The sequence below is a fragment of the Lytechinus pictus genome, chromosome 3 (genome assembly GCF_037042905.1).
Source record: "Lytechinus pictus isolate F3 Inbred chromosome 3, Lp3.0, whole genome shotgun sequence".
NCBI lineage: Eukaryota > Metazoa > Echinodermata > Echinoidea > Temnopleuroida > Toxopneustidae > Lytechinus > Lytechinus pictus.
The window spans coordinates 76,326,566-76,391,083 of record NC_087247.1 but is presented as its reverse complement, the minus strand read 5'-3'; the positions used below and the strand labels follow the sequence as shown (position 1 = coordinate 76,391,083).

Here is a 64,518-nt window from a genome sequence, read left to right as displayed (position 1 = left end):
TGATGTTTCACTTTTTCAGAGTAAGGACACTGCTATTAGGTACTCTAAAGCAAGTATAGAAAGTTCAGTGACCTGCTTTGAATGTACTCAGCATTTACTTTATTATAAACCATTTGAATAACAGAAATGATATGAACTGTTAATCCTTGTGTATTCTCTTCCACACGGCCGTTGATTTATCCATGTCTTTTGACATTTTACCACATGTCTCCATGTTTTCCATGTATCGCCACGGTTTGGCAATGTTTATCTACGTCCTACGTCTTGTGACGTTCACGGCCTCTCCAACGTCTTACGACGTTCTACGATTGCTACGTTCTCCACGGGAAAGTCCCGAGTTCTTGGTTATTCGGTTTCTTCTTCTGGTTTGGCAAATTCATCGCATTCGCGAGTTCATCCCCATATCGTCTTCCGTTTGGCACTGCTCATCAATTGCTTCAACATGGCATGATCAATTGGGACATTGATACATTTGACGTCTGACACAGGGTGATGAGCGAACACTTGAGAAACTGAACTCTCCCCATAATATAAAGTCGGTATACGCATACTATAAAATTGTTTTCATAAACACAGAGGTTATGCTCTTTTCTCAAATAGGAATTGCAGGTCACTATTCTTAGATTATACAGATCATACTAATTTGAATTGAGACAGATTGTTCCAACATTTGTTGATACCGGTTTATTGATCTCTATGTTTTGACAGCTTGTGAGCCTCGATAATGGCAATATTGATATATATATGATAAATTCATTTTGATTGAAATGTACAATTTTATCTGATAGTTTAATTCTTAGGTGGTCAAACAGCCTGATTAGACTAATAAGTCAAGTTCACATCAAACACAATGTGACACCATCATAACTCTGAAAGTGTATGGATCTAGTTCATAAAACTTGGACATAAAGAGTAATCAAGTATCACTGAACATCTCATGCGAGTTTCAGGTCACATGGCCAAAGTCAAAGGTCATTTAACCCTAATTCTCCCGGGGGGGGGGGGGGCCATTATGGCCCCCCCCCCCCTCGACAATTTTCGCGATATATCTGCTGCGCAAAATTTTTTGACCTTGCCGCTCACTGACTTTTTACTTTCAAGTCTCACGCAAATTTTGAGACCAAATTTGTGACGCCCGGGTACGCGGTTACAACATTACGCAACATTATGTAGGTGCATGTCATACCCCAAATTGCTCATAAACGTGATTTCATGTACAAATCCAATGCAAATTGTGTATTTGGCCAAAATTCATAAATGTATCATTATTTCTACTTTTAATGATTAAACTTAATTAATTTTGCCTTGTTTATGATCAGAATTAAGTCTGGAACGATTTCCATCGAAAAAACAATAAAAAACAAAAAGTAAAAAAACAGTAAAATACATAAGAAATCGGTCTTGGTACCAGAATTTTTTTCATTCACAATTGTTAGGAATGCTATAAAGAATATTTTCACCAAAAAATAGCATTCTAGGAGCTTTATTTAGTGAATCAGAGCAAAAAGTATGATTTCATGAATAAATTAGCATAATTAATTCATATAAAAATAAAAATATATGAATTCAGTGAAATTACCAATGCAACTGCGTAGATTGCGTCATTCTCTACCATCATGCAAATTTTCGTTGTGATCGCGCAATCCACGGCTGAGATCTTAAGGGGGGGCCATAATGCCCCCCCCCCCCCCCCGGGAATGACAAGAATAAAAATACCCCGGTAGATTGAGGGTTAAGGCCATTGAACTTTGGCTATTTTGGAGGTAATTATTGGATTGCTGTCATAACTTTCAAAGTTACTTGATATAATTTATAAAATGTGGATCTAGGGGTAATCAAGTATCATTGACAAGTCTTTGGTCGCATGATCAAGGTCAGATCCCGGGAGGGGGGGGGGGGCCACTTACATTGACGAGTGGATACCATGCGCGACCAAAAAAACACGTAAAAAGGATGTCTTTTTCAAGATAAGGCACGTTACGTACGTAACGTAATAAGGGTGTCAAAAACACTCAAATAATGAAAAAAGTGTATCTTTTTTGGATAGGAAGCTACGTATTTAGGGTCAAATTTGCGAGGGTATAACAAATCAAGACTAAAATGTTTTATAAAGGATGTACTTTTTGCCCCAAGAGTCAACACTATAGGTGTTTAGAGTACGATTTGCGTGAGTGAGGCTGTACTAAACCCAATGATATAGCTAGGTAAAGGTAAAATCGACGACCGACGTCCGTGACATAACAATTGAAATATCGCCGTACTTGTTTAGGGGTTCAATTCAGGGAATACTTACTAATAGTATCGTTTTGTTTCCAATACTTGTTAAGGGTATAGGGTTTTCACTCGCCAATACTTGTTTAGGGGTGCATTTTCAGAATATGGAAAATATGTGTTTAGGGTGCTTTTTGAGACCCCATGGTCGCGCATGGTATCCACTCGTCAATGGAAGTGGCCCCCCCGGGGGTCAGATGTCATTTATTTTCAATGAACGTAGTATTGTATAATTATATGAATGTTATTATTTGTGAACAATTATTTTGTAGTAGTTTTCAAAGTCAGCACTGCTGCTATATCGAATTGCGTGATGCAGGTGAGACTGCCGGAGGCGCTCCACTTGTTTAATGATTAAGTGTTAACATCAACTGCCCACATTTAAAGAGCGGAAATTCATCATAAGCCACCCATAGGTGCATTACATGCCGCCATGCACAGAAAAATCACAGGCACGACACATGCAACTCTTTGAGCTAGTCCTTCCACTTTTTTGGAGATTCTGGAGTCCAGATGAAACATTTCCATGGGATTGCGCAAAAGTTGATATTTTGATGAAATCTCAAATCTAATCAAATTGTTCTATTTCACTTACCGATTGATGTAAAGTCTCTATTGTGACTTTTTTAGACTTGACTTTCGAATGAAAAATATTTTTCCTGGCTGTTGACGCTGGTGCTTCAGACTTTTGCCCAGACCAATTTTCGACTAAGGAGGGCGTGCGATTTAAAAAAATTGAGCTCGGATGAAATAGATTCCGTATCCATGTCATTGAAATCCCCCAAGAATCAGGAAAACGGGTGTGAATAATATACTGTTTCAACCAGTGAATCATTGAGATCTTGGTGAAAGGGCAAGCTGGGCGGGGCATCAACAGCAGGAACAAACATTGGCCGGAGCTTAGGAGTATCCAATCTATTCCACAGGACCTCAAGATCTGATTATGATGATGCTGCATTATCAACAATGGTAACATTGAAATCAGATCTAGTGTATATTGCGACGCCACCTCCTAGGCGACCTTGACGGTCACAACGATGTTAGCACAAATGCAGGAATAAGGAATTGTTCATCAGGCTTGGAATCATTCAACCAGGTTTCACAAATAACTGCTATATCAATTTGATTTACATTCATTGTAACAATCAAGTCATCAAGTTTATTAGTTAGTTATCTAACATTACTCAATAAAAACGACGGGTATCGAGCTCTGTTCAGAGGAGTTGAGTAATGATTCACATTGTTAATATTTTGTATTGTGATAACATTGCTGACACATACATTTTTTTTTATTGATAACGGGAATTTAATCTAAAAAAAGGCCTGTTACATAGAGATTTAATTGGCCTACGGTTATGGCAGCTGGCCCTTTTACCCCTTTTACGCGTAACGATACCGAGTTTCTTGGCAACCCGACGCATTTGCTCAACCGGATACGAGGCAGTGCAACGTAATTCGTAAAGTATGGTGGCGGGATATATGTATCGTTGGGGAGTATGGGAACTTGACCATCCAGGGCAAGGCTTATCCATTGTGTTTATACAAGAAATTTGCATATGAAAGGTAAAATCTTTGTATGTGTCGATGAAGATGCGTTCTGCGTGTAAGTCAATGGCCGTAATAAACGACGATAATGTCAATAGTAAACTCACAAAATTTAGGCAAACAACAAATGGTAACATATCCATGTACCTGATTGTACCGAGTCCTTTATATGATGATAAAATGTTGGCAAGGAGTAGCATCAATTTAAATAAATATTAAAATAAATTTTTAAAAACAATCAATTTGAGAGAATTAACCTTGACAGGGAGACAAGATCACTTATTTCCTGAGTTTAGAAATTCCAAACAAAATTTATAATGAATGTAGAAGTTTATGTAACAAAGACTCTTACATGGTCAGAGACTCCAACCAAAAGAACTTTCTGATCTGGAGATTCTCCCGCCTGGATCCCATAGCAAACTGGAGACTCCAACTTGATGTGCGCAAAGTGCACATCACGAGCGCGAAGTCCCTTGTGGCCGGGGTCCAGGTCTCACTTAAAGGGCCCAGGAAGCTCTAGGGTTCTAGATGCTCTCTCATGCTAATTTTTCAATATATGATGGCACAAGTGGTGTAATGAGCCAAAAATTTTGAGGGGGCTCGATATGGCGTATCACATAAAATTCATAAAAAGCTGCAAGCGAGTGAAGCAAGCAAGCAAAAAATTCGACACTTTTCCTTTAAAAATCCAACTTAATGATAGATTTTGACATCATATTAAAAAAATGATATTATATTTCACCCGTCTCTCTTTCCTTACCTCTTTTGTTCTTGGTTGTGATTTTTTTTTTATTGGGGGGGGGGGGGGGGTACGCCTTAGGATGGTTCAATGAATCAAATCATACAGGTAGGCCATAGGAGGACCTTAGGAGGGATGATGCTAGCTAGCTAGCTCACGCCCGCTAAATTTACGAGTATGAGATCGCGCAGAGCATTGATGCTCTACTTACATGTAAGTCTTAACTTGAATATCGGCTTGGATATGAAAGTTTGATTCCAGTTAGTTTGAAAAGGTGTTTGGGCAGGAGGAAGATAATTTTAAGCAGGAGAAAACACATCTTAAGTGGGAGACACAGGGCCTGGGAGGGAGAACGGGAGATTTTGCGAGAATGGGCTTCTGGCGGAGGATCTCCTGCCGAAAGCGGGAGAGTTGGAGTCTCTGTACAGTATGGTTAGGTTTTTGTTTTTGTTATTTACAGATAGAGATTTATTTTTTATTTCATACTTCAGTCATTTAAAGTAGTCCAGAACTCCATATTTGTCACATAAAATTACAATTTTCATTGTTTTACTCTCTTTGTCTTTATTTGAAGTATAGATTAATTCTTACGTTTATGTATGCACTTTAGTGATGTGAATTGATTTGTGTCTCCTAGGTTTGATTGATGGTCATACCCATCCTGTGTGGGCTGGAGATAGAGTCCATGAATTTGCAATGAAGGTAAGCTCATCAATACTTTTTCCCTCTCATTCATACAGATTTCGTGCTATTATAGTTGCACAAGTTTATTTCAGTGTGCATTGTGACAAAAGTCTAATAACAAATGCCTAGTTGGAACGAAAAGCAGGCTTAGAACAGCATGTATATATAGGACTTTTCTCAGTGTCTGCCTATAAAATCAGGTCTGATAATGAATTCAGGATGAACCATGGTCAAAATCTTATCCATCTGTGTCAAACATGGTAATGCCATTTTTTACTTAATAAAGTTTTAACATGGTCTATTCGAAATGAAATTATTGAATCCATAGTTGAACTTCCCCTTACTGTTTTGTTTCAGGTCAAGTCCATTTAAGAAAAATTTTGATTTTAATCAAAAGAGGAAAATCAAACAAGCACTATGCTGAAGATTTCATCAATATTAGATGTAAAATGAAGGAGATATGACATTTTAAACTTTTGCTTATTTTTCACAAAAATTGTTGTATGCACAACTCAGTCAAATGAGAGAGTCGATTATGTCCTTCATTCACTTTCTTTTGTTTTTTACTGTAATTTAAAAAAAAATCTTTTTCCCCTCCACAGGGATTTTATTGGCAATCTAAAGTCAATAGATACAGCATACAATGAATAATACAATCACTGATATAAAGTGTAACAAAATAATTTTACGTGTGGAAGTCAAACGATAAAGAGATTTTTCAATCAAAACCATCTTTTGTCAAATCTGCGTTGTATGAAATTTAGTTGGGCAATGCATTTCTCATTTTGGTAATAATTGATTATTGATGATTTAATGATACTGAAAAGAGGAACTGTATTGTTTATTTTACAATCATATACAGTTTTTCTTACTATAATGAAAATACAATTAAGTGCACAATTGTTTTTTCCAATAAATCCGAATATTTTATTTTCATCTGAAAAATTTAGAATCTCACCATTACGAAAATACCCCGTTTGAGGTTTCACCGCAGTTGGGATTGCAAACTGCGGTATTAGACCCCATTTTTCGTTTGAAACTCTCATTTCTCATTTGAACATTTCCAAGTCCCGATAAACCCATCTTGGCCAGGCAATCCCCGTTGTCTCAATTTCACCTCCACAGGCCAGTAAAGCCAAGGACGAAATGATAAACAACAGCTGTGCTATTACGTAAGACTTCTCTGCCTGTAGAAGGAACTTCGGAATGAAATTATTGTCTTCGATATTTAATCACGTTTTCAAAGGCATATTGTATTCAGACATCCAATATTAGTCCTTTTTCAATTTTGAACGAAGAAAATCGACCTCGAAATAAGGAAAATAAGCGAATAAAAATTAGGGTATGGTTTGCATGCAGGGACTGCCCTCAGCGCTGCGATGCATCCCATAGTTTCTCTCCGTCCAACAAGAACATATGGGATGCATGCCGTTCACTCGCGCATTGATAAAACAGCCAGACAGAAAGAAAGAAGGAAAGAAAGAAAGAAAGAAAGAAAGAAAGGAAGGAAGGAAGGAAGAAAGAAAGGAAGAAAGAAGAAAAAAGTTGCACTTCACCGCGTGTATACACGGAACTCCATAGCAGGCTCTTATAGACACGTTGCAATCCATCGTGTGTGGCCCCCTGCTGTGTGTGCTGGACTGTCGTGTTATCTTCGGACCGAGGTCAAGAAACAGGTGTTTTGATACTTAGGGCTTATAGTACTTGGAGAAAAGAATTGGTGAAAAAGAAACTGGGGTATAGTCTTCTCAAACGGAGGTTTTTCGTCATGACTTGTTTTGGTCCTATTCCAGACCTCTAAACGTTTTATATTGTAATTTCATAATATTTCAATTTTTACAGATTTGACAATAAGGAACAACTTAACTGAACCACAAAATGTTCAAGCAATTGTAATTCCACATGTTCAGGGAGGAATATAACTTTGTTTCACATCACAATGAGGAGAATTAAAATATATACTAGTACTTTGTATAATAAGATACAAGAAATTGTGAGTGGGTGATGGCATCGGTCCCATCACTTGCTTACACAGACTGGATGTGAAATATATATGCGTTTTGTGAAATTTTAAAGTGAAAATTTGAAATGTCATAACTTTCTTATTTTACATCCGATTTTGATGAAATTTTTCAGTTATGCTTGTTTAATTTTTCTCTTTAATTTGTTGAGGAGGGACAACCCTCAACAAATTTTGTCACTTCACCGCCGCGCAATTTTTTTTACCGTGACGCTTGCTGACTTTATATAAAGTCTTGCGCATTATTTGAGACTTAATTTGCGATGCCTGGGTACGCGGTTCCGAAATTACGCAACATTTTGTAAGCGCATGTCAGTCCCAAATTTGTTCAAAAACGTGATTCTGTGTACAAAGTCAATGCAAATCGTTTTTTTCAACCCAAAAATCATTAATGTATGATAACTGTCTCGCCTGAATAGCAGAGCAAGATTATAGGCGCCGCTTTTCTGACAATAGTAAGCTTTCGATTGTCTGTGATTGCAACGTAGTCCTAGTTCACCGGAAGTGGTGACACTGCTCGTTCAGTATCACGTTTGTACATTGATAAAAACAGTTTCGATTTAAGTCGATGTACCCGTACCAGGCCACAGCATATATCAGCGTGATAGCGAGCGGGTCGTGGGCCGATGCTCGGCTTGAGAATCAGGCGTAGCATCACGCTACCAACCAGTGGGGCAACTGTGGGTGCAACATTTGCACTCTTGCGCAAAAAGCCGAAAAAACACAGTTGTTTGGAAATAGAACATCAATTACCTATCGGATATGTAGTGTCTGAAAACAGGACACACTAAAATGCAATGGAAAAGCTGGTAACAAGCAGTAATTTGCTGTTTACCAGCCCTGCTTAATCAACGAAACTCGAATGTTGATGCGGCTTCATTCATTTTTGCTAAACTTGGATGACGTCATAATGTACGAACTAGGGCTCGTTCGAGCACTATGACACCGAACGTCAAAACCCTCAAATACGAGTCACAGATTTGGGCAGTGAACGAGAAGGCTCGTCACAGATTACTTCGCACATGCGCAGCGCTCCCAAAATTCCATAATCTCGTACGTCCACATGGCTCGTCATAGAAAACAAAAGGTCTCGACTGGCAGCGTCAACATTGAAATCTTAGCCAAGGATTAGTTTTTTAAATGTCATCATAACTTAAAAAGTATATGGACCTAGTTTATGAAACTTGAACATAAGGGTAATCAAATATTATTGAAAATCCTGCCTGAGTATCAGGTCACATGATTAAGGTCAAAGGTCATTTAGGGTCAATGAATTTAGACCATGTTTGGGGAAATCAATATCTAAATCTTAACCAAGGTTAAGTTTTTGAAATGTCATTGTAACTTAAAAAGTATATGGTCCTAGTTTATGAAACTTAGACGTAAGGGTTATTCAAGTATGCTTTGCACACATCTGAAGTTAGTATGACATTGTAATAATATTATAATGTATTACTGAAGATCCAGCCTAAATTTCAGTTCACATGACCATGTTGGGGGTATTTGTGAAATTTTATGGATCTAGTTCATGAAACTTAGACATAAGAGCAATTAGGTATCCCTTAACATCCTATGCGAGTTTCAGGTCAAATGACCTAGGTCAAAGATCATTTAGAGTCAACAAACTTTGAGAATGTTGGGGGTATTTGTGGAATTGTTATAACTTAAAAAGTTTATGGATCTAGTTCATGAAACTTGGACATGAGAGTAACCATGTATCCCTTAATATGTGTTTCAGGTCACATGATCATGATCAAAGGTCATTTAAGGTCAATGAACTTTGGCCATGTTGTGGGTTATTTGTTGAATTGGCATCATGACATAGAAAGTTTATGGATCTACTCGTGTAGTTCACGAATCATAGACATATGGGTTATCAAGTATGTTTTGCACACAAGTCAATATTTTCAAAGGTCATGTTGGGTCGATGGACATACATATTTTATTATCACATCAATGTTTTCTTTTGTGGATAATTATTCAATGTTTTCAAAGTCAGTAAGTACTGTTGCTATATTGCATCGCATAATGCAGGCGAGACTGCCAAAGGCGTTCCACTTGCTTTTACTTTTGTTGGTTTAGATGGATTTATTTTATGTTATTTATGATCGCAAAAGGATCCTCGACAAAGTTCTCCGAGAAAAACAAAAAACAAAGAAATACATAAGAATTTTAAAAACAATGATTTTTGGGCAATTTTTTTTTTGACTTTGTTAGAAATTGATGATATGTTCACCAAAGTTACAGGCAAACACATTTTTAAAAAAGATTAGGGCAAATTTTATACGCTTATTTGCATGATTAATTGCTAAAAAAATATAAGAAAATTTTAGTTTACAGTCTTGTAGTTTATATTGGGCTCTAGTACGCGTGTGCAAATTTTTGCAGCAATAGCGCAATCAAGGCCCCCCCCCCTCCACCCCCAGTATATCTTGTTCTGAAATAGCCCAGTTAAAATAGGGTTAAATCAACTTTTTATTGGGGTGGACTTTTTCTTAAATCTACGTACCTGATATTCTTAATATTCAGGTTCATACATGTATTCACTTAGTCTATAAGCTGTTATTGTAATTAGGTGGTCTGTCTATGACAGATCACCTCTTAATTTCGTCAGAATTTTCTTTATTATTTCTTTATTATTTATTTTTAGCACCTATGTTTGTCGCCAACTTTTCTCTGAATTGGCTGAATCAATTTGGCTGTCATATATAGAGTCTATCATAGAGACGGCATATTAATCTTTTTAAGGTCATCTGGTCATGATGACGTCATCTACGCGCCATTTTGTAAAATTCTCAATTTGATCATATCAACATAACGGATCATCAATAATCAACCATATTCACATCAAATAAACTTAAAGTCAAAGGTCATCTGTCAAGGTCATCAAAGGTCATGTAAAGGTCGTGGCGCGCGTACCGCGCGCGTCAATGCAAAAAAAATTCTCCAAATGGCCTATAAAAATTTTTGGGTACGTTTCAAGTCATTTTAAGCATTTCAAAAATTTGCGCGTGCGCACGTATGCGCGCGCGTTTACGCGCGTAAAGCCATAACGCAACGCAGAAACAGAGTTTTTTTTAATATCATTGCATTGATGATATAATTCTGAGCAATTTGATACCTTGATCAACCTTCTACGACTATTTATAACGAAATTAACACCCGTTAAAGTTTGCAGCACATGTGCGCGCGAGCTCTCACTACAGGCCATATATGGGCAAAAACATGTCTATTGAAAATTCACTGTAGCTCTTTAAATAGTCCGTTGACCCCAATTTTTTTTTTCATATATATCGATAGAGTATGAGTTGTAGATTTTTTTTTTCTTTTTACCACCTCGTACATGATCCTTTATGATAATTAAAAGGTATGAAAGTTAAAATTTAGCAAGATAAAACAGATTATAATTACTTTTTTCATATCACATGTATTTTCATATATCAAAGAGACCCTTTTAACAGTACTTTATCATCTCCCGTCTTTCACAAGTATTCCATCCATAATGAACATTCCGTTGTCATCATGAAGATCATATTGATCTGCATGAACATGGTAATAGTGATCATGTTGGCGAGAATAAGGACAGACCACCTAATTCGTCCGCATGACGAATTAAAATCTAGTTTTCATTTGGTCTTATATCAATTTGTTCTAATTTCTGTTTCAAGTTTGTTTTCATTTTCTCACATGCATAATTGCAGAGTGAGACTATAGGCGCAGCTTTTCTGACTGCAGTGTCTATATTTGAATTTTAACCAAGATTAATTTTTATAATATCACAATAACTTACAAAGTATATGGACCTAGTTCATGAAACTTAGACATAGATTTAATCAAGTATTGCTGAACACCCTGCCTGAGTTTTAGTTTACATGACCAAGGTCAAAGGTCATTTAGGGTCAATGAAAGTTGGCCACATTTGATTATATTTTTAAATGTCTTCATAACTTTGAAAGTTTATGGATCAAGTTAATAAAACTTGGAAATAAGGGTAATCGAATATCACTGATCAAATTGCACAAGTCTTGGGTCATACATGTATGATTAAGGTCAAAGGTAATTTATGATCAATAAAAATAGTATTTTATTTTCATATGAATTTTGTTTTTATGAATAAATATTCATAGTTGATTTCATGGTTAGCACTGCTGCTACATGTACATGTATATATACATGTATATTGAATTGTTTAATGCAGGCAAGACTGCCAGAGGCATTCCACTTGTTTCATTTCAACTCGATTCAATTGAATAACATGGGAAATCTTTACACAAGTAAATAAAGATAATATAAAAATTAATATTCAATGTAAGCAATATGATAATATAAAAGATATTGGTCAAATACCCAGATAGTCTCATTGTAATTTTGTCTATTCTATTGACCAGATGGTCTAATTTCTGGTTCCCAGCCCATCAGGAAAATCAGGGAAAATTATTTTGCTTTTTTCCAGTAGGGAAAAATCAGGGAATTTGATTTTAAAAAATACCTCAAAATCAAGGGAAAATGCCTCAAATGAGGGAAAAATCAGGGAATTTTGATCAACCCAAAAGTCGAAAGCACGGTAGTCAGTCAGACTCTGTTTTATTTTGTTGCATATGAAAACAACATCAATTGAATAACTGGTTATGTTGGCACTAATTAGTTTTACATTCTTGTTCTTATACTAAAAATATATGTAATTCACTGCAACAACTTAGAAAACATGCGAAACTGGGAATGGGTTTAAATAATTATCAGGGAATTTTTAAACGTCATCAGGGAAAAGTCAGAGAATTTTGATTTCTTGAAAAGCTGGGAACCCTGCTTTACTTATTATTTTGCATTTTGTAAAATGAAAATTAGATTATTTAAAACTTCATTTAATCATACTGAGTAAGTAGTGGTGCACTATTAGACAAAACGAGTATAGCTTATAAATCTGGAAATCAACAGATACGTGAATGGGCGAAATTGCAATTAGACTATAATGATTAGTATATGAATTGGCTATAGATGAAGATAAGAAACAGAAAGTAGACAAAGCAGACCAAGTCTGGGTAATGTTCAGAGACATGAATGTTTGCATACCTTTTAAAGGTTTTTATTCTCACCTCTTTAACTTTGCAGCTAGCTGGTGCTTCATACATGGATGTGCATAAGGCAGGTGGTGGTATACATTTCACAGTTAACCATACACGGAATGCAAGTGATGATGATCTCTATAACCTTCTCAAGGAGAGATTACAAAGCATGTTAAGATGTGGGACTACTACTGTAGAGTGTAAGAGTGGTTATGGATTGGATGCAGATACTGAAATTAAGATGTTGAGAGTATTAGAACAGGCCAAGAGAGATATGCCTATTGAGATATCAAGCACCTACTGTGGAGCACATGCTGTTCCAAAGTGAGTCTTTTGTATTTGTTATTTTCATAATTGGTCATCAAAATTTTCTGTTTGTCTCGCCCAAATAGCAGAGTAAAACTATTGGTGCCACTTTTTTTTTACGTCGCCACGTTGAAATCTAAACCTATGTTTTTGAAATGTCATTATAACTTGGAGTATATTATGGACCCCTGCTCTTTTATGAAAGTTGGACACAGGGGTAATCAAGTGTCATAGATCATATTACATTAGTTTCAGGTCACATGATCCAGATAAAAAATAATTTAGGGTCATTGAACTTAAACCATGTTTGGGTATTTTGAAATGTCAACATGATAAGGACCTATTTCATGAAACTTGGCCATAAAGGTAATAAAGTATCACTCATGATCTGGCATGAGTTGCAGGTCACATGATCAAGATCAAAAGACATTTAGGGACAATAAACTTTGACCATGGGGTATCAATATGAAAAATTTAACCAAGATTAAGATTTTTTTCTCTACTGCATAGCAGTGCGAGACTATAGGCACCGATTTCCCTGACAGGCAGCAGAGGCATCATCATCATTGAAATCTTAACCAAGGTTAAGTTTTTGACATGTCGTCATACCTTCTTAAGTTTATGAATCTAGTTTATGAAACTTAGACATATGGGTTTTCAGTGTAACTTATCGTCTTGCGCAAGTTTCAGATTACATGGTTATTGGTCAAAGGTCATTCAGAGTCAATTATCTTTTGACCATATTACGGGGTATTTCATAATGTCGACAGGTGAATAAATGTACATGTAATATCAGGTCAGTGGGTGAAGTTCTGATGTTATTTACTGGTCAATATATATATCAAATTTTATAAAATATTAACCAAAGGTTTGGATTTTTAATTTTAAGCTAATTTTGAAATTATCAGTCAATAATTATATTAATCATGGATTTTTGAACAGGAATTTGATGAGTATAATTTCAGATAAAAGTCAAGGTCATAGATAATTTCAGATCAATTAACTTGGATAAAATTTTATGTTATGTTCATTCTTTTAGAAAAGATCTTGTGATCATATTCAACAAATTCAGAGGGGTATTGGATTTGTCATCAAATGAAAAACAAGTTTCTTAGTCAAGATCAAAAGTCATTTGATTTTAGGATTTAATTATCAAATTCATACCTTTTCTCTCTTTTCAAAAAAATTATTAATTTTACATCTAGTTTTAAAAGTCAGTACTGCTGTTATATTGAATTGCATAATGCAGCAAGACTGCCAAAGTACCACTTGTTATACTAAAAAAAAGTGATAATCTTTCATTTGGAGATCATACACTTTTTATAATTGTTAAGGAAATATTTGCTTAATACAGAATCCTATTTTCACAAAGAAGATGTGATATAAAGTTTCTCTTCTACTTTTAGTTGTCTGCATTATACAGCTCATCATTTCACTGGTCAGATCATGTTTAAAGGGTGTGTACTAAGCTATGCATATTAATACATCAAGTTCCCCCTAAATCAAAATGGTGTGACTTTTCAGGAGCCTTACATTGGAATCAGGAAGGTTGGTACACTTATTGAATAGCTTTGATGTTAAAGTAAAACCAATCTGTTCAGTCATGTGTAAATGTACACCTATTTGCAAACAAGGCAAAATTGTCACCGTTCAAAACTAATAGTCATTTTCATATTTCATTTAATCAAATTGTTCTTTTGTTGAATATTCAAATGGTGCTTTATTTGTTAACCATTAATTGATTGAATCACTCTTATCCTGATATTTGTATTGCACAGGTTAATTTAGGGGGAAATTATGATGTTCCGCCTTCCTCAGTATGGAATTTTTAAATCCATCTTGAGTATAGAATATTGCTTTTTTTCAAACAAAATTGTTGATTGTTGTATAGACACAAGGGATAACTGCAATCATAATTGAATGAGCTCACATTAATATAAACATTAAGAAATTTGAAAATACACTCCTGTATATATAATAAAACATATCATCTGTGACATTTGATAGGTGAATATTAGTCATTTAGACATGACATGGCTGATTAATTTCATTTTATACACAAATATAGTAAAGAAGTGTGAGACATATCCAACAGGTAGGTACCTTTTCTCAAACCCCCTTCATTGAAAACTTATGCCATTTTGATTGAGTATGAACTTTCTTTTTGTGCTATGTTTATCTTTTTTTAAGCATCCACACTATAATTTTTCTCTCTTGGAAAATGAGTTATTTTGAATTGCCCTTGATTTCCCAAGAGAACGGATCAAATATTCTATGGTAACTCAAAATGTGCTCTAAGATTAATATCTTTCATTAAAGATGGAGGGTTTGGTTCTATATGAACATTGAGTGTTTTCTTGTGCTCAAAATAAAGTATCTCAAACACAAGACTTTAATACAATTCTTTTTGCAAATGTAGTTGAAACCATGGCCCCAGATAAGACATTGCCTTTGTTAGCCTAATTTTGATTGACCCCTTCCTTCCCTTACCAATTGATACAGAGGAATGACAGTACAGGAGGCTACTCAGGATATAATTAATGTTCAGATACCAAGAATACAGGAGCTGATGAATAAAGGAGATCTGCAAGTAGAGAACATTGATGTCTTCTGTGATAAAGGTCTCTTTGAAGTTGAAGAGACGAAGAGTATCCTTGAGGCTGGTATGAAAGCAGGAATGGCAATCAATATCCATGGTGATGAGCTACACTATGTCAAGGCTGCTGAGGTAATAAAGTTTGCATTCAACTCCTGTTTAGTTGTAAACACAATTCTATAGTCACAAAAGCTATAGCTATAAGGTGTTTAGATAAACTGTTTTTAAAATGTTAGCTTTCTGTAACTCGGAAGTAATATTAACCCTTAACTGTACTTTGACTGGGCTATTTCTTTTTTTTTTTACCCCCCCCCCCTCCAGATCTCAGCTGCTGATGCATGCACATAGAACTGATTGTAAACTATGAGACAGCATCTAGTAAAAAAAAATCTATAAGTTATTTTTAATTTATTATACAAAAAGTAAATATATATATATTTTTTCCTTTAACTCACCTTAAATAGCTTGTAAAATGCTAATTTTTTGTGAAAAATCAATTTTGTCATTTCTAGCAAACATCTTTTTTTAAATTTGCCATAACTTTATAATTGTATTTCATTGTTTTGTGAATTGTTGTTTCACCTGCATAGCAGAGTGAGACTATTGGCACCGCTTTTCCGACGGCGATGGCAGCGACATCAAATCTTAACTGAAGGTTAAGTTTTTGCAATGACAGCATAACTTAGAAAGTATATGGACCTAGTTCATGAAACGTAAAGATAAGGTTAATCAAGTATTACTTAACATTCTGATTGAATTTCAGGTCACATGACCAAGGTCAAAGGTCATTTTGGGTCATTGAACTAGACCATGTTGGGGGAATCAACATCAAAATCTTAACCTAAGGTTTAGTTTTTGAAATGTCGTCATAACTTTAAAAGTATATGGACCTATTTCATGAAACATGGCCATAAGGGTAGTAAAATATTACTGAACATCCTGCCTGAGTTTCAAGTCACATGACCAAGGTCAAAGGTCATTTAGAATCAATGATCTTTGACCACATTAGGGGTATTTGTTGAATTACTATCATTACTTTGACAGTTTATGGATCTGATTCATGAAACTTGGACATAACAGTAATCAAGTATCACTGAACATCCTGTGCGAGTTTTAGGTCACATGACCAAGGTCAATGAACTTTGGCCATGTTGGAGGTAATTATTAAATTGCTGTCATAACTTTCTAAGTTTATGGATATAGTTTATGAAATGTGGACGTAGGGGTAATCAAGTATCATTGACAAGTCTTAGGTCGCATAATCAAGGTCAAATGCCATTTATTGTCAATGAACGTAGTATTGTATCATTATATGAATGATGTTTTTTGTCTCGACCACCGAAGGTGAAGGCGAGACTTAGGGATCCAAATGTCGTCCGTCGTCCGTCCGTCACAAACCTAATGACACATAACTCCACAACCATAAGTCAATTTTCAACCAAACTTGGATGGTAGATGAGCTTGGGGGACCTGCATGTTATGCTGCAGTCGGAGGTCACATGGTGAGGTCAAAGGTCATTTTCAGGTCAACGTTAAAGTTTACATGCAAGACTCTCTTATGACACCTAACTCTGCAACCGTAAGTCGCATTTTAACCAAACTTGGATGGTAGATGGACTTGGGGGACCTACATGTAATGCTGCAGTCGGAGGTCACATGGTAAGGTCAAAGGTCATTTTCAGGTCAACGTTAAAGTTTACATGCAAGACTCTCTTATGACACCTAACTCCCCAACCATAAGTCACTTTTCAACCAAACTTGGATGGTAGATGGACTTGGGGGACCTGCATGTTATGCTGCAGTCGGAGGTCACATGGTAAGGTCAAAGGTCATTTTCAGGTCAACGTTAAAGTTTACATACAAGACTCTCTTATGACACCTAACTCCGCATCCGTAAGTCGCTTTTCAACCAAACTTGGATGGTAGATGGACTTGGGGGACCTGCATGTTATGCTGCAGTCGGAGGTCACATGGTAAGGTCATTTTCAGGTCAACATTAAAGTTTACGTGCAAGGCTCTTATGACAAGTGTTATTCCATCCCAGTCATTTCACAATGCAGTTTCGATATAATTCTCTTGCGTGCCCTCGCAAATCACGATATTTCTGGTCATTTTCATAAGTGGGCGAGACACAAAATTGCTTTTGCCTTGTTGTGAATAATTATTTTATAGTAGTTTTCAAAGTCAGCACTGCTGCTATATTAAATCGCGTAATGCGGGTGAGACTGACAGAGGCACTCCACTTGTTTATATTTTTCTTTGTTTTTCAAAGCTTTTTGTCTCGCCCACCAGAGGTGAAGGCGAGACTTAGGGATCCAAATGTTGTCCGTCGTCCGTCCGTCCGTCACAAATCTAATGACACATAACTCCACAAGCGTAAGTCGCTTTTCAACCAAACTTAGATGGTAGATGGACTTGGGGGACCTGCATGTTATGCTGCAGTCGGAGGTCACATGGTAAGGTCAAAGGTCATTTTCAGGTCAACGTTAAAGTTTACATGCAAGACTCTCTTATGACACCTAACTCTGCAACCGTAAGTCACTTTTCAACCAAACTTGGATGGTAGATGGACATGGGGGACCTGCATGTTATGCTGCAGTCAGAGGTCATATGATAAGGTCAAAGGTCATTTTCAGGTCAATGTTAAAGTTTACATGCAAGACTCTCTTATGACACTAACTCTGCAACCGTAAGTCGCATTTTAACCAAACTTGGATGGTAGATGGACTTGGGGGACCTACATGTTATGCTGCAGTCGGAGGTCACATGGTAAGGTCAAAGGTCATTTTCAGGTCAACGTTAAAGTTTACATGCAAGACTCTCTTATGACACCTAACTCCCCAACCATAAGTCACTTTTCAACCAAACTTGGATGGTAGATGGACTTGGGGGACCTGCATGTTATGCTGCAGTCGGAGGTCACATGGTAAGGTCAAAGGTCATTTTCAGGTCAACGTTAAAGTTTACATGCAAGACTCTCTTATGACACCTACATGTAACTCTGCATCCGTAAGTCGCTTTTCAACCAAACTTGGATGGTAGATGGACTTGGGGGACCTGCATGTTATGCTGCAGTCGGAGGTCACATGGTAAGGTCATTTTCAGGTCAACATTAAAGTTTACGTGCAAGGCTCTTATGACAAGTGTTATTCCATCCCAGTCATTTCACAATGCAGTTTCGATATAATTCTCTTGCGTGCCCTCGCAAATCACAATATTTCTGGTCATTTTCATAAGTGGGCGAGACGCAAAATTGCTTTTGCCTTGTTGTGAATAATTATTTTATAGTAGTTTTCAAAGTCAGCACTGCTGATATATTAAATCGCGTAATGCGGGTGAGACTGACAGAGGCACTCCACTTGTTTATATTTTTCTTTGTTTTTCAAAGCTTTTTGTCTCGCCCACCAGAGGTGAAGGCGAGACTTAGGGATTCAAATGTTGTCCGTCGTCCGTCCGTCCGTCACAAATCTAATGACACATAACTCCACAAGCGTAAGTCGCTTTTCAACCAAACTTAGATGGTAGATGGACTTGGGGGACCTGTATGTTATGATGCAGTCGGAGGTCACATGGTAAGGTCAAAGGTCATTTTCAGGTCAACGTTAAAGTTTACATGCAAGACTCTTATGACACCTAACTCTGCAACCGTAAGTCACTTTTCAACCAAACTTGGATGGTAGATGGACATGGGGGACCTGCATGTTATGCTGCAGTCAGAGGTCATATGATAAGGTCAAAGGTCATTTTCAGGTCAATGTTAAAGTTTACATGCAAGACTCTCTTATGACACTAACTCCGCAACCGTAAGTCAATTTTCAACCAAACTTGGATGGTAGATGGACTTGGGGGACCTTCATGTTATGCTGCAGTCAGAGGTCACATGGTAAGGTCAAAGGTCATTTTCAGGTCAACGTTAAAGTTTACATGCAAGACTCTCTTATGACACCTAACTCTGCAACCGTAATTCGCTTTTCAACCAAACTTAGATGGTAGATGGACTTGGGGGACCTGCATGTTATGCTGCAGTCGGAGGTCACATGGTAAGGTCAAAGGTCATTTTCAGGTCAACGTTAAAGTTTACATGCAAGACTCTCTTATGACACCTAACTCTGCAACCGTAAGTTGCATTTTAACCAAACTTGGATGGTAGAAGGACTTGGGGGACCTACATGTTATGCTGCAGTCGGAGGTCACATGGTAAGGTCAAAGGAAATGTTCAGGTCAACGTTAAAGTTTACATGCAAGACTCTCTTATGACACCCAACTCCCCAACCATAAGTCACTTTTCAACCAAACTTGGATGGTAGATGGACTTGGGGGACCTGCATGTTATGCTGCAGTCGGATGTCACATGGTAAGGTCAAAGGTCATTTTCAGGTCAACGTTAAAGTTTACATGCAAGACTCTCCTATGACACCTAACTCTGCAACCGTAAGTCGCATTTTAACCAAACTTTGATGGTAGATGGACTTGGGGGACCTACATGTTATGCTGCAGTCGGAGGTCACATGGTAAGGTCAAAGGAAATTTTCAGGTCAACGTTAAAGTTTACATGCAAGACTCTCTTATGACACCTAACTCCCCAACCATAAGTCACTTTTCAACCAAACTTGGATGGTAGATGGACTTGGGGGACCTGCATGTTATGCTGCAGTCGGAGGTCACATGGTAAGGTCATTTTCAGGTCAACATTAAAGTTTACGTGCAAGGCTCTTATGACAAGTGTTATTCCATCCCAGTCATTTCACAATGCAGTTTCGATATAATTCTCTTGCGTGCCCTCGCAAATCACGATATTTCTGGTCATTTTCATAAGTGGGCGAGACACAAAATTGCTTTTGCCTTGTTGTGAAAAATTATTTTATAGTAGTTTTCAAAGTCAGCACTGCTGCTATATTGAATCGCGTAATGCGGGTGAGACTGACAGAGGCACTCCACTTGTTTATATTTTTCTTTGTTTTTCAAAGCTTTTTGTCTCGCCCACCAGAGGTGAAGGCGAGACTTTGGGATCCAAATGTTGTCCGTCGTCCGTCCGGCGTCCGTCCGTCACAAATCTAATGACACATAACTCCACAACCGTAAGTCGCTTTTCAACCAAACTTGGATGGTAGATGGACGATGGACTTGGGGGACCTGCATGTAATACTGCAGTCAGAGGTCACATGGTAAGGTCAAAGGTCATTTTCAGGTCAACGTTAAAGTTTACATGCAAGACTCTCTTATGACACCTAACTCTGCAACCGTTAGTCACTTTTCAACCAAACTTGAATGGTTGTTGGACTTGGACGACCTGCATGCTATGCTGTAGTCGGAGGTCACATGGTAAGGTCAAAGGTCATTTTCAGGTCAACATTAAAGTTTACGTGCAAGGCTGTTATGACAAGTGTTATTCCATCCCAGTCATTTCACAATGACGTTTCGATACAATTCTGTTGCGTGCCCTCGCAAATCACAATATTTTTGTTTATTTTCATAAGTGGGCGAGATACAAAATCGCTTTTGCCTTGTTTTTTTTTGGGGGGGGGTTAACTTTGTTGGGGACCCTCATGCAATCATAAATAGCATAAAATCAATTGGTTTAAACCAGCAAAAGTAAAATCATTCATATATCTTTGGTTGAACACCCATTTGCATTGACTTTGTACACAAAATCGCATTGAGGGGCTATTTTCGTTTTCACATGCACTTCCAAATTTTCTCTAATTTCCAGAACCGTTTATCTGAGCATTGCCAGATTGGTCTCAAAAGATGCTCAATACTTGAAAATAAAAGGTAGTGAGCGACACTGAACAAAAAATTGCATGGCACTATGGCAGTTTAGTAAACAAAATCATAAAGTGAAATAAAAAAGGTTAACAGGCAAGTAGATATATAAATTCTCTGATGGAGGTTTTTCCTTTTTCTGCATTCAGTTACGCCACCTTGAGGTCAGGGTGAACAGTTAGATACAGAGCTTAAATTCATTTTATTTTTGTATCATTAATTTCTTGTTTAATGCAGCTAGCAGCTAGTCTTGGTGCCAGAGCAGTCTCTCATCTAGAAGAAGTTTCTGATGCTGGTATTAAATCCATGGCTGAGGCAGGTTCTGTAGCTGTACTACTACCAACCACTGCATACATCCTCAGGCTCAAGCCTCCTCCAGCAAGGAAAATGATCAGTGAAGGTGTACCTGTAGCGCTAGGCTCAGATTTTAACCCAAATGCTTACTGCCTATCAATGGTAATTAAAGACATTAAATTCTGTTTCTAGCCCCCCCCCCCCCCCTTTCTCAAACTACCAAAATTTCAATTTCTACCTTTATTTCTTTTTTTTCTTCATATTTTCCCCTTTTGTTCCTCTACTTCCTTTATCTCTATCATGTCTCCCTCTCATATCACTTTTTTTTCTTTATCACTTTCATTGCTATATATTTCAAGGAAGATATCTTATTCTTCCACTTTTTCCTCCTTTTCTTCTTCATCATTTGGTCTTTTTAATCAGTGTAATTCTCTCACTTCTAGTCACATCTCTTTTTTTATATTCTCCCACAAGTTCATTAAGATGGCACTGATTTATCACCTTTTACGGATAGACTAATTGACATAGTGACTGCTTAAATGTTTTTTTTTTTCTTTATGTAATAAAGAATATTAGGTTCATTACTTTGTGATGATTTTGTTAACAATATTACTGAAGTTTTCTTTTGAAGTCTACTGATATGCAGAAGCGTTCATCAACATGGCAGACTCGCAAGGTGTTTATCAATATTATTGATAATGTAAAGAATAAATATTATTGTTATGTGATATTTAACCCAATCTCGCACTTAATTTACTTAATAACTTATCAATACAAACAAGTGGAATGCCTCTGGCGGTCTCACCTCCATCACGCGATTCAATATAGCAGCAGTGCTGACTCTGAAAACTATTATAACTCGCACAAGATGTTCAGTGATACTTGGTTACTCTTATTTCCACGTTTTATGAACTAGACCAATACACTTACAGAGATATGATGGTAATTCAACAAATACCCCCAACATGGCCAAAGTTCATTGACCTTACATGACCTTTGACCTTGATCATGTGACCTGAAACTCGCACAGGATGTTCAGTGATACTTGATTACTCTTATGTCCAAGTTTCACGAGTCAGATCCATAAACTTTCAAAGTTTTGATGGTAATTCAACAGATACCCCCAATTGGGCCAAAGTTCATTGACCTTTGACCTTGTTCATGTGACCTAAAATGTGCTCTGGATGTTCAGTGATACTTGATTACTCTTATGTCCAAGTTTTATGAACTAGCCCAACATACTTTCAAAGTTATGATGGTAATTCAACAAATACCCCCAATTTGGCCAAAGTTCATTGACCCTAAATGACCTTTGACCTTGACCATGTGACCTGAAACTTGCACAGGATGTTCAGTAATACTTGATTACTATTATGTCCAAGTTTCATGAACTAGGTCCATATATTTTTTAAGTTATGATATTTCAAAAACTTAACCTTAGGTTAAGATTTTGATTCCCCCAACATGGTCTAAGTTCATTGACCCTAAATGACCTTTGACCTTGGTCATGTGACATGAAACTCAGGCAGGTTGTTCAGTAATACTTGATTAACCTTATGGCAAAGTTTCATGAACTAGGTCCATATACTTTCTACTTCTACTGGAAGATTAAGAGAAAGTTGTATGCTAACCAAATTCTCTTTTCTTTATTAGGTATTACTCATTCATCTTCCATCTAAACTGTGATGATGCTCAGTCAAATTTCATTGGTTTCTTATTCACAAGATTCATCTCAAATACATGTTTCACTCCCCCAAATTCAGAGTAAAAGTGATCTGAGATTGTTTGGTTTGAGTGCTCAAGGTTGACTTACAGCACAAAGAGTCTTCAGAGCCATATTAGTTTTACTCATTGTACATCTGAAAGCAGAGAACAAATTTTACACTTTAGCATCATGAGACTGATTATCCAACCAATAATACAAACCTCTGCAGGATGCTGTGAAATTCAATGAATTTCAATTTTAGACAAATTGATCAAAATTCAATGAATTTCACACTTGATATCTTAGAAAAATTAATAGATTCATGCATATAAAAATGTGTAAAAGAGTGAAGAAATGGTTGTAGAAATTTATTAGGGTTTATATGAAAACATACAATCTACTAATTCATACCGTTATTCTTTCAGCCTTTGACCATGCACATGGCCTGTGTGACATTCCGTATGTCATTAGAAGAGGTTTTGGTGGCTGCTACAATCAATGCAGCAAAGTCTATAGGAAGGTCAGCATCACATGGGTCACTGGAAGCTGGAAAGGTGGCTGACATGCTTATAATCAATGCCCCTAGGTAACTGCCTAAAGATTGACAATTATTTTTGTAACATTATTAAAGTAAGGATGGTTTAGTAAAAAAAAAAATGCATTTTAGGAAAATTTAGTATTGTCTCACCCCCTCTCCCCATTCCAAAATGATATATGTAATAAGTACAATGATTTAAAATTGAATGACAATCATATTCTTTCCTGATTTTTTTTCAGGATTGCTTATAATATAATGAATCTTATTAGCAGTCCCAAAAGGATCCTGCATTCTGTATACTTTACCTACTTTAGGTTTGTTGAATGAGCATTGAATTGTAACTTCATGGCCCAATTCACAAAGGAAGATGAAATATTTGGAGCGTTGTGACCCAATGTATTAGTCTTCTGACTTTGAAACAGGGTTGTGGGTTTGAATCCCAGCCATGGTGTAATTTTCTTCTCCAAGAAATTTATCCACATTGTGCTGCACTCAACCCAGGTGAGGTGAATGGGTACCCGGCAGGATTAATTCCTTGATTGCACTGAGCGCTGGAAGGCAGCTGGAGCTAAAGCCGGGTAATAATAATAATAACAATGCGCCTTGGAATAGATTATTTCTAGATAGATGGCGCCATATAAATGCCTATTTTTATTATTATTATTTGGTTAGATTGAAATGGCAGTAAGTATGCCAAAAAGGTTAAATAAGCATTAGCCTTGTTTGCATTCTTTTTGTATCTGCATGTATAGGTATATTATAGATTTGATAAAATTCTGAGTGTGAATTTTCAATTTGAATAAAAGCAAACTTCAAAATAATTCATGTCATTGTCAAAGACAAATACATACAAGAAAATTCAAACAATATTAACAAAGTGCATTGCATAAGAAAATTTAATGATTCCATATTAACTATATGTAAATTTTAAATAAAACATTATGTACAATTTGGTTGAATTCTTTATAACAAAAAAGTTGGCGAAGTTGAAATTAACAAATGGTAATTGATCCAAATGAAATGTATTGTAAACTGTAGACATATACGCTTGTATGCTTAAAACCTGTGAAGAGGTTTAAACTCCTGAATATTTTATCTTTTGCAGATCCATGATTGTCAATTTGATAATTTACTGCTTATTATGAATGTCACAAACTTTTTTGTTAAAATTACCAATAATTTCCTTCATATTGTATATTAACTTAATGAAAGTTTTCTTTTTGCTTGTATATATCCAATGCTCATTTCTTTCCTTATATTCATCTTTTTCTCTTTTTTTTCATGCCAACAGATGGGAACACTTCATCTATCAAATGGGACGTCATCAAGAGCTGTTGAAGACAGTGATTAAGAGAGGAGAAATCGTGCATTTCAGTTTGATCTAGATGTCTGATAAACTCTTCAACATGATAACCACTGACAAAGAATGTGTGACGAAGAGGCTGTGCCATTAAGCTCTTTTAAAGCTTCTAGAATGTAGTCATTTTTTGTGTAAATGTTCTCTATTGCATTCCTATTTCCTAACAATTATAAATGAAATAACAAATTTGGGAGGTTAAAGGTAAATGTGATCAGATCGTGCAAGTCTTCAATTCTTTAACTGAAATAACAATATGGCATTGCTTCCAAGAAAGGTTGTCATTGGGGACTCAAGTGTAAGAAATCCCAGCCATGGCATAATTTCCTTTAGCAATTACTTTTTTTGTGCTGCATTCAGGACAAGTGAGGTAAAGAGTTACATGGCAGGAAGTATTTCTTTGAAATGCTTGTGCACTGTAATGGGCTTGCCCTGTTAAAGCCATGATGATTATATCAAAGTCACTTCGGAATTGCATAGACATTAGATGATATCATTCACTCTGTATAGAAACAATGTAGGCATACAGAACTTTGTTCTCCCTATTGTCTTTAACTCTCGATATGTTCTAGCACTAGATAGAGGACTGTGATGGTTTGGGTGATGTTTGTTATCTTTACAGATAATGTTGGGAATAGGATGAACATAGTTTTGAGAGCAAGTTGAAGTTTAGTTTCATTATCTACATTGTAATTCTTCAGTATTATCTGTGTCATATCATGGATGGTTTTTACTGCTCAAACATAATAAGTAGAATTATAGATCTTACGTATACATTTTTTTCTTCATTATACTTGATTCATGTATTTTTAAAAATATCTTTAAGAATATCAATAAGTCATGTAAAAATGATCTGGCTATTATATTGTGTCCTCTCTTCTTGACTATAAGAATGATATGTATTGTTTTGTTTTTTAACTAAAGTTTCTACAATTCTCCTGTCTCAAATCACAAATGTCATGAACCCTTATTCTCAAAGTGCCTTAAAATTGTTAGCAGATTTTCTTATTTGTTAATATGTTATCTTTCTACTGTGAAACCATTGAGAAATTTGAATACAAAAATAATATCTTGGAACAATGTTGATACACCATTAAAACATTTTACATATTCATTGGAAAATGAAAGTGATCTATTGTACTTGCTATTTTGCACTCATTATTTCTCAGATCAAAAACCTAATCAACCATTCAAATACTTACCAATAATGTTGTAAAGGTGATTGTCATTGAATCTTCTTGTCAAAAAAAGGAGAAATTTCAATTTCCTTTTTTTTTTTTAATAATAATTTTACCGGTATGAATCAAAGTATCCAATGTCTTTTTTCTATTAATATGGCGGCTCAGCTACAGCCGGGGTTATAATATGATACCAAGTATGAAAGCGCAGTGGAGTATATGTACATAGTAACTGCGCTATATAAATGGACATATTATTATTATTATTCTGTGAACATGTAAGCATGATATTCTTTTTCTTATTTCGAGAGAAATCTAGAGAGATGTGATATCAGGTTTTGTTTAAACCTTTTTTATTCACATAAATCAGTATTTATAAATTACATATTTTTACCACTCGTTTCATCTTTATACTTCAATGCATTTGTATTGAATATAACTCATGTCAACACTCAGTTTGGGTTATTTGTCTCGCCTGCAGAGTGAGACTATAGGCGCCGCGTTCCCAACAGCATCGTCAACATTGAAATCTTAACCAAGGTTAAGTTTTTGAAATGTCATCATAACTTAAAAAAATAAATGGACTTAGTTCATAAAACTTGGACATACAGATTATCAAGTATTACTGAACATCCTGCCAGAGTTTCAGGTCACATGACCGAGGTCAAAGGTCATTAAGGGTCAATGAACTTAGACCATGTTGGGGGAATCAGTATCGAAATCGTAACCAAGGTTAAGTTCTTGAAATGTCGTCATAACTTCTAAAGTATATGGATCTAGTTCATGAAACGTTGACATAAGAGTGATAGTTCATTGAAGATCCTGACTGAGTTTCAGGTCACATTACCAAGGTCAAAGGTCACTTAGGGTCAACAAAGATCATGTTGGGGGTATTTGTGGAATTGTCATCATAACTTTAAAGTTTATAGATCTACATGTAGACATAAGGGTAATCAAGTATTAATAATTGTTTTGCACGTCTTAGGTCACATGATCATGGTCAAAGGTCATGTTGGGTCAATGGACATAGTACTTTATTATCATGTAAGTGTTTTTACTTGTGAATAATTATTTAATAGCTCTTTTAAAGGTCAGCACTGCTGCTATATCGAATTGCGTAATGCAGGCGAGACTGCCAGAGGCATTCTACTTGTTTATAGATTTGGGGCGAAATCTTGCAGTCCCATACTTTTTTTTAAAGGACAAGTCCAAGCCTAACAAAAAGTTGATTTGAATAAAAGGAGATAATTCAACAAGCATAACACTGAAAATTTCATTAAAATTGGAGGTAAAATAAGAAAGTTATGACATGAATTTTTGCTTAATTTCACAAAACGGTTATATGCACATCCTGGTCAGTATGCAAATGGTCAGACTGATGATGTCGCCCTATTTCTTTGTATTTTAGTATATGAAATACAAAAAAAAAAAAAAAATTCTCCTCATGTGAAACTAAACTTTGTTCCTCCCTGAACAGGTGGAATTACCATTATTTTAAGTTTATGGTTAAGTCAAGCTGGTCCTTATTGTCCAATCTGTAAAAATTAAAATATTGTATAATTCAAACAATAAGAAATAGAAGACATAGTGAGTGAGGGATATCATTGACTCTCTAATTTGCATATCACTGAGTTATGCATACTGGTATTACTGTTTTGTGAAAAATACTAGTAAGCAGAACTGAAAAGTTTTGTAAATTTCTTTTTTACATCAAATTTTGATGACATATTCAGCATTATGCTTGTTTGATTTTTCTTTGATTAAAATCAACAATATTCTTGGATGGACTTGACCTTTAATGAATGTTTATGAAATTGGTGTGATATCTTTAATCAAACAAAAAAATTATCGGCCTAATACGATAACTACAATGAAATTCTTTTTTTTTTTTATCCATGATCTCATATATTCATCAAAGGGGGATGAATAGGTCTTTTGATGACATATTCAGCATTATGCTTGTTTGATTTTTCTTTGATTAAAATCAACAATATTCTTGGATGGACTTGACCTTTAATGAATGTTTATGAAATTGGTGTGATATCTTTAATCAAACAAAAAAATTATCGGCCTAATACGATAACTACAATGAAATTCTTTTTTTTTTTAATCCATGATCTCATATATTCATCAAAGGGGGATGAATAGGTCTTGATCCCAAGTCCTGAACATATAAAAATCCTTTGACTGAACTTGAAAAGATGAACCTGACAACATAAACTATTTGATACAAAACTTAAAGTGATAGGTTTCCTGATGTGTAATGAAATAATGTTCATATCTTTGTGATTATTGGACCATATCACAAAAATTTCCTCCAGTTGTAGAAAATGTATCATAGTTTCTTTAACATGCTGTACATGAACATTGTCAACCAAGTTAAAATTAAATTTGTTTGTCAGATGCCAGATGAACAACAAATCATTGATGTGCTAGTTATTTGTTGAAATGGGGCTTAAATCATCCAAATTCATATTTCTAAAAAGCAGTCTTGCTTATGAAGCCAACCCTGCAAACATTGGTTTAAGTAGTGTGAGCAGATAGAGCAATGTAGTGGATCATTTTTATGAAAGTTTATGGGGTAAGATGTAGGGTCATTCTCAAGAATGGTTTAAGTTGTATGAGCAGATAGACCAATGTGTAGTGGATCATTTTTGTCTCGCCCACCAGAGGTAAAGGCGAGACTTAGGGATCCAAATGTCGTCCGTCCGTCACAAATCTAATGACACATAACTCCACAACCGTACGTCGCTTTTCAACCAAACTTGGATGGTAGATGGACTTGGGGGACCTGCATGTTATGCTGCAGTCGGAGGTCACATGGTAAGGTCAAAGGTCATTTTCAGGTCAATGTTAAAGTTTACATGCAAGACTCTCTTATGACACCAAACTCTGCAACCGTATGTCACTTTTCAACCAAACTTGGATGGTAGATGGACTTTGGGGACCTGCATGTTATTCTGCAGTCGGAGGTCACATGGTAAGGTCAAAGGTCATTTTCAGGTCAACGTTAAAGTTTACATGCAAGACTCTCTTATGACACCAAACTCTGCAACCGTATGTCACTTTTCAACCAAACTTGGATGGTAGATGGACTTTGGGGACCTGCATGTTATTCTGCAGTCGGAGGTCACATGGTAAGGTCAAAGGTCATTTTCAGGTCAACGTTAAAGTTTACATGCAAGACTCTCTTATGACACCTAACTCTGCAACCGTAAGTCACTTTTCAACCAAACTTGGATGGTAGATGGTCCTGGGAGACCTGCATGTTATGCTGCAGTCGAAAGTCACATGGTAAGGTCAAAGGTCATTTTCAGGTCAACGTTAAAGTTTACATGCAAGACTCTCTTATGACACCTAACTCCGCAACCGTAAGTCATTTTTCAACCAAACTTGGATGGTAGATGGACTTGGGGGACCTGCATGTTATGCTGCAGTCGGAAGTCACATGGTAAGGTCAAAGGTCATTTTCAGGTCAACGTTAAAGTTTACATGCAAGACTCTCTTATGACACCAAACTCTGCAACCGTAAGTCACTTTTCAACCAAACTTGGATGGTAGATGGTCCTGGGAGACCTGCATGTTATGCTGCAGTCGAAAGTCACATGGTAAGGTCAAAGGTCATTTTCAGGTCAACGTTAAAGTTTACATGCAAGACTCTTATGACACCTAACTCCGCAACTGTAAGTCACTTTTCAACCAAACTTGGATGGTAGATGGACTTGGGGGACCTGCATGTTATGCTGCAGTCGGAAGTCACATGGTAAGGTCAAAGGTCATTTTCAGGTCAACGTTAAAGTTTACATGCAAGACTCTCTTATGACACCTACATGTAACTCCGCAACCGTAAGTCACTTTTCAACCAAACTTGGATGGTAGATGGACTTGGGGGACCTGCATGTTATGCTGCAGTTGGAGGTCACATGATAAGGTCAAAAGTCATTTTTAGGTCAACATTAAAGTTGACATGCAAGACTCTTATGACACCTAACTCCCCAACCATAAGTCACTTTTCAACAATACTTGGATGGTAGATGTACTTCGGCGACCTGCGTGTTATGCTGCAGTTGGAGGTCACATGGTAAGGTCAAAGGTCATTTTCAGGTCAACATTAAAGTTTACGTGCAAGGCTCTTATGACAATTGTTATTGTATCCTAGTCATTTCACAATGAAGTTTCGATACAATTCTGTTGCGTGCCCTCGCAAATCACGATATTTCTGGTTATTTTCATATAAAGTGGGCAAGACACAAAATCGCTTTTGCCTTGTTTTTCAATGTTTTTTTCAATGAAATTTGTTGGGGACTCTTCTGAGATCATAAAAAGAATAAAATAAATACATTTAGACCAGCAAAACTAAAAATAAACATACATTTATGATTTTTGGTTGAAAACACAATTTACATTGACTTTGTACACAAAATCATGTTTTTGAGTAATTTTCGGCCTGACATGCACTTACATAATGTTGCGTAATTTCGGAACCACGTACCCAGGTGACGCAAAATTGGTCTCAAAAGTTGCGCAAGACTTGAAAGTAAAAGGTCAGTGGACGGCGCGGTCAAAAAACTTCGCGCGGCGAAAATATTGCGCGGATCGTTGAGGGAGGGCCTCTGAGGGCGCCCCCCCCCCCCCCCCCCCCCGGCCTAGATAGGGTTAAGTGGTGTGAGCAGGTAGAGCAATGTAGTCAATCATTTTTATGAAAGTTAATGGGGTAAGATGTTGGGTCATTCTTCATCCAATAGATTCATGCATTTCCAGTTTCTCTTCACTGTTTTAGGAAAATAAGATACAAACTGTGTTCATTGGCTAGTGACATGTTCAAAGAATACCAAAGCAGATTATAAATAATGTTTATGGATGTTAAACTCAACATCTATGGCATACATGTACTTGTTATAAATCTGTTTTCATATTCAAGTAAAAATGTCAGTTGCTACCAGCTTGTTGTACATGTAGTAGGTCCATCAGTGGTTACCAGCCTGTTGTACATGTAGTAGGTCCATCAGTGGTTACCAGCCTGTTCATGTAGTAGGTCCATCAGTGGTTACCAGCCTGTTGTACATGAAGTAGGTCCATCAGTGGTTACCAGCCTGTTCATGTAGTAGGTCCATCAGTGGTTACCAGTCTGTTGTACATGTAGTAGGTCCATCAGTGGTTACTAGCCTGTTGCTCATGTAGTAGGTCCATCAGTGGTTACCAGCCTGTTGTACATGAAGTAGGTCCATCAGTGGTTACCAGCCTGTTGTTCATGTAGTAGGGCCATCAGTGGTTACCAGCTTGTTGTACATGTAGTAGGTCCATCAGTGGTTACCAGCCTGTTGTTCATGTAGTAGGTCCATCAGTGGTTACCAGCCTGTTGTACATATAGTAGGTCCATCAGTGGTTACCAGCCTGTTGTTCATGTAGTAGGTCCATCAGTGGTTACCAGCCTGTTGTTCATGTAGTAGGTCCATCAGTGGTTACCAGCCTGTTGTTCATGTAGTAGGTCTATCAGTGGTTACCAGCCTGTTGTACATGTAGTAGGTCCATCAGTGGTTACCAGCCTGTTGTACATGTAGTAGGTCCATCAGTGGTTACCAGCCTGTTGTTCATGTAGTAGGTCCATCAGTGGTTACCAGCCTGTTGTACATGTAGTAGGTCTGTGCTACCAGGCAGGTGTACGATGCAATTTATCTAACGTTAGTTATGTTATTTTCCTAATGAAAATTTAATAGAATAGGGTGAACATTTCCTATCTAAAGGACAATGAAGCCTGTGGAACAAATAAGCTTTTGTGAAAGCAGAAAAAATGAAAGAAAGATAAAGGTGTTAGAACTTTGACCTCAAAATCAATAGGCTTCCTGGGATCCATGCTAGTATCATATACACCACATTATATGAGCCTAGGTTAAGTTTAACTGAAGTTATCGCATTTACATGGACTGCAAAAGGGTAAATTGAGAATATGTCACCGTGTCCTTGACCTTTGACCTCAAAATCAATAGGCTTCCTGGGATCCATGCTAGTATCATACACGCCAAATTATATGAGCCTAGGTTAAGTTAAATTGAAGTTATCATGGTCGCAAGGAAAAGTTCACAGACTGACGGACAGATGGACGGACACCAAGCGTGATGCCATAATATGTCCCGTCGAGACCGGCGTATAAAAAAACATATCACTGATTTTTACCAGCCAGGAAATTTTATCTGTTTCCTGTTCTTAGTTGTCAGTATTCTTTCACACTGATTTTCCTTTTACCTGTCTAAACTTGTCACTCTCCTTACATTCTTACTCAGAAGTCTAACAGCAAGTAAAAGGGCAATATTTATATTTAGTTTTTGAAATGTCATAACTTAGAAAGTATATGGACCTAGTTCATGAAACTTTCACCTACGGGTAATGAAGTATTACTGAACGTCCTGACTGAAGTTTCAGGACATATGACCAAAGTCAAAGATCATTTAAGATTGGTGAAGATTGGACATATTGGGGGTATTTGTTAAATTACAATTGTAGCTTTGAAAGTATATGGATCTAGTTCCTAAGAAAACCTGGATATAAGAGTAATCAAGTATCGCTGAACATTCTGTGCAAGTTTCAGGTCACATCACCAAGGCCAAAGGTAATTTACGGTCAATGAAATTTGGCCATGTTTTCGGCAATTGTTAAATTGCCGTCATAACTTTGAAAGTTTATGGATATAGTTAATAAAATGTGAACAGAATTTTCAAAGTCAGTGCTGCTGCTATATTGAATCATGTAATGTAGGCGAGACTGCCAAAGGCGCTCCACTTGTATGAATAATATAGACTAGAACCATTCTGGAAAAAGAGGCCTGTATAAAATTTAAGAAGCATTTTGGGGTAAAAGTTGAGAACTGGGCTAGCTCACACAGTTCAAATATGCTGAATCTGATTAGACAGGTTCACAAGCTCATTTCTCATGTCTTGACCACCTAATTTGCATAAACAAAATGGCTACCAAATCGACCGTTCAGAATATTATTTCTACAATGTTCTGTAATTATATTGGCTTTCACAGACATGGATACTGAAAAATCCTGCAAACAACATGTTCCATTTGGGAAAATTGGCAATTTCTGTTTGCGGCTAATTAATTATGCAAATTTATGCATGTTTTTGGAATATTATTCTATAATTTGATAATTTCAGCTCAAATGTTTATAATTCTTGGTACAAATAACATTTGCATCATTATGAATAATTTTACTGCCCTTAGAATATATCACAGTCAATAATAATGTATTTTATTGTTCTATAATTTCTTATCATTTGTTTTGTACATGTTTTGTTATGAGATCTGTCAAATTATTGATTACCAAAGACAGAAAATGATTAGCTTCTTACAACTTTTTAACTTGTATATATCCATGGGCATACACACATGCACCCTCACCCACACCCAAATCTGCATACAAAGAAAAGTGCTTGCAAGGAGGACCATTCCATTTAAAAGCACACTGGTGGTGATCAAGCAAATTTCATGAACCTACAGTATCTGTATTCAAAGCGGATGTGTTTATTGATTGCTTCAATTTCAATTATAAAATGATTTTTTTAGAATTATTAGATTAACCAATCAAAACAATTTTAGATTTATTAAATTTAAATCGTGATAATACTGTGTGATTCTCCATTCCTTTATAATTTTAGCCGATTGGTTGCATTTAGTATCCTTTGGAGGAGTTATGTTCCCCGCCCAACAATTATATATATTAATTATTAAGTGGGGTTTTTTGAAGGGGGGGGGGGGGGGCAAAATGAAGGAAAAACATTCTGCTAAAAATGAGATGTCCCGTGTGTTGCTCCATTGTGCTGTTCAAAATTTTTCAAATTTGTAAAAACTTCTCAGAACTTAACCCACATAAACCATCTAATTTCTCATTTTGCCTATCAATTAGACCTTTTAAAGCCATGCAGACTGTGATGTGCTTTAGTTTCACAACAAACAGTATATATACTCCATGTACTTCTAAAAACAAATTTTGATCATTGGACTTCATTAACGGGTTACATGTGCATCTCCAAATAGTATCTTTACCAATGCAGTACTGCACTTGTCCTCTCAAGGACTGCCGCTTCATCGAACGTTCAGGCATTCAGCTTCCCCCACCTTGATATACACCTTTACCTTTGGGGTTTTGAATGATCAATGTCAATGGATGTTTAATGTCAGTTATCCTCGATTGGGTGTTCCAATAGATGGCTTGATTGGTAGGGCAGGTAGATCTCTAATTGTTTTAATCAAATCCATTTAGTACAAAGTATTCTGTGGAGGCAGTTTGTTTCGAAGTCGTTGTGTTTATGTTCTTGAGATAATCATGTCAAATTTTCATGTTGCAGATTCATAGAGAAAACCTAAGTTTTAAGAGAGAATCTGCTGTTTGATCATATTTTGAGGTGTTAAAATGCGCAGAGTGCACCTTTCCAAAACTGAATTGAATTTCATGTGTAATGTCCCCTTGGTCATTTATCAAACTTCTAATATTCACACATGTAGCTGACGTCTTCATAAGATTTTTCTATTTGATAACAAAGATATCTTTCAGAGGATGGTGGGTTCCTGACACATTTGGTGTTCCTGTGGATGATTATCAATCCACTTCTTTTGACTGTTTTTCAACCCAACAGCATCCGATAGCTCCCTCAGCTTTAATATACTACATGCAAGTCTGAGATATCAGAGTCTAGGTCAGGAATTTCTTTGATTGTAGAGCCAGGAGATCTCTAAGAGGAAAGCAGTTACTTAAGTTATTCTTGACTTGTCAGCAGGTTTTGATACCATATTGATCATGCCATTCCTCTTGAGAGACCGAGTCTATTTTGGAATTGATGGTTCTGCAATCCAATGGCTTTGCCAACAGAGGACAAGCTGTATTCATCACTGGCATGCAGTCTCCTTTGACTGCCCTTGGCTATGGAGTTCCGCAGGAGTCTGTCCTTGATCCCTTGCTCTTCAAACTGTACATCACCCCTCTTGGCTATATAATTTAGCAACATGGTCTTGGTGTAAACTTCTATGCTGATGACATCCAGCTGTATACCTCACTTTTGATACAAAAGTTAGAGATGCAGAAGTTTGTGCAGCTGCTGTTGTTGGTGCTGCCAGTGAGGAGATTTGATGTGGATGAAGGTTATCTTCCTGGAGCTTAACCATAAAAAAATCTGAATATCTTGTTCTGTCATCTCCATATATGGGTAATTATTATGATTACGACTCGTCTTAATATACACAACAAAAAAAGTAAGTCCCCCCTAAATCAAATTGCTGTAACTTTTGAATGGAATTATTTTGAGATATGATATTTTGTAGGTGGTTTTCTACACTCATTATGCAGCTCCTGGGGCAAAATGAGATTGATCGGCGTAGGCATGCATGAGTAATTAAAGATTGAATTAAAAATGCCCCTTTTTGAAAGTCACAAGAGTCGTTTTCAGATTGTGCAAATACAAAATTGGGCAAAAGTTGTTTTTAGGTGAATTTTATGGTGTTAATGCTGTTTTACTATCCATCATTTAGCCACTCCACACACAATTTTGATATCGTATGTTCATGGTTGAGTGAGCACAATATTGCAGGGGCTGCAGAAGCGGGGTGGGCTCGGCCCCCACTTTTTTCCAAAAGCATGTACAAAAGTGTAAAAATGACCATACGATTGTGATTTTTTGCATGGTCAGCCCCCCCCCCCCCCCCCCCCCACTTTGAAAACCGTTCCGCGGCCCCTGTATTGCGACGTATCATCATAGGGGTTTTTGGTAGTATCCTCTACAACTTGTTAGGTCATATTAAAATTTGAAAATGTTGGTGGCTCCCCCGATTATAGGCCCCTCCCCCATTTTCAAATTCTGGATCCACCACTGATTAGTCTATAAATTAAACTAATCATGAGAAATTGTTAGGAAAATAATACATTTATGCAGTATAATGTGCTCGCTCAACCATGAAAATGTTAAAAGTTCAGAAAGTGTGTGGTTATAGAAATGATGGATGATAAACACAACAGCAATTAAAGTCACATTTGAAACCGAATTTGCCCCCAATATTCACCTTATACCCTTCAAAATGAGTCTGTGACATTCAAAATACCAATTTTCCCACTTTAATGCGTGCTCACTCATCCATAAATAAACAAATCGATTTCATTTTTGCACAGAATTCTGCCCATAGGTTGATAAGCATTACTGCCAAATGACATTTCTAAAGACAGCCATGAAAAAAAGTTCCACCATATTGAATAAGGGGTTACTTATTCTTAAACATATGCACCCATAAATGTACACAAGTCTATGAGAGAGGAAGTCAAGATTTTAACAAATATGAAATGAGGGTTTGTTTAATGGACGGTTTTTGTTACTTCTGCCAACAGTTATTTCATGAAATTTCGCACATGGCTTCAGAGTAACACTATCCAAAAGGCGCGCACACCAAAATAATAATACGATACGGAACAGAGTGGGGCCAAGGCCTTGAACTTTCTTCTCATTTGCATAATTTTCGAATATTGTGTGCTCACTGATGCATTAAACATCGGGATTTCATAAAAATTAAATCAAATGAACCATGCAAGGTTTGTGACATATATCCATAGTTACAAATTGCATTTATTCGAATAACGTAAAAAAGAGCTTATCACATTCCACATGTTCATTCAAGCGTGAATGTTTAAAATTAAACGCCTTTTGAATCATTGAAGCATGTTAATTGGTCATGAACATAACAAAAAAATTGATAAAAGATCAGTTTCAGTTACCAAAATGACACAATACTTGCCTATGATACTTGAAAATCGTATATTTTGTTTTCAATAAATGTTCATTGAACTGTGAAACGATGAATATTGTTGAAGATACTCTTCCCAAAAGTAACTGTCATCATATTCCATCATTTTTATTGATAAAAATGTGTAAAAAATCCAATTATAGCAAATTTGGGCTTGTGTTTATTCAACCGTGAAATTTAGCCAAAAAAGTTGTATCGTCTTTTAGAAAGTACCTTTTACAAGCCCGACTATTTTTCATGATGAGAATGTGGAATTAGTCCAATAAAATGGAATCAAAGTCATGATATTTGGCTTGTGATAATTGAAAACTGACATTTTTGCCTTCTGATGGTGCTCACTGAAGCATGACGTAAAATACGTCCATAACATTAACTCAGAGGGTAGCTTATAAAATTACCTACACGCTCATGTAAAAATATGTTAAAACTCGCATTGGTTCGGAAATTATTGATGTTTGTTTAAGGGGGGACTTACTTTTTTTTGTGTATAGTTGGGGAAGCTATATATCCAGTATGCAACTAGAAATCTTGGCATAGTCTTTGATAGAACAATGAGCATGAAGAAACACACATCACATGCCTGCTAGTCTCCATACTACCAGCTCCACAGGATTGATGCGATCAGACATTGCCTTATATGAGGTGCCGCAGAAAATATCATCCATGCCCTGATAACCTCTAGACCGGACTTCTGCAACTGTCTCCTTGCTGGTTTACCTTCATCAGGCATCCCTAGCACTTATCAATCATAGGATGCAGTGTGAACATTTGCTCTGCATTGGGCTTTGACTGGGCTGGAAGCCTTCTTAGTGTTCTTGCCCATACTTTTATCATGGAGCTAGTCTGTGTTTAGAACCATGTTTTTATCATTTCCCATTCTGTATTCAGTATCGTTTGGCAAAGTATAATCCAAGGATCGGATAGAAACCGTAGTCTTCAGTTATCACTTTGATGGTTGACTCGGGGAAGTGTATCGTTGCCAAATAAATAAATATATAAATCGGTAATGACCAAGAAAATGCGTAAGTGGTCCGGTAACAAAGGCCCCTTGCCCTTATTACAAACTGTTCTTTGGTTGACTGCAATGATTGCAGTTCTGATGGAGCTGAATCAAAGATTTAATTTTACTTCAAGGATGTTAACACTACTGATACTTCTATCAGATTGAGATTGATAAACTTCATTACATAAATCATACGTTTAATTTATTGCTAATTATAAAGGACATATAAAACTTGAATGTATCTAATTAAAAAAATTCTGCATGATTACTAGTTTTTAAATTTCTAAACTTTTTTATTACGGGTTTTTTTAATTTGGTAATTGTCATGATAATAGGATCAGCATCAGTGTGTTTATATATTTGGCATGTCTAACATACCTTGAAAGCATATTACTTTCTATAGCGATGTGGGTGTGGGAGGATGTGTGTGTGTGTGTTTTCTTCTCGAGTACAATTAACAGTTGCAGCAAAAGAAGTTTATCAAATAATTCTATCATTGAAGCTTAATATCGTCTGCCATTGATATTAGCTTTTGAAAGATCTCGTAACAAACATGTACAAAGCAAATGGCAGAAAATGCAAAAAGTACATTTATAAAAATTCAAAGAACAATAAAATACATAAAAACAATTGACTGTATCATTATATTTAAGGGCCAAAAATTTATTCACAATGATACAAATGCTATTTGTACCAAAAATAATAAATGTTTTGGGTGGAATTATCAAATTATAGCATAATATTGCAAAATATGCATAAGTTTGCATAATTAATTAGCCGCAAACAGAAAAACAAATTTCCCGAATGGTACACGTAATGTATGCATGATTTTGCAGTATCCATATCTGTGAAAGCGAATATTGTTTAAGAAAATTGTAGAAATAAGATCATGAATGGTCAATTTGGCAGCCATTTTGTTTTATGCAAATTAGGTGGTGAAAACATGAGAAATCGGCTTGGGGACCGGTCTTATCAGATTCAGCACATTCAAATTGTGTGAATTAGACCAGTTTCCAACTTTTACCCCAAAATGCTTCTAGAACTCAAATTTGCCCCATATGGGTCTTGTCTAATAGGCAATAATCAAAATAGATGTTCAATTATGAACTTTGACTTTTTAAAGGGATGCTAAGGGCTGATGATATTTATATCTCAATAACTATATTAAAATTCACAAAGCAAAATGCTGAAAATTTCATCAAAATTGGATAACAAATTAAAAAGTTATTGAATTTTAAAGATATGCATTATTCCGGTGAAACAGTTCTAGGCATGTCTTCATGAATATTCATTAGAGGGGCTGATGATGTCACATCCCCACTTTCTTTTTTCTTATGTTATTACATGAAATCTTAATCGTTTCATTTTTTCATAAATGTGTAAATGATGTGTCTCCATCATGATGAAATAATTTGCAGCAAGAAATAACTAATCCACTTTATCAATTGTCAATTCAATTGTTTTAGTTCTTGGTAGGAAAGAAATGAATAAATCTAATTTCATATAATAAATTACAAAAGAGCAAGTGGGGATATGACATCCTCAGAACACCTACCAATGAATATTCATTAAGACATGCCTAGAACTTTTTCACCGGAATAATGCAAATCTTTAAAATTCAATAACTTTATTTGTTATCCGATTGTGATTAAATTTTCAGCATTTTGCTTTATTCATTGAGACATAAATATCTTCACCCCAGAGCATCCCTTAAGGTTGTTCATTGTTTAGTAGGTGAATATCAATCATAACTCAAATTTGATACATCAATTCTTTATAAAAATGGTTTATTTAAAACCTCCTCTTGGTCGGAAAAATTTTACAAAATGACTAGACACGACTACAAAAAACAATCAACATTTACTTAATCAATCCCTAAAAATAACAGAATTTCCTTTTATAATGAAGAAAACAGTCGAGATTGCCATGCAGCAGTGCATAACACATTCAACATACAAAATAACACCTCAACATGACTTATTCAAAGGCCTGTACATCACTTTTCACTGTTTGCCTCCAATGCTCCAATATTCAGTTATGCCACTTGGAATTGACGAAGAGGGTAAAAAATTATCATCAATTAGAATGGTCCCTTTGCAGAATTTTGGAAGCTCTTGTAAAAATGGTGGTGGTGGTGATATTTTTTTTACCTGATTACTAAGAAAGCATGAATGCTTGTAAGCAAGCAACCAGAGGACCAACGGCTTAAGGACTAATGCTTTTTTTAAATACCAAAGGGCACTAGCGTACTTAGTGGGAATCTAAACCCAGGTCACCAGAATCCGAAACCCCTGCTCTACCGCCTGAGCTATTGCTCCTTCTCGAAGCACACATTTTGAGGACTTTTGGGGAGTTTTAGGAGCGATTTGGGTTGTCATGAGGGCAAAATCACCAGTCACCCTCATGTATTTCCAACTCAATAATATACAATATTTCCCAGAAAAGTTAAATCAAATATTCTGCAGAAGAACTAAAAGTACATGTACTATCTATATTCTATCCTCCCTTTAAAATTAGTTGTAATCTTTTGTATAAATCAAATGCAACCATAATTGAGTAAAAATATCTTTGCAATAGACAAGACAATATGAAGAAGTCCCGGGTGATCTTATAATCAGTGAAACTGAAAAAAAATGGACTCCTATTCATCTTCAGTTTACATGAATAATATTCGTCCCATGTCCAAACACATGGAAATACATGATCAAACAAAAAGATATTGGAAAATTGACACTTCGTCTATATCCACTTTGTGTACTGTGTTTTTAGTCTCATCACAACTAGTTTAAAAATTGTTCATTAGTTTAACTATTAAACATTTGTTCTAATCAATTATCATTTTGTCTTGTTTCCAGACAGGCTGTATTCATTTTGTCTAATATCAACTTGGTCTAACACCACTTAGTCTATACCATTAGATGAACTGTTAATAAACTAAAATTTATTTGACCAAATGATATTTGCCAAAATTGATAGTAGACCAAGAGGATTTTGCCATGATGGTGTTGGACAGTCTGAGCATTAGACCATTGTGGATACAAGCCAAATATTACTATTTAAGATAATAAATAACATCAAACATTTCAAACTTGTACGTCTGAGTATGTCGAGACAAAAGGAGAAAATATGTTGAAGGAAAATCACAATTGTGGCACAATACCACGAAAAATAGGCATACTTCCCAGTGTTTTCACCATTTTGACCATGAACTGGTTCTGCATGGAACATCTCATATGACTACCAACCAGGAAAAGGCACCATCTATTAGTTTCTTTTGTAGAACATTCCATGAACTTTCCAGGATGTAAACCAGTTATTGGATGATTATTACAAATATACACAAAATATACATAGTTATTGTCCATTGAAGGTTCATCATTGTACTGCTGTTATTCCCTCATTTCTCCATCCTCTTCTTCTTCTTCCACACCTCGGATGTACATTACATTGTTACACCTACAAAAAAAATTGAAAGATACAAACTTGATAATCAATTGCTCTCATTATTGACAACTCAATATTCCTTCATAGCATTCGCTACAAACCATCATTTCAGAGAAAAAATTACTATGACATACATGTATGCATTCTCTTTAAGGTATAATCTTGGGAGAGGGGAAACCCTCTCCTCACTGTCCATAAATATATAATGACCACAAATCCTGTTCATTTAAAAACAAAATTGTACTTGAACTCAGTAATGGCAAATACATATATACCTTGCATGAGAAATAAATGAGTGATGGATACTTGGAAATGGTAGGTTGTCTCAGAACAGCCCAGACGTATATCTTGCATGGTGAATAAACCACACAACTATAGTAATACATAATTTATGATACAGAATCTATCTACATCCAATCCATGTAGTGGTCTCAGAAGAGTCTTTTGGTGGAAAATTTTAACTGCTTTAAATGTACATTTGATATCTCTTTCACATGAGAGGAAAAAAGAATTGTCAATGTCACAAATCTAGATGAATTCTTCACTGCATGAAGTTGAAATTCATGCTCTACCTTCCAGGTAAAAAAATTACAAACCTATAACTTCTGAACCTTTTAAATAATGACCTCTGTAACTTTTGACCTTGTGACCCAAAAATCTAATTGATCCATCCTCACTTTATATATATGCATGTACAGTATGAGCCAAATTTGATGCCTCAAAATGTAGTTAGAAAAAATATTCTGGGTATACAGTGCATATCAAAAAAAAGTTTACACTTTGAAAAAGCCCTTAGAATAAAAAAATATACAACATGTGGGTGTAATTTTTTCACATACATGTATAATTTTGGGTTTGGGTCTCATCTATCCAATGAAAGTAAAAGTTTTGACAGAATGTTACACTTGAGTGAGCACTGTCCATTTTTGTAAAGCTTGCAGAAATCTGTTTGCGCAGAAATGCTCGTTTTTCACGCTGTGTCAAGGGGAAAGGGCGGAATCAAACTTACCCTGCAAAACATTTCTTATACATTTCCCTTGCACTTTTGGTCAGTTGAAATAAAACGGATACATTCAATCATTTTGTAACAATTTTGCCACCCAAATTGAAATTTCAACATTTAGTAAGCACAACCTTTACCCTTTTTGTCCCAGCTGGATCTGAGGACATAACTGAATCTGAACAAACGCTTATATCAGACATCTCCAGCATTTTTTTATCATTTAAAGTAGGTTTACATTTCATTTTTTATTAATACTTGGTTTCCACACTTTTACCAAGCTTCACAATGATTAACAAAATGAAAGTTGAGCCGAAGCCATTTCATGTAAATCACAGCTCAGTGTAAAGCAAATATCGTCACGATGGCCTCGGTGTGTTGGGGAGTGGGGTGGGGCGCAATGCACTCTTCGAAGTGTTTCTGGCAAGGAAATAAGTTTAAAAAGGTAAAAGATATATTCAAATCAATTTTACTAACTAAATTCAACGTGTTCTTCATGATTAAGGTTTACTTTTATTCGCATAACTATTTCAAAGTTCTGGGCAAATCATTTAAGCGGAAATATATTTTGACAGTTATATCGTCATTTGATTAATTGGACCTGTACCAATGTTAAAATGTGAAAATATGTTCAGGATATTACAAATGTATAATTTTTCGGGATTTTTTCTGAGTGTAAACTTGAGCATTACGGCTACCTACTAGTAATTATGACCTTTTGCCCTCATGACCCCATATCTTTATCACATCAACTTCCCTCAAATATGTCTACATGAACTAAGTTTACTTTGAAGTTGATCCCTCAACCAGTTCTTCACTTTTTGCGAGAACAAGAAATTTCAATATTTATAATGACCTCTGTGACTCTTTACAAGGTTTGGCCCAAGTCAAACCAGGCGGCCCACCAGAGGACAACCATGCAATTTCTTCCAGACCAGTACTAAAATAAGGAAAAAAATTAAAGTGTCATGACAGACTGAGAATATCAACCACTTTCAAGCCTTTATTTCCTTACCTTATGTCTTAGATCTCCATACTACAGTGCGTATAAAAAAGGGACAGTTTTGAAAAGTCTATAAACAATTTTTTTCAAATCATTATAATATATCTATATTTTGATGCTAATAGATGCTCTGAGATCTTATCTTTGAAATGCCATTTTAAAAAATAAATTCAGGTCATGCTTGAGCGAACACGGGACGTTTTTGTCGAGGGTTCAAAAAGAGGCTTGCGCCAAAATGGTAGAAATGAGAAATTTGATGATTAGATTTTTGGCTTATCAGCAGACTTCCTCTTAATCTTTTCATTATTTTTGCCATAATCAGGGCTCGACACTAGCGCCGGTCCGACGGTCTCAGACCGGTAAAAATCACTGTCGGGCCGGTAGATTTTCAGAAATAGCAAGATTTACTGGTCCGACAAGACCAGTAAGAAAATATCATTGTCGGGCCGGTAATTTTTCCAAAAATAGCAAGATTTATGGGTCCGACATAAACAGTAATAAAAACCATTGTTGGGCCAGTAACTTTTCCAGAAATGGTCAAATTCACTAGTCCAACATAAACATAAAAAATATTCCATGACTCAAATTGCAAACCATTTTCCTCCCGTTAAATTTGGTCATTCACACACAGAATACACACAGAATGAATCGCATGCTATTTTTACTAGGGTAACATACAGTGTACATATGGCTAGCCAGCCACACAGCCCACATGGTGAATTTTCTACTGGCTGCACGAACGAAGCTTGGCGAAGCTTGGCAAACCTCTGGCAGAAATCTCTCACAGAACGGTCAAAATTCACATTTCACACTAATGAAAAGCTCTTATAATGTCCATATTTCCAAAAAATTGGGGTAACTGTCATTTGTAAGCAGTAAAAGGAGAAATTTTCACTTCTGTTTTAGTTCAAAGAGATCGGGTTTCGAGTGATATCGTCTGAATACATGATAGCCCCACATATGCATTTGTGTGTGTGTTGATACACTTGGTTTCTTTCGTAGCTATATCTTAATTGAGCCAAAAAGAAACTGATAATTTATTTATGATAGTTTTAGCTTTCTTCCTCTGTTTTCTTTCTATCTTTCTTTCCTTCTTTCTTTTCAATCTTTCTTTGTTTCTTCCCTCTCTTCTTTAATTTTTTTTGTTACTGTCTTTCTTTTTTAATTATTCTTTGTCTTTCGTTCTTTCATTCTTTCTGTCCTTTTAACATTTTTCTCTATTTCTTTTTCTCTTTCTTTTTTTATTTCTTTCTTTCTTTTATTCTTGAGTCCATCCATCCTATATTTATCTCTTCTTTCTTTCTTCCTTTCCTTCTTTTTACCCTTTCTTTCCTTCATTCTTTGTTTCTTTCTTCATTCCATCCATCCTTTCTTTACCATTTCTTGTTTTTTATTTCTTCCTTCTTTCAGCCCTTTCTCTCTTTCTTTCATTCATTCCTTCCTTTCTGTTCTTTCTTTTTTCCCTTCATTCCATCTATCCTTTTACTTTTTTTTTTTTTTACTGCTTGCTTCCTTTCCTTTCTTCTTTCGTTCTTTTTTTCCCTCATTCCTTCCTTTCTTTGTCTTTCGGTCTTTCTTTTTTTTCTTACTTTCATCTATTTTACATTTTCTTTCTTTTTTCTATTGCTTGCTTGCTTCCTTCCTTCTTTCCTTCTATCTATCATTTTACCTTTCTTTATTTCTTCCTTCTTTCAATACTTTCTTTCTTTTTTCCTTCTTTCCATCTCTCCTTTTACCCTTTCTTTCTTTTTTTATTGCTTCTTTCCTTCTTTCTGTCTTTTGTTCTTTCTTTCTATATTGCTTGCTTCATTTCTTTCCTTCTTTCTTTCTTTCCTTCATTCCTTTATTTCTTCTTTTTCTTTTGTTCTTTCTTTATTTTTGTTCTTTCTTTCCTTCCTTCCTTCCTTTCCCTCTTCAGTTCTTTCTTTTTTTCCTTCCTTCACATTTATCCTTTCTTTACCCTTTTTCTTCCTTTCTTTCTTTCTTTCTTTCTATCTTTTTTCCTTCTTTCCATCTTTCCTTATACCCTTTCTTATTTTATTGCTTCTTTCCTTTTTTCATTACTTTCTGTCTTTTGTTTTTTCTTTCTTTCCTTTTTTTCTTTTGTTCTTTCTTTCTTTCTTTCTTTCTTTTTTCCTTCCTTCACATCTATCCTTTCTTTACCTTTTATTTGTTCTTCCTTCCTTTCTTTTATTATTTCTTCCTTTGTTTCTTTTTGTCTTGCTTTCTTTTTGTCTTTCATTCCTTCATTTTTTTTTTTTGGGGGGGGGGGGGGGTAACAAGAAAGGACAGCAAAATAAACTCACGCCTTTTTTAAATGTTTTCTTTATTTTGGGGACCAGTAGATTTTAGGTTCGGACCAGTAAAAAATGGAAAAACTGGGTATCTACTGGTCCGACATGAATAGGTTGGACCAGTAGAAAAAAAGGGTTAGTGTGGAGCCCTGCCATAATGTTCGAATTATGCTGTCAAATTTCATTTACCTGAATCATTATGTTTTTCACTTTAACTTCTTTTACCTTGGAATTTCCTTCATAAGTGAGAAAAGAAGACTTTTTGTCAACCCAAGTAAGAAGATTTGCATTATTAATTGGGAGAATTCGTAATTATTCAAATCCTTTTATTATGTGAAACAAATTATGTCATAGTACCTAAAAAAGATATGAATCCTATTTTCAAGGGGTTATTGAATCCTTCACCTAGTTTAATTATGTGCTTGACAGGACAAACAGGAGAGGATTCATGTCTTTCAATGGCAATGGTATATTGAGTCAATTTTGAAGGAGCAAGATATGGCAGATCTGGTAAAATGTATTAAAAAGTTGTGAAGCGAGCAAGCAGAAAATTCAACTTTTTCATTAAAATATCAATTTTTTTTAATTCAGAAAATGATATCATATTTCACTTACTATGTTTTCTGTTATTTTCCTTTCCACCCATCAGTATGCCACTGTTGAAAGGCACCATAACCTTTGTAGCACATAATGAAAGGATTTTAAGAAAAAAACACGCTCTCCCATACTTCGGTTTAAAAAAATTGTTCTTGCCACAAGAAGGAATATTCAAAGCTAAAAGAGAACATATTGTAAGGAACAACAACAGAACAATCCAAGCAATTAAGTAGAGTTGGAAATTAATTTTAACCGCATAATTCGAAAATTATGGCAAAGATAATGAAAAGGTTAAGAGGAAGTCTGTTCATTAGCAAGAAGTCTGACTATCATATTCATCATTTTATGCCATTTTGGCGCAAGCCTCCTTTTTAACCCCAGACAAAAACATTCCGTTTTCGCTCAAGCATGAACAAAACTAAATTATTTTAATGGCATTTGAAGGATAAGACCTCAGAGCACCTATTGACACCAAAATATAGAGGTCATAATTCGAAACAAAAATTTTACAGACTTTTCAAATCTGTCCCGTTTTTTTATACGCACTGTAGTATCGAAACTTTCACATTATTCTTTGTTTAAAAATCTTAAGGAAAACAAGCAAATAGAGCTACATGTAGGAAAATAATAGTACTGAGCAAGATTTCTCAGCCTGAAACGTACATTATAACAACGCGCGCGACACTGGCACTGGTCCGATGCCCGACAGTCCCAGACCAGTAAAAATTGCTGTCGATTTACTGGTCTGACATGACCGGTAAAAATATATCAAACTAATATAAATGATATTTTATCCTCTTCAGTAAATAATAAAAATGGCTTTCCAAAATTGAGAAATTGGTTCTCATGAATTATGTTGTGTTTATGTGTGTACTGTTAATTGGTAAGGTTTTTTTTTTTTGGGGGGGGGCAATAAAAGACATCAAAATAAACAAGTATTTTTTAATGTTTTTCTTTACTTTGGGGGACCAGTAAAATTTAGGTTCGGAGCAGTAAAAACTGGAAAAACTGGGTATCTACTGGTCCGACAGTAACAGGTCGGACCAGTAGAAATAAAGGGTTAGTGTGGAGCCCTGGTTAAAATCACAGTTTTAAAAAGTAAAATGAGAATGGTGTCATAGTTACTCCATTGCAGAATTGTCACGATCGCAATCAACTTAATAATAATATATATGTGATTTGTAATGCGCCAAATCCACTTGGCAGAGTGCCCAAGGCGCAGTGAAAGAAGAAAGAAAGAACGAAAGAGAACAGGTACAAATATAATACATGTAGTAATAGATTCAGGAACAATTAAGAGTAATACCTTGGTCACACTTGTTCTACGGCGGTTGTACGGCGCGTCGAAAACAGCCGTTTCAACATTTTGTGTACCAACTACATATAGGTGGTTTGAATTAAAATTAATAAAACGGCTGTATTCGACTCGCCGTACGGCCACCATAGATCGAATGTGACCAAGGTATAAGAGGCATTGAATAGATGAGTATTTAGGTAACGTTTAAATGTATCAATGGACGTGCATTCATGGATTGTCAGGGGAAGATCATTCCATAGAACAGGGCCAGCGTGAGCAAAAGCCCGAACCCCCCATGTCTCGTAATAGATTGATATCACACCAATTCTGCAGTGGAGTAACCAGAAGTGCAAACAATGCAAATAGAACATACATGTAGGGGATGTATCCATACAATGGGGATTATATCGTTTCGGACCAATATAATTCAAGCAAAAAATTCAAGAATTCTGCGCGGTACTATTATTTTCAGTTCTACTTGGTTGATTCAGGTTTAAAAATATAGTATCATGTGAAAGTCTCAATGTATAGATCTACACTTAAGGAAATAAAGGCCTGAAAAGTAGTTGATATTCGTAAACTATGGTGACACTGAATTTCTTATCAATTTCTTTATTCAGGTTACAGTCACTCTTGGGTCAAATTTAAAGATAAAAAAAAGTGTCGCTAAGGCGAGCACACAATACGCCTGCCTGTAACATGGAAAATGGAGTTATTGGTCAAGCAAGAAAAGTGAAAGGTGACGACTTCACCTTTGACCTCAAAATCAATAGAATTGCTGGAATTTATGCTAGTATCACACCAAATTATATGAGCCTAGGTTAAGTTCAACTAAAGTTATCGCATTAACAACGACTTCAGAAGGGTAAAATTAAAACGTCAGTATGACCTTGACCTTTAAACTTTTGACCTCCATGCTAGTATCACAGTCATACACACCAAATTATGTGAGCCTACATGTAGGTTAAGTAAAACTGAAGTTATCACGTTTACAAGGACTTCAGAAGGGTAAGATGAAAACATGTCACTGTGACCTTCACCTTTGAACTTTTGACTTCAAAATCAATAGGCTTCCTGGGATCCATGCTAGTGTCATACACACCAAATATGAGCCTAGGTTAAGTTAAACTGAAGTTGTTGCGTTTACAAGGACTGCAGAAGGGTAAGATAAAAAAAACATGTCAGTGTGACCTTGACCATTTGACCTCAAAATCGATAGGCTTCCTGGGTTCCAAACTAGTATCATATACACCAAACTATATAAGCCCATACCTGCCAACCTTTGATAATAAAAAATCAGTATCAATACTACGAGGGCACCGAGTGGGTGTCCGACCCGTTTTAACGGTAGGGGCTCTTTGCATTTTCAGCATGTAAGAGTAGCGCATTTCCCTACACTTTTTAAAGCAAATATACCCTCACAATCTACCTTTATGTAATTTAATATCATTTGTCAATTAAAAGAAGGTCTTAAAATATCACTTTTGTGACAAAAAAACACCAAGTTTCATGCAGGTGTGATTTGTTTTCATTTAATTCTATGAATTTTTCTTGTTCACCAGAGCTCTCAAAAACTTTAATTTTGAATATATTTTTGAGAGCCCTCTATTGGTGGAAAGTGAGATTGATGCAGATCTTCATCTCCACAGATTCTCTTTTTAATTAGAAAAAATTAATTTCAATAATTCAATTGAGTTATGGGCCAAGGCATAGGCCTATTTTCATGATGAATTTATATCTAAGTTGGGCCTAACTTACTGTATGAAAAACTGACATGCCAAAAAATCAAACATTTATCCAGCCTATATCAAGAGAAAATAAGCCAAACATTGACAATCATATTCATGTTATTTCACCGCACAGGGGTTACTGACTGAGGACAAAACCTAAATTGGATAAGTGCTTGTTGGTATAAGAGAGCAGATTTTCAGCCATGACAAAAATGGAGCCGAAACTAAACGGCTGCATGCGCCCGACCCGCACTTGCGGTGCGGCGGTGAGCTAAGACGGGGAGGCTGAGGCGCAGCAACTCGGCGGGCGCCGGGAGCTTTGGCAAGCGAAGCAAGTAGATTTGGCGTTCGGCTCCGAAGGCTCAACTTGAGATCGAAATTTGATAATCTCCTTTCTTCCTCAAAAATTTGACAACTATTCAAAAAATAAAGTACAGATCAGTGTTAAAATTGCGTTGGGATAGATCTAACTAGTTAGAGTAGCGTCGGTGCACGGCTGGCCGGGCGGCGCGGGGTATGGTGTGCAGCTGTTCGGCAGCTGCATGCAGCATGCAGGCAGCGCGCGCAGAAGCTCAGCAATATACCACTGAAATCACCAAACACACTAGACATACACTGCACATTCACTAACTCACTCCCACACTACAAAATCTTCCGGCGACATGGGCAAAACCTCAAATAAAAGGTGAAATTTTCTTACCTAAATCACCATATTTTGCGTCAAAAATATCACCACCGGTAATTCTTAACATCGTACAGTAGTTAGGAAACAAGGGGTCTAAAAAAGTGTATTTTCACGGTTTTTCCGATGTTCGTGGATTGTGAAAACATGTCCTCACTAAAAACTGGCACCTTCGCGAGCCGATGTCAGCCGCCATTTTTTTCCGGAAGTCAACGCTAAGTGCGGCCGTAGCGTGTACGCTCGTTATTTTCACATGCATTTGCAATGGAACTGCGCACTTAGCAATGTTTGCGCGCCGTTTAAAGTCGCTCTCTGTGCAAAACCAGCGCATTTGCGTAGCCGTGCACTCCAGTCGTTTATGCGTTAGTCGCATCTTGATATGAGCAGTGCATGCGTTAGTCGCATCATACAGCCGTTTCAATAATTTCAACACTATATTGATTAACCCAAAAATCAGAATTTCGGTTATAAAATTCGGAATTCGGAATGGAGGTATAAAAATCGGTATAATTCCGCCAAAATCGGAATGGTTGGCAGGTATGTAAGCCTACGTTAAGTTAAACTGAAGTTATCGTCTTTACAAGGACTTCAGAAGGGTAAGATGAAAGCATTGTGACATTGGCCTTTTAACCTCAAAATCGATAGGCTTCCTGGGATCCATGCTAGTACATCATACACACCAAATTACATGAGCCTAGGTAAAGTTTAACTAAAGTTATCGCGTTTACAAGGACTTCAGAAAGGCAATATGAAAACATATCGCTGTGACCTTGACCTTTGACCTCAAAATCAATAGGCTTCCTGGAATCCATGCTAGTATCATACACACCAAATTTCATGTATATGAGCCTTGGTTAAGTTGAACTGAAGTACTCGCGTTTACAAGGACTGCAGAAGGGCAGTTTACAAGGACTGCAGAAGGGCAAGATGAAAACATGTCGCTGTGACCTTGACCTTGGACCTTTTGACCTCAAAATCAATAGGCTAACTGAAGTTCTCGCATGTACAAGGACTGCAAAAGGGCAAGATGAAAACATGTCGCTGTGACCTTGACCTTTTGACCTCAAAATCATTAGGCTTCCTGGGATCCATGCTAGTACCATAAACCCAAAATTATATGAGCCTAGTTTAAGTTAAACTGAAGTTATTGCATTTACAAGGACTGCAGAAGGGCAAGATGAAAACATGTCCCTTTGACCTTTTGACCTCAAAATCAATAGGCTTCATGGAATCCATGCTAGTATCATTCACACCAAATTAGATGAGCCTAGGTTAAGTCAAACTGATGTTATCGCGTTTACAAAGACTGCAGAAGGGCAAGATGAAAATATGTCACTGTGACCTTGACCTTTGGACCTCAAAATCGATAGGCTTCCTGCCTGGGATCCATGCTAGTATCATACACAACAAATTATATGAGCCGAGGTTAAGTCAAACTGAAATTGCTGCGTTTACAAGGAAAAGTTAACGGACAGACGGACGGACACCGAGCGTGATACCATAATACGATAAAACTTGTCTAATGTCCCTCATGACAGGATCACTGATATAGAGGCAGCCATACTTCATCTCACCTGATTAGTACTTCGCCAAGATTTCCTGTAAATGTTCCATCAATGTATTCCTCTGTACTTGCAAGCTGCAAAATAAGTCAGATGTCATTCTGTTATAAGTTATAAAAATTCATGTCATGTACAATTTCTTGAAAAAAAAACATCACACCATACAATGCATGAAAAAATGAAAATCATACATGAGAAAATCTCAGAAAATCTCTCCTGATTATGTTTCAAAACATTGAATTTTCTTTTCTTTTGTTTTTTCGTGTTGAGAGATGCTGATTTTAAAGGAAAATGAAACCCAAAATCGAATACCACATAATGTTGATAAATAATGGACAATCAAAATTAATACTACCCCAATCCGATTTCCGGGATAGAGTACCACCTCTTCAAAGTAGGGCTTTCTCAAATTCAAAGTCTCTGGATGGAGATCGCTGTTTTCGCAGGGGTTTAGTTCAATGTGACGTCAGCAATGATCTACATGCATATCTTTACGTAGATACATGTAAGATATCTATGTTTGCCCATTATAAATTCTCTATTACCAGTAATTAATCAAATATACACATAAACTGGGGAAATAAAATATTATTCAAAATTTGATTAATGTTACATGTAAGCCTATATAATAGTTTCAAAATATAATTTGATGAGTTGAGATAATAAATCAGGGTTCCCAGCTTTTCAAGAAAACAAACTTCCCTGATATTTCCCTGAAGAAGTTAAAAAAATTCCCTGATGATTATTAAAACCCGGTCCCATTCTCAGTTTTGCATGTTTTCTAAGTTGTTGCAGTGAATTACATGTGTTTTCAGTATAAAAACGATAATGTAAAACTAATTAGTACTTATTACACAGGCATGTAATGGCCTCCCATCTCCCCATACAGCCATGAGCCATCCACCATAACCACCGTAACCAGTCATTCAATGGATGTTGTTTTGATATGTAACAAGATGTAACAGAGTTTGACTGACTACCGTGCATTCGACTTTTGGGCTGATCAAAATTCCCTGATTTTTCCCTCATTGAGAATTTTCCCCTAATTTGAGGTATTTTTTAACAAATTCCCTGATTTTTCCCTCACTGGAAAAAAGTAAAATAATTTTCCCTGATGGGCTGAGAACTCTGTAAATGTTATACCCATTAACAAATTCTAAATTGGCAAATTAGCTAAAGAGAAAAACTTCATGTTGTTATGGAAAATTTGATGCTTCTTTCTTTAGTTTGACCGGAATAACTTATAGTGAGATACTTTTCTTCTTTTTTTGAAAAAAAAAATCATTTTTTGACGATAGAATTTGATAGATGACACCGACACAGCCCATGTAAAAGTTTATACTCTTTGAAACTCATTTTAAATACATCAAATTCATTGAATTGTGTTAACACGTAATTTTATCTTAACAATATGTATGCTCTTGTTAAGCAATTTTCTGTGTTTTCATTGTGAGGCTTTGTGGGACTTGTTGAATGTCTCATTCTGGATGTGTACCCAGCATATACAGATTTTCTAAGCATTTGTACGACATGAGACCCAGGTTAGACAATAACGTCATCCCCAAATCTTCCAAAAAGACCCACAGCTTCTGGGTTTGTATCAATCTGAGAGGCGTTTATAAAACCATTTTTAAATTGATTGTCATTGATCTTAATGGTCGCTAACATATAGCATTGCCCTCTTCATACTTGTATAATTCATCGTATTTTGTGATTTGAATAATAATAATATAATAATAATAACGCAGTTCTTGTATAGCGCATATCACATTATGTCATAACATCCCTATGCGCTTCCAAAGGCCTTGGATATTATTACCCTGGCTTTAGCCCTGCAGCCTTTTGCAGCGCGGTGGCATTTCAAGGAATAAATTCCTGCCAGGTACCCTTTCACCTCACCTGGGTTGAATGCAGCACAATGTGGATGAATTTCTTGCTGAAGGAAATTACACCATGGCTGGGATTTGAACCCATAACCCTCTGTTTCAAAGTCAGAAGACTTATCCACTGGGCCACAAAGCCCCCCACATTAAAAGTCAACTTCAATACTTTTTACCTTGAATTACATTGATATTAGGCATAAAGTATATAGGGACAGTGATTTTCCCTTTCAAAAAATTGCCGATTCCGTTTCAGAAAATCTCAAATTCCGTTTCAGCATGTCAGAAAACGGAAATTCCGTTTCCCCATAGACTTTGTACACACGGAAAAGTGACAATTCCGTTTACACATTGAATAGCAAAATCACAACACGTACACTCGCACTGGTCAAAACTTGTATCTGCTACTGTACCAACAACACAATAGAATCCGTTCCAATCGAATTTATGCGGGTGCATAAAATATTTTTACAAACCCATTTAGCATGCATACATCCTCACCTTTCACATTATTAGCATTATTTCACGGTGAAATGATATTTCATCGATAATTTTGGGGTTTTTTGGACATCGTTATCATCAGTCAACGACTTTTGCCAATCCGCCATCTTGGATTTTAAGACCCCGATATCGTGCTGTTACATCTTCAAACGTAGAGGGCAGCAACACACGACCGTGTAGTTGAACGATATGTGTGCATGTGAAGCCCAACCTTGAGCCCAACCCGGCCGGCCGGGTACGGTGCGGGGTACAATCGAGTGTGCTGATGTCGATGTAACGATGTGTGAATTGTCATGATAGTAGCGAAGTGAGATCGTGTTTTCTGGGGTTTTGTGGCCATTCAATATTCTCATTTTGTTGTGATTTTGGAGTAATTTCTGTTGCTATTCTGTGTATTTTGAGGGAAAATACGTTTTCCGTGATTTTACGTTTGATATGCCACTTTCCGTTTCAAAAGGCCCTTTCCGTGAATTCCCTCCGTTTTCCGCGATCGCGGAAAATCACTGTCCCTAAGTATACAGGACTTTATATCTGCCCCTCAACATCCACTCTCAACTTGTCCTCAGCCAATGTCAACAATTATAGCGGTATGCATGTAAGTTTGGATGCCTTATGAGAATTCTGTGTCTAGGTCAAAATGGTTAACTCTGGTTTTCGAGGCCTTCTCTAGGTTAGATTTGTATTAAATCAAATATCACATATTTCTTTAATTAATAGTAATAATACATGGGATTTGTATAGCGCACTTTCCATCTTGATTAGATGCTCAAGGCACTTCAGAGCAGAACAACAACAAAAGCTACTTGCATAAAATACATGTCTGAATAATAAGTCAATGTCTATCAAAAAGCACTCTGAAACAGGTACATGTTTTCACGTTGCCCTTGAAAGTGGTCACTGAAGTCTAAGTTTTCAAACTCTGTGGGAAAATTCCACAGGTTAGGCCCTGCATGAACAAAGGCCCGTTCCCCGCATGATTTCTTAGCAACTGGAATTTGGAAGAGATTAAGAGATAATGAGGATCGTAAGGTTCTTGAAGGTTGGTAATTATGCATCAAAGACTAACTGGGGGAAGTTACATGGACTATTAAAAAAAAAATCAAAAGAAGGGTCTTAAAGACTATGCGTTCCTTCAGGGGCAACCAAATAATGAACACTGTGCTAGAAGAGTCGGTTACACTTTGACTTCGTAATTCTGAAGGTTCGTAATTCCGAAACACGTAAATTGCCTATACCTCGATGTTCGTTAATCCGAAAACGAAAAAGGGTTCGTTAATCCGAACATTTGTGGCGTAATTTTGAAGGTTCGTTAATCCGAAAAGGAAATGAGAGTCGTAATTCCGAAGGTTCGTTAGTCCGAAAACAAAATAAAGCTCGTAATTCCAAAGGTTCGTTAGTCCGAAAACGAAATGAACAACGAACCTCATTTCGTTTTCGGATTGTCGAACCTTCGGAACATCGAACCTCATTTCGCTTTCGGATTAACGATCCTTCGGAATATCCGAACCTTCGGAATTACGAATGTATACGGAAGAGTCCATGGATATACCACACAGAGGTCCACAAGACCGAGTGCGGTGTATCCTTTTGGCGAGTCGAGCACAGAGTTCATTATTTAGGTCCTCTCTGCACAAGAATGTGTGTATTGTTTGTTTTATATGACCCCCCCCCCCTCACCCATATTACTGAGTTGCCCCGAATGCTATATTTGATCTAATTTCTAGAAAATTCTTGATAATTCCAGAACTCGCACTATCCTGCACTTTGACGTCAGAGTGCAGGATAGTGCATTTTGGATGCAATAGTGCGATTCGCTGAATATCATGTGATCCGTTTTGGACCAATCAGATTACAGAACATTCTTGGGCGTTGAATAACACCAGAAGGGACTCCATAGATTTAAGTATAAAATAAAAACTTTTTTTTTTATTAGTGATTGTGCACAATAAGAATTTCACACAAAATGTTTTTTTAAATCCATTTTGAAAGCTTCGGTCTCGTCTTTGATTGAATTGTTATCAATTTCAGATATTTATAAACATGAATATATTATTTTCTTCATAAAATGAGAGGACATTTGAAGCTAAACTTGTACAAAAGTGGTTGAATTACGGATTGCCATAATCGATTGTGATTTTAATCGGTCCAAATCGTTTTGTATTTAATAAAGACATAAATTCCCTCCTCCTATGCATCACAAATAGTTTGTCTTATTGGCAATGACCTTGAAAAAAGTAAGACAAATTAATTAATACTAAATCATCCAAGTACTCATTATGGACTACCGATACTGCAAATTATCAACATGATCAGGCATTCATTCTGTGAAAACATCAATTTGGAAATGTGTTGTAAATCTCACAGGTTTTGCCAATTTTTATGGCATTTACAGCTATTTTTAGATCAATGTCAAGGTCAAAAGATAAATATGTGACTTTATGTATTATTTGGAGCTTAAAAAAGAACCAGAAAGGAACAAGATTTGCAATTATCAGCTTAAAGTCACTGTTAGTATTGAAATAACACAAACTGTTACCAGGCTTTAAAAAAATAGGCTTTCTTGTGCTTTTCACTGGCCTCAAAGCCGTGACAGTTGTACAGCCCCGAATGCTATATTTCTTCTAAATTCTAGATACATGTAATTTTGATAATTCCAATTTCTAGAACTCGCACTATCCTGCACTCTGATGTGACCTGAAACACACACAAGATATTCAGGGATACATGGTTACTCTCATGTTCCAAGTTTCCATGAACTAGATCTATTAACTTTTTAAAGTTATGATGACAATTCCTAACATACCCCCAACATTATCAAAGTTTGTTCCATATATTTTCATAAGTTATGACATTTCAAAAACTTAACCTTGGTTAAGATTTCAATGTTGACGACACCGCCGTCCCTGTTGGAAAAGCGGCACCTAGTCTCACTCTGCTATGCAGGCGAGACAATAAGAGATGAAGGAATAAGGGTAGAAATAGAATTTTAAAGAACAGAAGAGATAACAAAATTCAAAGCATGTTCCCAATCGCGTTAAGTTGAAACAGGAAGTCGAATCAACCTATTCTCAGCTGCTTTTATATTGGTTAAATTCATATCCTAAATTTGAAATATTTTTCCATTGTCAATATTTTCTATTTCCGTAGTAGTATCAGCACCCCAGCCTGCTAGCGTTTGCTGACGGCCCGCTCATTTTGCCGAAGTCCTGCTGCTTCAATTTCTCTTGTCAAGTGCTCGCCTATATGTATGAATGATCTCATCATTTCAGATTTATATCGGATTAAAATTTTACTTTCTCAGCTCAGGATACGAATAATTTTTACAGTCATGAAGTACTGATTTGTTCATAGTGGCACACCAAATTTGAACTTATTTTTTAAAGTAGAGTGATTCGCTAATCAATGACTTTGTCACGGAAAGAAGCAAACATGACTAGATCTAGAGCTGGAATTGTACAGGACACTAGCCGCAGAGTTGTTTGCTGAGGCCCGCTATATGGACGAAGATCGCTTTTTTAATTAATTAAACTGTGAGACTGTTCATAATATCAAACAAATTTGGAACTAATTTTGGAAGAGGACTGATCAGGAGTTGGTTACTGAATTACTTTTGTCAATTTTTTTATATTGACTTTCAGACTTTATATATCTAGACATACATGTATGTCAACCAGGCCTAGGAATAACTACAGTCAGTAGAACTGTATCAATTTTTTTTTTTTGGTACAGTTTGCCAACTCCAAAAATACCTAGAAATTGTCATCAAAAGTATGCTTCAAATTGCACCATTTGACATACAAAATTAAAAAAGCGTCAGGCCAGACTGTGGGAGAGGAGACACCCCCCTCTCACACCCATCCGCCGCACGATCGCTCTGCTCCCTCGATTGTTGCAACAAAATATTTTCTTTTCTTTTTTCTACCCCACTCACATGCCTGTCTTTATTTTGTTTATCCAAGTTTACATACCGTAGACCATATGAAATTGAAACAATAATGTTGCTACGCTTGTTTTTTTTTTCAATTTTTGTGAAGTAAATCATTTTATGTTGGAAGCATAACCCCCCCTCCCCCCTCCCAATAAAAGAATGCCATGTTTCTTAGCAATAATGATAGTCGTATTATCATGTTTATGAATATATTTACAGTTGGAAGAAAAATTGAACTAAAGTAAAAAAAAAAAATAAAAAATAAAAATTGTCATGCTCTTCAGTATTTTATTGTGAAGTTTGTCATGTATCAAGTGTAAAAATTTCCACACCGCAAAATTTTCCACTTTTACAGTAGTCTATAACTATAAGCAACAATTTTCATAACCATTCTTTATAGAAACAAAATTCATTATAAATATATGACAGACCTTCGTTGTGACAAACTGGCTGAGGGTTCGCAAATGGCGATCCATTATTTTATAGTTTCGAACCAAAGTTCTGAAAAAAATTGCAGAACCAAACTCGAACATGCTGCCTGACTTAGCAGCACTATTTTCATGAGAGTCGTTCATTGAGAATGACGAGAAAAAACGCAGAGGAGAATAGAATACAAGCAGAATATTACACTTTACAAGGAGATTGCATTGGATTTGACATGAAATATATTAATTTTTTTTACTATTCTTCTTGACTAAATAATTGGCAAATTGAAATACAGAACTTTTTGTGTACATTGTTTGAGTATACATATCTGCTCAAATTTTTTTCTAAAAAAGTTATTCAAATGCATTAAAATGATAAATAATTGTATAAAATTGGGGAAGAACTTTGGGCTTTAAGAAGCATAAACAAGACATTAAATAAGTACTGTATGTAATAATATTTTTTCCTGTCTCATGTCAAGTTGAATGAGTCTAGCCTGGCTTCATGTTAATAATTGATCAATAGATATGTCTATGGCTATGACTGTCTATTTTAAAGTTAACATTAATATTTAACTTACCTGAACATTCATGTAACCATCAACAGATACTAAGTAGCCCTTGTACTCCATTCCCCATTTGAGACGAACCATCACAGGCTTTCCAGTGAGTCCATTTAAAAATGGCTTGGGATTCAGTGGCATTCCCTGTATACATATAGTAGTAAAAAAATTCAAATTTAAAGCTCAAGAATATTTGCCATTGCTTGGAGTGTAACACGCCTACATGTACTTTAGACCAAACCCAATATTTGCCCACCTATCATATGATCATAGCCAGTTAGCACATTTATTCACCATAAAGTATGGTAATCACAAGAAAATACTCTCAAAGCCCGAGTCATAAAGTCAAAAACTTTCCTCACAATCCTAATATCACCATTAGCATAGAATACCGGTACCATTTCCATGACCATGCAGAGATAAATCTACAGTGCATTTCTACGTTGACTGTCACATCATCAAGGAATTACATCAGTCACCTACAGTGTTAAACTTACTCCTGATGCCATGGCCGCCTAGACGATCGTGATGAATGTGCAGTTTGTCATTGAATTCTTGTCAATTTGGGGGTTACTTAGGGGTATTCCCCGACTCTTTCTTTAGAATTTATCATACATGTACATACCGACACACTAAGCTATCTGCACATTAATGAAGAAACAAATTTCAAGATGAATTTGCTTATTAATATTCAAACTATTGAGAGTTATTATTGGAAATTTCACTTCCAGAAACTGTATACATGTAGGCCTATCCACTAACTTTTATTCAGAAAATGACATTTCATCATTTACCAATTACGGCTAAATTATTGAATAGCAAATTATGATTTGGGGGGGGGTGATGACGTGAGAATTTATTGTCAACGTCATGTCAACGTTTAAATTGTCCCATGTGCGAGTCTTGTAACAGCGCGAGAACTAGTTAAGTGTTTTGCATAAAACAATATAGAGGTTTCGGCGCAGAAATCGAAAAATCTCTTAGGCTACTAAATCTATTGAAAATCAACGGGTCTCAGTGTGTAGTGAAATTCAGGTACCACATACTTTATGACTCCGGAGTCAGCATTCACGATATGGCCCAATTATTGCAGATGCCGAACAAACAAGTTTGCATGTTAAACTCCAAAAGCCTCCAAGACCAAATTCGGACCACTCTACCTCTGTGAAAACATTTCATAACCTTAATTCAGCTTGTGGATAGTTCCCTGTGTTTATATTCTTTGTACACTACATACAGCAATGCAAAATGAGAAGATAAACTATTTTGGAATTAAAAAATTCCTAAGTTAGCCATCATAAAATATAATGAATTATATGGTCGCTAGTGCTGTTGTCGATAGGCCTCATATCGACATTGATGTCGCCATACAAAGGAATTTCAAAATTCTGACATGTCGACATGCACGCACCCACATCGACATGTAAACATAAAATAAAAAGAGGTCTAGCCTTAAGTCACGAGTGTAAAGCTTAGCTGAAAAGTTAGAAGCATTTATCCACAGTAATTGGCGCGATTAAAAGGTTTATTCAGCTTAGCAGCGCATTAAATGAAAAAAGAATACCTGCGAGCTGCGTAGCAGCAGAAATAAGTCAGTGCGGGGCCGGCCTGCCCGATCAAGCCGCCCTCGATCCTGACTATCTCTCTAGATCTATATGTAGCGCTATAGCGAGAGTAGCGTAGCATTCACCGTACCCATCGCTATTCACCGTGCTTGATAATACGTTGCTCCTCAATCCATTACTTTTCACATAAACGTGAGCAGCAGCGTTTTTGTCAAAGTTGTGACCGCCGTAATTGAGAGCTTACTTCATATCACGAAGTCAAAGAAAACTTCCCTTTCTTTGTTTGGAGATCGTTGCACGGATCGCCGCGGAAGTGATACTGAAATTATCGGTCAATTTTCATTATTTTTTATTGTCAATTTGAGGTGCTTGCATTTGCAGCACATGTGTACTAGCGTATATTATGCAATGATCACTGTTGTAATTGGTGATTCTCAAATTGGCACCGAGTGTTGCGCAATGCTTTCGAGACCGGATCGTGGTACAAAAACTTGATTCTTCAGAAAAAATGTGGATTACATCAGTGATTTTGGAAGTGAATTCACTCTAGCTTAGTGAAAATATGTTTTCCCGAACTGAGCCTGTATTTTATCGATCTTGAGTTAGTGTGCGCATGGGATATCACTCGTGTCAAGGTTAATACATTTGATTGAGAGTGTAAATGTTATGTTCCACGATCGAATGATTTTTTTCATGTTATGTTAGGGAGCCTAGGCTAAATTACGGTCCCTTTTTCATGTCGACATTGTCGATGTCAGGATTAATTTTCAAGCGACATGTCGACATGGATTTTTGTTCCCAACAACAGCACTTATGGTCGCATTTCATAAGTTGGGTATGCAAAAAGGGTGGTGGATGAACAATTTTCAAAATGGTGCCATGGAAGAATTGTTGCTACATGTACATCACAGCATCTTGACCAAATTTATTGAGCAAGATCTCATTTTGAAGCTAGAAATATATGCTAAATATATTACTATAAATTTTACAATATCAGGAGCAACAAGAGTGTCACTAAGGCACAGAATATGGTGTTATTGACCTTAACTGACCTTTGACCTTGGTTTTGTGACCTGAAACTCACAGGGGATGTTTAGTGATACTTAATTACTCTTATATCCCAAGTTTTATGAAATAGATCCATAAACTTCAGAGTTAGGATGGTAATTCAACAAATACCCCCAACACGGCAAAAGTTCATTGACCTTAAATGACCTTTGACCATGGTCATGTGACCTGAAACTCGTACAAGATGTTCAGTGATACTCGATTACTCTTATGTCCAAGTTTTATGAACTAGATCCATAAACCTTCAGAGTTAGGATGGTAATTTAACAAAGACTCCCAACACGGCTAAAGTTCATTGACCTTAAATGACCATTGACCATGGTCATGTGACCTGAAACTTGCACAGGATATTCAGTGGTACTTGATTAACCTAATGTCCAAGTTTCATGAACTAGATCCATAAATTTTCAAAGTTATGAAGGTAATTCAACAAATACCCCCAACTTGGCCAAAGTTCATTGACCCTAAATGACCTTGGCCATGTGACCTGAAACTCAGGCAGGATGTTCACTAATACTTGATTAACCTTATGTCCCAGTTTCATGAACTAGATCCATAAATTTTCAAAGTTATGATAGTAATTCACAGGCATGAAAATTGGGTATGAAAAAAAAAGCTGAAAGGGTTTAGGAAATGTCGTTGACAAGACGGTGGGCGAAGCCCACCGGGCGAGCGGCTTGCCGCTCGCTGCTAACGGGTGGGGTCCAGGGGGCAACGCCCCCGGAAGCTCCTGGGTTTTATCAATTTTACAACTCCAAAAACCTGTTTGAGTTGAATGATTGTAATGAAGTATTTATATGGATTTTTTGTCCAAAATTCAATAAAAAAAAACTAAAAAATACTAAAAAATAGCAATAGCACTTCCCTGGTTTATCAAGTTTCCTGATCACTTCAAGCAGGTTGTATGAAGAATTGTCGGGTCCTCTCACCTCCACCTCTAACCAACTCCATCGCCACATATTAGCAAGTCCACGGTCAATTTCATGAACATCTTTTGAAAGTCTATCCACAACATCTGTGCGGTCACAAGTTAGTCCCCCACAAAATGCCATTTTTCTTGATTCGTTATTACAACAACAAGAAAAAACAAAATTCTTGGATTTCCAGCAAATTAATATTCGCGAATTATAAATGCGTCATGAAAATTCCATGTCACGTCACAAATCTCTGCGAGCACATTCAGCTTCTTTATCGGTCTTCCACCGGTCCGATATGATATGCGCGCCCGGTCGCTGCATGCCCGGCGCGCCGGGTTGCCCCCAGCGATTGCAAGCACACCACCGCTGCACTGCATGCACAGAAACGTAAAACACACCGCGAAATACACGTGTAGAGTTGAGATGTGCTAGATAAGAGATTCCTGCGCAATCGTTGTAAAGGCCAAACGTCATATAACACGTAAGATATGCTAAACCATTTAAGCGCTAAAAATCGGAAATTAAAACGCGGATTTTAGGAGTAAAAAAATGGAAATTCAGCAAACAAAAAACGCGGAAATCCGCGGAAACGCGGAGAATTTTCATGCCTGAATTCAACAAAAAAACCCAACTTGACCAAAGTTCATTGACCCTAAATGACCTTTGACCTTGGTCATGTGACCTGAAACTCAAGCAGGATGTTCACTAATACTTGATTAACCTTATGCCCAAGTTTCATGAACTAGGTCCATATACTTTCTATGTTATGATGTCATTTCAAAAACTTAACCTTCGGTTAAGATTTTGAAAATAATTCTCCCAACATGGTCTAGGTTCATTGACCCTAAATGACCTTTGACCTTAGTCATGTGACCTGAAACTCAAGCAGGATGTTCAGTAATACTTGATTAACCTTATGTCTAAGTTTCATGAACTAGGTCCATATACTTTCTAAGTTATGATGTCATTTCAAAAACTTAACATTAGGTTAAGATTTGATGTTGACGCCGCCGCCGCCGTCGGAAAAGCGGCGCCTATAGTCTCGCTCTGCTATGCAGGCAAGACAAAAACGGATGTGTCATGTTAAAAAAAATTGCTTACTGACTACTTTTCTGAAAAAACAAGGCAAAAGCGCTTTTGTCACGGCCGATTTCAAAACATTGCATGCGATCGGCGCAACCGATCGTATGCGATGTTTTTAAATCGGCCGTGAGTAATACGTGTGAGGAAACTGATATTGGCCCAAAATCACCAACTTTGAGGATAACCAGAGGATGGACACGGAGTGAAATACGGGTGTAGAATAAGATATCAAGTTATTCATCTTTGTCGTTATATTTTTTTTCTTTAATTTTTACAATAAACATGATTGTCATCCCACCTTTGTGACTCGGTATATCCGAATTGGTTCACCGTCCCGAAGTTCGGGTAGGTGGAGCGTAGTGTAGCGGTAGTGAAGTGGAGTGGAGCCTGCACGAACTTCGCCCAAAGTAATTGAACCCTAGACCTCTCAGGGGCTATCTAAATAAACTTCCCCCCTATACATGTATAATGTATATTGCCTATTCATTGGATATTTCACCATTTTGACCTTTTGGATCACCCATTAAGTCAAAAGCGCATTTCTACTATAATACTAGTACAGCCAATTTTATTTTCTTGTAATGACTTGGAGAGGAAAGAGTAGGCTTTGCTAGTTTGCTCTATCAGCTACCTATAAATAAATGTTGGCAAATCGAAGCCTTTCCCCTTCAGGCGGCTGTAGAAGTTACCCCACTAAATTTGCGGTATTTTGCTATTTGTTGAAAAGTCACCATTTTGGAGCCCCCATTGAAGCAAAAAAGGCATCTCTGATAACAGTTCTGCTACTTTTACTGCCTTAAAGGAGAAATATATTGATTATGAATGTGGTCTTATTATACAGTGCGTCCCCAAAAAAACGAAACCGAGATTTAGCGATGATTTATCATAACTTAATCATAAATAAAATAGATAAATTACCTACCAATGTAAAGCTTAGAATCTCCTCTTTCATCTGGTATTACTTAGATTATTCCTCATTCACGCATGAGTGAGCAAAAACAATTCGAAGAAAGGATGCCAAAAACTCATTTGGCGGGGGGTATCTGAATTTCAAAAAGAAAATCTCATGACTAAAAAGTTCAATATATGCTGTTTTCTTTGATACCTTAATCACAGAAAATGGTCACGAAGT

At 36.4% G+C, this 64,518-nt stretch overlaps 2 protein-coding genes across 2 annotated transcripts; one reads left to right on the top strand and one right to left on the bottom strand.

Annotated features, from left to right (window-relative positions):
* Positions 1-5,182: 5,182 nt before the first annotated feature.
* LOC129256678 (probable imidazolonepropionase) lies at positions 5,183-28,480 on the top strand. The gene is made up of 6 exons (XM_054894842.2): positions 5,183-5,257; positions 12,369-12,646; positions 15,131-15,356; positions 21,225-21,443; positions 23,412-23,572; positions 24,816-28,480. The coding sequence occupies exons 1-6, from the start codon at positions 5,252-5,254 to the stop codon at positions 24,907-24,909; spliced, it is 984 nt and encodes a 327-aa protein (XP_054750817.1). The 5' UTR covers positions 5,183-5,251; the 3' UTR covers positions 24,910-28,480.
* An 11,137-nt stretch (positions 28,481-39,617) lies between these two features.
* On the bottom strand, positions 39,618-58,934 carry LOC129256679 (small nuclear ribonucleoprotein F-like). The gene is made up of 4 exons (XM_064097741.1): positions 58,772-58,934; positions 51,469-51,533; positions 43,148-43,231; positions 39,618-41,303 (listed from the first exon to the last, which is right to left on the bottom strand). Exons 1-4 carry the CDS (start codon positions 58,892-58,894, stop codon positions 41,237-41,239), a joined length of 339 nt encoding a protein of 112 aa, XP_063953811.1. The 5' UTR covers positions 58,895-58,934; the 3' UTR covers positions 39,618-41,236.
* Between the last annotated feature and the right edge of the window lie 5,584 nt (positions 58,935-64,518).

Bases quoted from the DNA above. Each gene is read 5' to 3' on its own strand.
- LOC129256678 (XM_054894842.2), top strand. The intron at 12,647-15,130 runs GTGAGTCTTTTG...CAATTGATACAG, and splicing joins GGAGCACATGCTGTTCCAAA to AGGAATGACAGTACAGGAGG. The intron at 15,357-21,224 runs GTAATAAAGTTT...TGTTTAATGCAG, and splicing joins ACTATGTCAAGGCTGCTGAG to CTAGCAGCTAGTCTTGGTGC.
- LOC129256679 (XM_064097741.1), bottom strand. From the start codon at position 58,894: ATGCCACTGAATCCCAAGCCATTTTTAAATGGACTCACTGGAAAGCCT. The intron at 51,534-58,771 runs GTAAGTTAAATA...CTTATTTTGCAG, and splicing joins ATGGTTACATGAATGTTCAG to CTTGCAAGTACAGAGGAATA. The intron at 41,304-43,147 runs GTCATTATAAAT...TTTTTTTTGTAG, and splicing joins CCTTGTAAAGAGTCACAGAG to GTGTAACAATGTAATGTACA.